Raw genomic sequence first — 67,835 nt, 5'->3', positions numbered from 1 at the left:
ACAAATCACTTATTCTCTTACCTTTGGGCATCCCTCTAGCATAAACCAGTGTACTACTAGAATTCTTCCCACACCTTCCTACTTACTCTGTGAGCTATCTGAACACACACTATCTTTTATATTTTCCATTCCTATAATAATGGCATCTTTCTATTATGCATGAAGTACATTTGTTGAATTCCATGAGCTGTTTTAAAGAGTCTGCTTATACAAAAATTGCCCAGATTCTGAGCCTCATAGCTCCCTGCCTTCTGCAAAGGACACTGTGTTTTTCTGATTTTTCCACCTGCTCCATCCTGATTCCCCAACCCCAATCTACTGTCCTACTCTTCCAAAATTGACGTAACTTTCTAAGAATGGTCAAATTCTTTGCCCCCTCCTTTCTGCCCTCCCAGGCTCAGAAACAGTAACTTTCACAACTGTGTCTCCCACCTCTTTCTTTCTTGGTTCATCTCCCCACTTCCCCTCTCCCCATTAACTTTTCCACCCTTACCTTGAATCTTATTGTCCTTCCCCACACCTGCTTCTCCCTTTGTGAAGCTCACTCACCACACCTGGTTCTCCCAGCGACCTCACACACTTTGGTGTTCTAGTGGCTGCCTCAGGTGTATTCTTTATGCTACCCTCGTTGTACTGTATCCCGGGGAGTGGGTGAGGTGCGGGATACAAGAAAGGTGAGCACAGGTATCCAGCCTCTTGTTGCCAGAGCCCCATGGGGACCCTCAATGAGAATGCTGTGGTCAGTTAGGGGTCCATGGTTCTGCCCAGAGGAAGCACGATGATGACCTCTGAACTGCAGCAGGAATGGAAGAATCCCTCCATCCCTAGCATCAAGTCCTCCTCTCATAGCCTGTGAAGCAGGCCCTCTTCTGCCCCACACTAATCCTGAGCTCACAGATCCAGTCAGTCCCGATGTCCTGTCTTGCCTTGGCCTGTCTGTTCTTTCACAATTACCACAACATCTCCTGAGCCTTTTTTTGTTTTTTTTTGAGAGAGCAGATAATGAGCCCCAGAGAGTGCCCCAGGCTCAGTCCATAGGGACACCTTCTGGTTTTGTTGCACATCTTTGTTTTGACTAATTGCCATTAGCTCAGTAGGTATCACATGGTGCTAATGGCTCTAAGGTCACAGGTTCCATCTCTGTAGAGCTCACTTAGTCACTGTGTTTTGCATCTTCAGCCTAAGGACTGAATCAGTTCAAACAATCAATCAATTCAAAGATGGCTACAGAACTACATTTTATCCTTGTTAAAATTTGATGCCCATCCCTGGCCACACATACTCTGCTACACATAAAGTCAGATCTGTCTGGAATATAATAGCTAATTTGACTGGACCCCCTCACTCCATGGCCATTTGGGCTCACTATTTTTCCTTCTCTTCCCTGTACTTTGCACTTCCTCATTCTCCCTGCCATCTCTTGTTCTTTATAGATGCCCTGTTTTCTGATGGATCAAGTATCAGACACCTGAGGTCCCCACACCAGCTTGTGGCTTTTCCGTCACTCCCTGGACACAATCAGCCCTAATTTCTGTAAATAGCCTGGGTACTCACTGTGTGTCATGCCACCCATTGCTTCTCCCTAATCTGAGACCTTTCAGGGACGCTTTTGTTCCTGGAATTCCTGCAGCAGACCTGGGTAACCAGATTCCAGCTTGTGGGTAGGTTTGTGGGATCCTGGCTTATCGCTGTCACTTTTACTCCCTTTTAGGAGATGCTGCTTTAATCTCTCTATCTCCAGGGTACAGCTAGATTTCTCCTGGACTCAGATTACTGCATCTTTCCTCTCACTCCTTTCTAGACAATTCTAGCAGGTGTGATCCATTAGATCTGGAGGCAGCCCTCAAACTCTCCAACTGAAGTTAACCCCATGAGGAATGGAACTGAGGACATTGACAAGGTTGGTTTCAGTTCCTCAGAACACCCACAATCCCAATAGCCAGTCCTGTCTTAGGCTCCCTGTTCAATTCAATGTATTCCATTTAGTATCCTTCCTTCACCCTGGGATCCAGGGCTGTCACTCCTCTAATCTCCAAACCACAGAAAGAGCCCTGTATCTCTAAAGTCTGGTCTTAATGTTCAGGATAGATATTTATCAATGTGATTAATGAATCTACCTTTGTAGGTTGGAGGAAGGGACAGAATTAAACCATCCATGGATCCCTCCTTTTCTCAGATTGACACGTGTACCATTTGATATTATATTTCAGGAACCCACAGTATGGTGCTGTGGCTTTCATATTTAGACCAATCCAGGTAAACATCCCCACTTTGCTACTTTCTATCTATAAGACTGTGGACAAGCCCCTTCACACCTCTGAGCTTCAATCTCCTCATCAGTAAAAACAGTTTGTACGTGTAGTTAGTGAAGTGTCCAGAACGTCACGTGCACATCAATCTCAGTTCTCCAATCTTCCCTCTTTGTTGTCCAAAATGGCTTTCTCTCAACAGATGATTTTTGAGCACCTGATATATGCCAGGTATTATTCTGGGCTACAGCAGTAAACAAGGGAGGTAAGGTTGCTTCTTTTATTGAGCTTCCAGTAGGGAGAGTGATAGACAATAGCTGAGTAAACAATTACAACAGTTACAGATGGCTCTATCTAAGGTCTATGAAGCCAAGAGAAAAGGATCATAGGATAATAAATGGAGAGTGGCTGAATACTGTAGAAAGGGTGACGTTTCTGAACATGATATTTAAGCTGAGGCCTAAATACTGAGAAAAACTAGCCATGTGGAGATATGGAGGAAACGTGTTCCAGCAAGCACTCAGGCAGTGAGGCTAAGTTTGGCATCACTGAGGAACAAGAAGATGGCCAGTTTACTCAGGTAGAAGGAAGGAGGAGGCACTAACACAAGAAGGGATCAGAAATTCTTACAGGGCTAAGCCATACAGTGTCAGATCACACATGGTTAAGAGTTTTTGTTTGAAGTCTAAGGAACAAACCTTGGGTGTTTTAAAAGCAGAGAAGTATAAAGATGTGATTTGTGATTTAAAAATCAACTTCCACTTGCCACACAGAGGGAGAATGGACTTTGACAGACAAAAATGGAAGTGGGAAAACCATTTAAGGGTACCCTTCAGAGCATTTGGGAGTAGAGAAAACATGATTATTACACCTCTTGAGACAACTATATTTATTTGTCTGTAGAAGCGTACACTTAAAATAGATAAGGTTCTTCCAGTTGGTCAGGAAAGAAATTACAAAATTATCTTTCCATGTCCTGCCCAATCACTGAATCTCTGCCAAGCTCTGTTGAGTCTCTATGATGCTATTCGTATCATAGCTTGTTCTTTCTATCCTATTGTCCCAACTCTCACTAATGCTGAGTCATCCCTTGTCTCCCGTTCCCTATTGCCCCCTCCTCTTCTAGAGAATTTATCTGATAATGTCATTTTCTCCTGCAGAATTTTTCTGTTGTTTATTCTCTGCCTCTTGAAAACATTCCACATTCTTAAAGCATTCAAAGCCCCTAACATTCTATTTCCAATATTTTCCACTCTTAACCGCTATTCTCCCCTCATCCTATTAACCAGCCATGTGGGGCTACTGCGTTGTCTCCTGAAAATGCTTTTAACCTTCTCAACTACCTGCTTTCATATGTGCTCTTCCCTTTGCCTGAACTACTCTCCCTAATAACTCCTCAATCTAAAATCCTACTGATTCTCTAAGACCTAATTTAAATTTCACTTCCTACATTAAATTTCCTCAGTCTTCCCTGCCCCTATCAGCTGGCAGTGATGCTCTTAATTTTAAAAGCCTTGTCTTGGTCTGACCTCCTTGTGCAGCCCGTAACACATTTAACTTTTCTTGTAGTTATTTTAATACTTGTTTTATTTCTTTTCTAAATCTCTCTTTTATTGTGATTAAAAAAACATAGAACCGAATTTATCATCTTAACCATTTTTAAGTGTATGGTTCAGTGATGTTAATTATATTCACATTGTTTTGAAACAGATCTCCAAAACTTTCTTGTCTTAACAAATCTGAAACTCTATACTCATTAAACAACAGCTCTCCTGTTTCCTCTCCCCAAAGAAACAGAAAATAGAATTTTGACTACTTTTGATACCTTATATAAGTAAAATCTTACAGTATTAAGAGTATCACTCATATTTCTGACACTCCAATAGCAACTACTTTTTAGTGATGTTCATTTATTAACAATACCTTAAAATGCATCTTTTGTCCTACAAAATGAAAATTTACAGACTATCTCATCTGATAATTGATGCTACCAGATAATGCTGAAATGAATATTCGAACTTTAGCCACTAATTCAAGAAAATGTTCATGACATATTCCATAAAGATACTCAAAATTAAGACAAAGTTTTCATCATTATGGAGACTAGTAGTTACACTTGATTAGATTTCTTTCTCTATATGTGTATCTTTAAAAAGTCTTAAACAATTTGATGGATAAAGGGTATCGTTACACATGGTTATATAAACAGCTTTTGAAAATGAAGCCCAACTCAATGTTATTTTTTCACACAAATGACATAAAGAACTTCAAAAAATATTGCCCATATCTGTTAAATTAAAACAAACTACACAAACAAACAAAATGAACATGCAATATAGTTGTCAAAAACACAAAGCTCTGTTCTTATTCCACTGGTGCCTACACAGTGGAGTTAGTATTAAGGGGGGAGAAAAACATAGTATAGTCTATTTACACATAAGATTATTATTCTTAATTGCTCAGTGCAATGGGACAGAGACTAGAGACATTAATTACTAGATAATCTAAAGGTTTAATATGCTTTGTTTTCACTTTCTACTGTACAATAGAGACCTGATTATGCGATGCAGCTGCTAAGTCATGATAGCAAGGCCTATCTAAAATTTATCATTCAAACATTTTAAGAGAGGTAACTGTAAGTCAGAAAAACAAAGAATTCGAATTTAGTAACAAAGAAGTATTCATAGAAGATCAAGTGGCTTAATATTTACTCTTGGAGAATGTATGTTCCTTTTGACTACAAAATATTTCCTTTACTAATAGCAAAGTACAACACAATTATGGAATTTAGTGGGGTCATTATTTCCAGATGATAATGCAGAAGAAATGATATAGAGTACACATCTGTTTTTCTGTTCTAGAACATTTACTTCACCCTTCCTTTCAACATTTCTTGCTCTCTGGGAGGTACATGGTGACAGAGCAAATGATGCTGTAGTTGCATGTTGGTCACATCACATAGGTCAGAAAGGGAAGGTGTAAATTGCAACAGAAGTTACAGTGCCTGACACACTTAACCTTTAAATGCTTACAAGCAAACCAAACAGCTGAAAATTACTTTAAAGAAGCATTCACAGTTAGGTAAAAAATAAAACTTGTATCTTGCATGCTAGGAGTGAAAGGCCCCCAAAGAAAGGAAAAAAAGCCAAGCTCAAACAGAAAAGGGAAAAAAAGAAAAGTTACAGCTACCTTTTCTGGGAACTCACTCAGAGTCTTTGTTCTATCCAGGTACAGAATTCCCCAGAAAAGGCGATGAGAAAAGAAGAAAGCCCCAGAAGGAAAAAGTTGGTACAGTCAAAATAGATATGACCATGACAGACCATGTTGTCTAAGTAATCTCAGTCCCATTCTCTCTTCTTTTGAAAAAAACGTTCATTCCAAACTTCCTGGGCTGAAACCCAAGAGGGAAATTTCTGATTTGTGAAGCAACTCAAAAGGTTTGAGCATAAAATTGTTTAGAAAAAAAAACAGAAAGTCAGTAAATACCATTTTTGCCCACTGCCATTGTTGTCACAGAAATGTAGCACTTAGAGCAATGATTCACTCCAAGTTTTATGACACATTCTTACATCTGATACACATCAATACAAGAGTGAGCAAGTGTGCTAGTAATCAATGCAGTATTAATATCAATTTATACTAGCTCCCTATTAGCTAGTATTCCCCCAAATATATGTGGCAATGGAATCCAATATTCTCACCATAAAACAGCTTGCCTCAAGCCCAAAAGAGCTGCATGATAGAAAAGGCAAACCAGACTCAGTCTGCATGCTTCCTAGCTTATTGTTGGCTGTTGACTGGGTGTCACTCTCGTATCCTAGAGGCTGCTCTGACCCTTGTATGTAGTCTCCTCCATCTTCAAATCCAGTGATGGCATGCTGAATCCAACATACATTCATGGCAAAAACTCCTAACAAATTAGGAATATAAGGGGAACTTCCATAATTCCATAAAAGACATCTACAGAAAGCCTTCTAGCTAACCTCTTAATGATGAAAGGCTTAATGCTTTCTCCCTGAAATTAGGACAGAAAAGAAGAGTATGTCTCCCAACACTCACACAACATTGTACTTGAATTCCTAGTCAGTGCAATGAGAGAGAAACAAAGGAGGCAGATACATACAGACTGAAATGAAAGAAATCAAACTGTCTGTTCACAGATACCACGCCAGTCCATATAAAAAAAATCCCAATAATTCTGAAAATATTTCTAGAACTTAAAGATAAACTTGGCAAGATCACAGGATATATGCCACTATATAAAAATCAGTGATATTTCTACATCCTTGCAATAGATAATTGGAAGTGAATTTTTAAAGTACCATTTACAATAGCATCAAAATGACATACTTGGGTATATATCTAACAAAATTTGTGCAGTATTATGGTGAAAACTATATAGCATTGCTAAAGTAAATCAAAGACGACTAAAAAAAATGAAGAGACTGAATTATAAGACTCATTATTAAGATGTCAATTCTACCCAAATTGTTCTAAAGATCTAATACAATTTCGATCAAAATCTCAGCACTGCTTTTTGTAGATACAGAAAAGCCAATTCTAAACTGTATATGGAAAGTCAAAGGAACTAATACAGACAAAACAATTTTGAAAAAGAAGAGCAAAGTTCAAAGACCCACAGTACTTGACTTCTAGACTTTCTATAAAGCTACAGTAATCAAGAGGATATGGTTTTGGCAAAAGGATAGATACATAAATCAGTGAAACAGTATTCAGAATCTAGAAATAAGCCTACAGAAATATGTTCAATTGATTTTTGACCAAAAAAAAGCCTAAAAGTAAATCATAATAATATAAAACTTTTAGAAGAGAACATATGAGAATACATTTGAGACTTTTTGTTGCACAAATAAACCATTCTTATATTAGACACCAAAACCACAACATATAAAAGAAAAATAAAGTATATTTCATCAAAAATTTTACACAAATACTTAAAGACACTGTTAACAGAATGAAAAAGCAAGACATAGGCTAAGAGAAAACATTCACAAATCACATAAACAACAAAAGCTTTTTATCCAGAATACATACTAAAATGAAAACTTCATAAATTCTACAACAAGGAAAAAAAAAAAAGTAACCCAAAAAGAAATAATGGCAAAAAATTTGAACAGACACTTCACCAAAGAAGAGAGAGAGAGAGAGATACGGCAAACATATGCCAGATATATATATATATATATATACACACACACACACACACACACACACATATATATACACATATATATATGGCAAAAAAGAGGCTCAACATTACATGTTAGTTATTAAGGAGGCACAAATTAAAACTACCATGATGAGATGCCACTATATACCTATTGGAATGATAGGGAGATAATTTGAGGTCAGAATGCAAGGCAACTAAAACTTTCATACATTGGTGATGGAAACGCAAAACAGCACAAACACTCTGAAAAACAATTTGATATTTTCTTGCTAAATTAAACATATACTTAACATATGACTGAGGAATCCATTTAGTTAGGTATTTAACTAAAAGAAAACTTATGTACATAAAAAACCTAAACATGAGTGCTTATAGCAGCTTTATTTATAACTAAAGTTCCTTCAACTGCTGAATGCATAAACAGAATATCACCTATGTCTACACAATGGACGTCCATACGAAGGAATACTGTTCAGTAATAACATGGACAAATATAAAATACACTATGTTAAATATAAGAATTCAGTTTGAAAGATTACATACTGTATAATGAACCAAAATTATAGGGTTAGACAGCGTCAGTGGTCGCCTTAGGGCTTTTGATGGGTGAAGGCGTCGACTACAAAGGGGTCCCATGAGGGAATGTTCTGGGTTGACGGAACTCTTCCCTATCTGGATTAGGTGCCAAACCTCATAGAGTTGTACAAAAGAAAGTGAATTTCAGTGGACATAAAATTTAAAAGTATCATAAAGCTGTAAACTTTTTAATAATTTTAAATAAAATGTACCTTTCGAGGCTCATTCTTTTCTTATATCCGTCTGTCTTTTCTTCCATTTTCTTATATTTTCTCTCCTTCCTCTGTTCTTCCATCCTGCCATTCCCCGCCGTCGCTGCCCGCTGGCCCCAGGCCTGCGGACAGGAGGAGCACGGCTGGCCCTGGGCCGCGAGGCTCCGGGGAAGGTTTTCGGCGCCCGGCATTCCCTCAGCGCGAGACCAGTGGGCCAACGCGGCCGGTAGCGCCAACCACTACGGCCCATTACATCGGACGCTCGGCCTGCGCACGCGCAGCCGGAGACTGCAGAGCAATGGAGAGAGGCCACCTAGTGGAGCACCGAGCTGTCCATCCTGTCTTTTTTTTTTTTTTTTTTTTTTTAATATAACCAATACTTTTTGGTCACCTTGATCATACAATACTGGGTTATGGGTTGAAGTATCTGTGTTTGACAAATCTAATAATCCAGTTTCCAAAATGCCTCAGAAATGTATTAAGAATGAGTCAATAAGAAACTATGTGTTAGAAAAAATATACACTTTTATGAAAGCTAAAAATTATCTTGACATTATGAAAACTGCTTAAGGATAGACAAGATGTATTATATAGGCTTACAAATTATTACAAATGCATCTTAGACTGCTCATGAAAATGATTTTTCATAAGGCTTTCATTAAAAAATCAAATTTATGTGGCAATTAAATTATTTACCTAAGTGTAATAAGAGATATGTTTAATTCAAAACTGGTTAGTGCCAAATATTATTAGAGTAATATTTTCTAGAAAAATTGACAAGACTTAAGAGAAACCTCATTTCTCACTCAAAGCTAAGAGAAAGAATAAACAAGAAAAAGAAAAACAAGAATAAGCAAAGCAATTTATTTTTATGCGAATAAGAAAGTTAAAATGTTATTGAAAAAGTCCATGTAGAAGAAATAGAGGGTCTGGAGTTGTATAACACTGTAACACATGGAGAGATAGGAGCAACAATAGAAATATTTAAGAGGTGAAATTGTCAGGACTTATGCTTTATTGAATGAGTTATATTTTACTAATTTACATGACTAGATGGTTTGAATTAGGGACTGAGACATAAAGGTTAAAGAAATAGGCAGTTAAAGTATGGGAGAGAAACGTAAATTTTCTTTTTAAAGTTCTGGACTTACTGATTTTGCTAAGTATGTGTAGCACAGTGGAGACGAAGATGGTGAAAGGGAGCAGAAAATGCCACCTCCAAACATCCCATTTCAGCATAAGGATTATTTTGAATAAAAGTTACTTAAGAAATAGCCAGTGCAAGAATGGTCATCTGACCCTCCTCTGTCCCTCTAAAAGCAGGAAGTAAATCTCCCATGTGAAATATACCCTCTCTGCACCAGGAGAGTAAAAAGCATCCTTATCACCAGGGACAGGAAATTTAGGGCTGAAAAGGCTGTATAAACAATCCTTGCTACTTCTTCACCAATTTACTAACCCAAGCCCAAACCCCTTTGTCTTGTTAATTCTTCACAAATTTATTGTCTCCTTGTGTAAAAGTTATAAAACTTGCCTGCTGTGGTCACTTCTTTGAGTCTCATATTTTTTATGGGCTCTCATATATACAAATTAAATTTGTTTTTCTCCTGTTAATTTGTTTTATGTTAATTTAATTATTAGACCATCCAAAGAACCTAGATGGGAAGAAGGAAAAAGTTTTCTGTCCCTGCAGTGGCCACCAGGCAGATACATATAATTTTCTGGAACTTATCATAAGGATCAGTATCAGAGATACAGGTCTGGAAGAAATCTGCTTATATATGGAGTTGAATATATGTGTATATAATATTATATATTGAATTTTTATATGCATATATATTATGTAATATGTGTATATGAATTCAATTGTCAAAAAAGAAGGTAGAATGAGAAAAGCAAGTGATCGGGTAGGAAATGAAGTCAAAGACACTGGGACTGGAGTGAGGTTACTACTGAACTTGGGAAAAGGCAATTTACTGAAAGGCTGAGAAGAAAAGGGTAAGTGTGGGTATAGTTCAAGAAGCATCTAAGAGGTAAGCAACAAGGATATATTTATTGTATAGCACAGAGAATTATAGTCATTATCTTGTAATGACTTTTAATGGAGCTTAATCAGCAAAAATTCTGAGTCACTATGCTGTACACCTAAAATGATATCATATTATAAATCAGCTGTCAACATCAGGAAGTCCAGAACACACCTGGGGCAGTGAGGAGCCCCTGCTCTGTTATTTCTATCCTGAGTAATTTCTACAGCTAAATAATTACAATTATGTCAAGGATCTGGGTCAGTCCCCAGTGTGATCCTCTTTTCTCTTTGGAATGATAGGATGATAATACCATATCCACGTCACAGGAATGTTGAAGGCATGATGGTGATGTATAAAGCAAACGTATGACTGATAATGCTCAGATATTATACTAGATGTTACTACTGCTATTATTAATGTTACTGCTACTGATGATGCTATTATTATTATTCAGAGGGCAAGTAGGGACAGTAGAATTATCTGCAGATGATAATTGGATATTGTGGAAAATTTGTTGTCCTTTCTGTTTATTAATGGCTCCCTCAAGAGCCTCTTGCCTTCCTTTTGCACAGAGCACGATTAGACTTATTAAGTTGATACTGAAAACTGAAAATACACAGGTGAAATATCAGGAAAACTTTATTCATTAGAGAATCATTTCAACTTTAGAATCTCTTTTGAATGGGAAAACCATGGAGTCACCTTTCTTTGGAATATTTTTCTTACTTTTGCTGTGTTTTGAAAAAAATAAAGGCAACTGTCATTCATTTCAGGGCATGGAAAGAGTGAGATGGCTAAGATGGCCCTAACAGAGTGTGATTGGGTACTGACCAGCCTTTGAAACCCCCCAACCTTCAAACACACACACACACACACACACATTTTCCTACTAGCCTCCCCAATACTATCTTAATTCCCAGACATGAGAATCTAGGAGGTGATTTTTCAGCCCTGGAGAGACCTCCTCAATCTTGGAAGCTCCAGGGAATAAGCCTGTTCACTGATCTGTGAAACTCTCCTTGGTATGGTAGGGGAGGAGTTTTGGGGCAGCTCGGGAAATTAAAGTCCTCATGTAACTAATGGTTTTGCCCAGTAAGCCTCAGGCTGCTAGAGAACCGTCTTCCAGCTAGGGATACTCTGAGCAACAAGGTAAGTTTGAGAGCAAAATCAGAGGATACAACTGCCTTATCAACAGAATATCTTAAGATATCATTACTAAAGTTTCAGATGGTCCCCCAACCACTTCTTTTTGTGTCCCCTTATCTCTCTTTTGTCTTTTATTCTCCAACCCAAGCACTTCATTCCTTGCATTCTTGCCTAGTTTCTCATTTGTGCTGGCTTTAAGGGAAAGATGCAAAGACTTCTTTAAACTCTTGGTTAGTAAGTCACCTTTTTCTAAGAGGTGGACAGGTGTCTGATCCTTTGTGCTGAGTGCATCACCTTAGAAATTAGGGAACTCCCAGTCACTGGAACTAATAGGCAGAAATGTCATCTATAGAATACTGCATGAATGTTTCTGTATCAGTAAGATATTGGACTTAAAAATTTTTTTCATCTAGAACCCTAGAATGATTGGAGTTTGGGGATTTGCCTCTTGAGAAGGGAATTTATGGCTCTACCATCAGGTGAAGGGTGGTCACAATTACTCTCTAGGTCAGGAAGGCTTTTCTTCCTGTCTCCTTAGGTCCTGCCTGCCTATCATATGTCTTCACATAGTAGAGAAATTTTATAATTTTGTTTAATTGTTCCCCTCTCCTTCAACTTGGGATCTATAATGAGGTCATATAGCTTGTGGAAGCCTATGGGGCAGAAATAAAACACTTTACACAGTTTGTTTTTCCATAAATGTGGCAGTATGGACAGCAGAGGATCAGGACTAGGTGAAACTTTCAAAAGAAGAACTTGGGATCTAAGAGCCTAATCTTCAGGGGATAGATTTGAACTTTACCTGTTTTCTAGATTCTGGGCAATACTGATGAAGAACAAAATTTAAGGACATGTATTAGCGAATAAGCATCTTGGCCAGGAGATGTAATTTTGACTTTGTCTTCTCTAATTGAACCCTCATGCTCCCAGTGCACTTAGTAATAATTTTCCTTTCTCCTCTCTTCTCATCTGTTTTCCTACTAACTAGGTTTTTGACTCAGGGCAAGTCATTTTCTTTAGCTAGGCTTCGATGTCTTTGTTAGTAAAATGTGAAATAGGTCAGCTTTTACTTCTGCTATTCTTGGAATTTATGTTATTCTCTTTTTATTCCTTTTCTCTCCTTCTCTCCCCACTTTATTTTCTTTCCCCCTCTTTCATTTGTTTACCTCTTAAAATTTTCTCTCATTTCCACTCCATTACAATCACTTGAAAAACTTAATAAACATTTTCTTTCTCAAAACTCACTAAAACAAACAAAAAACTAAAACAAAAGTTTACTGGGAGGGCAGAAAATGGATGCTGCCTAAAAGGCCAGAGTCTTTTGAACCAACAGCTAACTATCTTACATAAGAGCAATGGAAAGAAATGAATACTTTATAAAAATAGAAAAAATGCCCTGGCTACGGCTGGGAAAATCTGAATCAGAAATCTTTGAAAGAGGATGTTTTGGGAGATTTCAGAAACAGTTATGATATGTTTGTGATTCCACACAAGCATCCATCAGCCAGAGATGTATACATCGCCTGGGGCTGAGGCACTCGATATTTGCAGAGCAGAGGGTGAATAATTCAAAAATTATAAGGGACGTAAAAGCAAATGTGATTCTTTGCTGATAGAAGAGAATCCATCAGTTTTCACTTCCACCAACTGCAACAAACGCTGGCCAAAAAATCCAAAACAGACAAAGAAACAAAACAAAAAACAAGAAAGAAGCAAATGAAAAACCCAGTACCAGCACTGAGAACATGGGGATGTGCTCCCAGTGCTCACAATAAAAAAGCACGCCGTTTGCTTACTAAGGCCTCTCGGTTATATTCCTCACACTGCTCCTATGGAGTAGGCACTGTTGTGCATGTGTTACATAGATAGGGCTAGACTGAGGAGCAGGGGAAGCTAGAATTCGATTACAAGACGTGTGGATCTGGAGTCTATGTTCCTAACACTCCCTTGCCTCTTAGTCAACTTGATTCTAATCAATTGACGAAGGCAGCTGAGGAGTGTCTTAAGGTTTGAGAGCTTCTCAAGGACAGTATGCTCTACCTCGAATTGGCATTCATGTAGAAAGTTGATTGAGTCCCTCAGGGGGCCCTTTGGAATAAGTGTAGTTACTGATTCTGGTCATATGAGCATGTCTTCCAGATCTCTACTAGGGCCTCTATACTGACTCTCTGAGTGTAACAAGGCACTGTGAATGCTCACTGTGCCTTAGTAATCCAATTTCCAGATGATCCTGATTGGGGTGAGCCTTGGGGACTTCACTTCCTTTTGGACGAAATACGTTAGTCTAAAACAAAGAATTGCTGTTGTCGCTTTCCTAAATATAACTTACTTACCCTTCTACTAAGATTTCATTAGATTTGACACATCAAGTACCTTTCATTTCCCGTGATTAGAAGTGGCAGTCTGAGGCTCCTGGGTTGAGAATGATTCTGAGGCCACATCCAGGCTCAGAGGAAATGAAGGAGGGTTATGGTTAAAAGAAGGCCTGGGCATTTCTAGCCCCGCCCTATATAAGCAATCTGTTGTCTTCATGAGAGTTCTGGGCAAAAGCAGTGTGATGGGTGGACATGGCATCCTTTGTGAGGAATCAACCAATTTATACTTTATATCAATTCTGTCTTAGTTACTGTGTCCTCAGCCTCTAACTCAAAAGCTTGTAGGAATTGATTAGAAAGAGAGAGAAGAGGACAGGGGAAGCAATACATTTTACTAACAATGCATTGGCACTCCAGTGTGTGCTTTAAATTGAATATGGGACTTATCTGACTTGGGTGAGTCTTTTCTTTTGGGCCAGTAGATATTCCTTGGAGCAGTAATTTCAGGGATTCAGTCCTCTCTGACAGTCTCTCCCACCCATGTGAAGATAAAATGGCTCTACTCCCAGGAAAGTCAGATTCTAATCCTTGTCACTATATTTTTAGGAAGACATCCATCAGGATCTCACAAGTCCCCTCCTCATGCCTAGGTCACATTGATGTCATGGCAGATCATAACCACTCCCACTTCCAACACCTTTACCTTGTCTTAGCTGGAATTCCAGGGCTCGAACAAAAGCATCACTGGATGGCATTCCCACTGGGTGCTCTATATGTCATTGCCCTCTTTGGCAATGGTGTCATCATCTCTACCATCAAGTCTGACTTGTCCCTGCATGTGCCCATGTACTACTTTCTGTGTATGCTGGCATTGGCAGACGTGGGACTTGCCTTGTGTACTATGCCCTCTATGCTAGGCATATTTTGGTTTAACTACAAGTCCATTGATTTTGATGCCTGCCTCATTCAGATGTACTTCATCCATACCTTCTCAGCCATTGAGTCTGGTGTGCTGGTGGCCATGGCCTTTGATCGGGTTGTGGCAATCTGGAAGCCCCTCAGGTATAGTGCCATCCTAACCAATGGTGTGGTCTGCAGAACAGGGGCCGTCATCTTGACAAGGGCAGTCTGCGTGGTCTTCCCTGTGCCTTTCCTCATCAAGCGGCTCCCCTTCTACGGCTCCACCCTCCTTTCTCACTCCTTCTGCCTCCACCAAGATGTCATGCGCCTTGCCTGTGCCAGCACCCATGTCAACAGTCTCTATGGCCTCATTGCTGTCATCTTCACCAAGGGTTTGGACTCCCTCTCCATCCTCCTCTCCTACGTGTTCATACTCAGAACAGTAATGGCAATTGCCTCAGGGGAGGGCCGGCTGAAGGCGCTCAACACCTGTGTTTCACACACCTGTGCTGTGCTCATCTTCTATGTGCCACTCATTGGGGTGTCTGTCATTCATCGTTTTGGAAGGCACCTTTCACCACTGACTCATGTCCTCATGGCTAATGCCTACCTCCTTGTACCCCCTGTTCTAAACCCCATAGTCTATACGGTGAAGACCAAAGAGATACGGAGGAAGATCATCCAGATATTTGTTCAAACCAAGATCACTGAAGGGGGTTAGGGTCTGCCAGTTGGAGAGAGGGAGAATCTATTCTGTAAAGGCTCAACTATGGCTATGACAAAAAATAAAGGTTTCTACTTTTTCCTATGTTCTGTGTGATTTGAATTGGGCAAAGAGAGAGTTCCCTGCTCTCAGAACATACTTTCCTTTTCCTGTACCAATTCATCTTTTGCCCAGTTTAGAAAGAGTGGCATCTATAGGAACTGTTCAATGGACTGTCCTGTGGCATATAACAGCAGGGAATATTAATAATTCCACTTTTTAATAACTCTTTTGAACATAAATAGGCCACAAGTTTTATGCCTTTTAAATGAAAACTCATTAAATTTATTTAATTTAACATTCTAACTCAAGAGTTAGGAATGGCCTCCATTAGCTTAATAGGAGAAAATGAACTATACTCATTAAATAATAAGAGAACACCTGGGGATAATGCATTATTAAATAAAATATGAATTAGAAAGATGTTCAAATTTTAGGATTAAGAATATAAATGCATATAACTGAGCAGGGGCCAACCATATTGCATAACTCGGGATCAACAGATTGAGGGTGACATTTAGCTGTTCCATGAGTGACACTGGGTACTCTCTTCCCCTCTCCTAGTGGCAATTTCTTTATTTTTAAAATGGAAATATTATCACTTAACGTTCAGTATTGTTATGAAAATAAATTTAATCATATAAGGACAATTACTTGCGAACTACAGAATGCTGTGTGATTATAGAGAGCCAAAAATATTGAATGCATAAGAATAAGAAAACATGTATTTCAGACTGTCCACTAAGTAAAGGACACAGTACCAGAGCCTTTTACGTGTTGTCTTATTGAATAACTACAGTCTCCCTGTGAGGGATTTCCAGATGAAGATATCAAGTCTCAGAGCAGTTCATTTGCTGGCTAAGGCTCAGCTGGGCAGACTTCCTGGGGGAATCCTGGACACTATCCATATTGTGGGAGATAGGGAAAATGGGTGAGGCAGATCGGGATGACACTCAGAGTAGAAGGTTAAAAAATCACTATGAGTTTTATTTGACAACAAAGCATATGACGTAGGAGAACAAAGGCACATGTATGCAGTGAGCTGTCTATATTCCTTTACATGATCCAAATCACCTTTTCTAAAATATTTACCACTTGATTGTGAAAATATAACATAAAAAATTCTTTGCATCTTTTGTGGTGACAGTATCTACTACTCAAATTGGTAGCTATTTTAGAAGTTTGTTAGGGTAGACACTAGCTTAGCTGAGACTCATTTAGTAAGACTGTGCTTACAAGAAAAGAGTATTTCCATTTTAATACTCCTTTCATGTTCACCAGGTCTTTCTGAGTTAATTTTAGATAGGTTCACACGCACACACACCCCAAAGTATTTTTTTCTTAACTCTATAAGAAACAAGAGCACATTGCAGACAATTAATAAAATAATATGAGTGCTAAATATCATTTAAACCTTCTGGGTTTTGTGGGGAGAGTGGAGCTCTACCACTCCTGGAGGAAGTTGTTAAGAGCTTGTCAACACTATTACAGCCCTGGGTCTGGAGCAGGAATTGCCAGCAGTTGCTGTTAAGAGGCTAGGTCTCAACCTGCTCTTTCCAGCATGAGGGGAAAGGTCCTAGAAACAGTGCAAAGTGACCAATATCCTCAGGGGATGAACAAAACTCTTTGAGGACTTTCAGGTCTTGGGTGTTTTCACCCAATGCAGTGCCTGAAATTCAACTGATGCCCCCAATCTCTAGATCATACTGTCCATTTTAGAGACAGACGGAATGCCCTGCATAGCTGTTGTCTGTGTGCCATAAGTACATAAAGGCTGACCTCAGACGCAAGGGTACAGATGAGGGAGTTTGTGGCTTCCCTATATCCCCTTTCCGTCTCCTTCACGTTTCTCCTTTGAAGATAAGGATGATGAAAGCTGCAGCACCAGCAGCAGTAGTCCTGGGTGTGTTGCCATCCACTAAACAATAACTCCATAACTCATATTTTAAATACTGCCTCATTACACCCAGAATTAACTCTGTGAGTAAATATATTGAGAGCAAGGGCTTGGGTTTATCCTGCCTTTGCCACTTACGACTGTGTAATACAGATAAGACACCAAATTTATTCCATGCTAGTTGTTCCAACCTACAAAATCTGGATGGGACAAGTGCTTATTTTATAGGGTAATGAATATTAAAGGAGTTATTAAGGCTTGGTCCAGGACCTGGAAATGACAAGCATTCAATAAATTGGTATTATTACTGTTGTTATTATTATTCTCAATTAAAAAAAAATACTTAAGTACAGAAAAAAGGGTAGTGTAATGATGGAGACAAGCATGTAAACAGCAGGGATGTTTTCTAGGTACCTGGAAAGTGGGATGTACCATCTGCCTTCCCAGATGAGGATGGTCCAAGGTCAGCATGTTTTTGAGTTCATTGATATGTGAATTTAATCCTTTTAGTGCCTTGATTATCCTCTAATCAGAGCCCCAAGGCTAAATTCATAGGGCCAGATATAATTTCAAGTTCTTTCTCTATATTAGCTTCAGGAATGTAGATAGACTATTACTTCTTTTTACCCTGTTCAATAACCTGAGTTTTGCTCTTTGCCATGTCAAAAAAACAAAACAAAACAAAACAATAGCTCCAATTTTATCGGAAGTCTTTCATTTGGCTTCTACGTCAGCTCCCCGATGCACATATCCCACTCGCAAAATCAGAGACTGTGGTAGACAAAATAATGGACTTCCACAAATTTCCATGACCTGATCCCTGGAAACTGTGAAAATATGATATGTGGCAAAGGAGAATTAAGATTACAGAATTTAAGTTGCTATAAAAATGACTTTAAGATAAAGTGATCATCCTGGATTACATGGGTGGGGCTGGAGTAATCACAAGGGTCCCTTAGCCCTAGAATGGGGAGGCGGAAGATCAATGTCAGAGTGATGTGCTGGAAGAATGACTTGACTTGCTGTTGTCAGCATTGCAAGGGGTCACAAAGCAAAAATAAGACCAGCTTCTAGAAGTTGGAAAAATAAGAAAATGAATTCTCCCCTGGAGCCTCCAGAAACACTGCCCTGTTGACAATCTTGATTTAAGCCTAGAGAAACCCATTGTAGACTTCTGACTTGTAGAATGGTAAGATAATAATTCATGTTGTTTTAAGCCACTAAATTTGTGGTAATTTGTTATAGCAGTGGCAGGAAACTAATACAGTGTTGAAGATGAAGAAACAAAGGTGGGACTTTGTGTACAGATAGGCACACTTCTAGGCTTATCTCCTAGTTCTTTCTATTTGAATTTGTGCTTAAGCTCTATGTAGTCACCCTGGTGGCAAACACTCTGTACTTTTTGAACAGCAGTGTCCACTGTCCTAATGAAAAGAGGCATTGCTTTAGAAAATAGCTCTTGAGTAATCACAATTTAAAAGTAGAAAGAAATACAGGCAATCCTGTATTAGGTGGATTGCAACAGGCTTTGGGATGCAATGTCATCCCATTTGTATATATTTTCTTATCTATATTTTCATAGATAAGTATCACATATCATTTGAAAAATGCACACATGGAGATACGAACAAGAATGTGTAACCACTTTCAATCATGCATGTGCTTCCATATAAATCCATCCAAATAGATGTGTACCCCCACAGAAACACACACATCACACCTCACAGCAGTGGGATGGATTCACACATGTGAATTCACACATCTAAACACGTGTGCATACATACTTTACCACCAGAATGCTGACACATTCGCTTATACAACTGGTATAAAAACCAATGTATTTTTAAACACTCTTGAAACCTCATAGAGGTAGATATTCCTAGACCCACATAACCCCACCCATACTCTATTCATATACACAGGTATATACACACATTAAAAAGTCCATATAGTGGCACATAAGAACACCTGTTCTTGGCTCATTCCATACCAGGGCTGCTGGGCTGAGGGAAGAAGGAAAACTTTTTCTAAAAACTAGGTGAAAAAAAAAATTAGTGAGAAAAAGGGGTATGGATAATGAATATTCATAGAGGTAGTGCGCATGCTTAGCATGCATGAGGTCCTGGGTTCAATCCCCAGTATCTCCACTAAAAAAAAAAATTAGGAAAAACTAGGTGATGTTAATATACACATACTTGCCATCATTAGTGTCAGAGCTATTTTTTGCTCAGATTGAAATTAACCTTGAGAGAGTATGAACTCTATTACTAAATCTAGGGTCTGGATAGCAGTTTAATTCATTTCGAGAATGAGCAGCTTAGAAGAAAACATAGCTTAAAATCTGAAACTAGATACAATATTTATTGTCTTTTCTTAACAATTGCAATTTTAGAAACTGAGGGGGGACCTATATATGAAAATGACAATACATTTGCATAATTTGTCCTCTTCTTGGATAGTAACAACAAATCTAACAATAGGACTGATTAACATAATAACACAACCCCCATGGGCAATATTTTGCTACCAAGAGATGCACGGTGGCTCAGTTCCAAGAGCAAGCATCCCCAGGGACAAACCAGAGTGATTACCAGGGACGTGGATGACAGAGGCCAGTCAAAGACAGAATCAAAGACTTAGTTTCTGGATGGGTGCCAGTACATTTTTGAATGTTATATAAATGGAGACTGTTCATACCTTTAAAGAAAGGGAAAGTGATTACTGTAGCGAAAAGCAAGACCACTCTATTTTAGCCCCCTTGCAAATGTAAGATACATGTTTGTATCAGATTTATGAGGGTGAGATGGGATGGGGGGTACTTTCCTTACAAGGAAGAAAATGGTAAGCACAGGAGACAATATGTCCAAGTACATCTTAAAAGAATTAAAGCAAAGATTGTGTGGGATTTTGTCCTATATCAAAACCTCCATTTAGAGATTTTGCAAAGGCAGTTAAAAATTAAGAATTCGATCTTGAGAGAGAAAGGGAGAAGGAGACAGAGGGAAAGAGAGACAGAGATCCACATGGACTCCATTTTAAAGCCATTGGAATGAATGGCAACTTGGAGAAAGAAATTTACTGAGGCAACCGAATGACAAGGGGAGAACTTGGAGAAATAGCCACATCATGCGTGAGAGGAAGAAGTGAAGGAAGGCAGGTGAGGAAACAGGAGAAGGTGGAAGGAGGAGATGTGGTTGGGTGCCCTGAAATCAGCAAAGAGATTAAAAGCAGGAGACTTTAAATATGTGTAATTTATCCAAATACATCAAGTTGAAGGAGGGCTGGGGAGAAATACTGACTTCTTATTTAGAAAGAGATCTGACCCATTGAAAACACCACTTTCATGTTGCGGTGGAGACACACTGAGACTGCAGGAACTGGGGAAGGGAGTGCACAGTGAGAACGTGGAGTATGTGGGTATTGCTGGGAAAGAAGTTAGGCTTTTCATCTTGCCACTACGTGGCCCCATTGCAGAATCAAAGAAGATGTCATTTAATGGGTACTTTCTGTTAATTGCCTCTGTTACCACAGTATTTGAACATTGTAAATATAATCCATGGGGGGCTGGCTTTTATCTTTAGTCCAGAGTGGTAGTTTTCAAGTTTTGGGTTATGCAACTGTATAAGAAAAAAAGTGGATGCTCCTTAATATATTAATTCATTCAAAAATTGTATACAGGGACCACTGTACTAATATACTACATCTATGCTAACACATTAGGAAAAATAACATTTTGGAAGGATAAGATGAACTTAAATATAAATAAAAGCTCTATTATTTTTTCCTTGTAGGCGAATTGATGATAATGTGTCCTGTCTGGGATTCACATTTTCCATTTAGATATCTATATCTATATCTATATAGAGAGAGGACTCGGCTGATATCTGTATTGCACAAGCCACCAATTTTCAAGTAATTTTATAACATTGAAAATGAAAACTCCATTATCAGTCTTGCAATTTAAGTCTAAATCTGCCTCTCCATCTGGTTTCATCTTGGCAAGATGAACTTCTTCCTTACGGTTTCTGCAATATTGACTCCTAGTTTCTGTCTCATACCTCCGTGTCTTAGAATCATTGTGGTTCCTTCCTTCTTTCTGGAATTTGCTTGCAAGCCTGGGACACTCTGAGCCACGACTCTAGGCTCAATTCACAGGATTCAGAATCAACAGAGCTAAATCTGAATCTATTTCTTCCACTTAGAAACTGTATGACTTTGAGTAAGTTGCTTACTGCTCTCAATCTCACTTCCTCATGTGTAAAATGTGAAAACACCTATTCTCAAAGATTGTTGGGAGAATTAATTGAGAGACTATCTGAAGACAACTAGCACTATTCATATGAGCAAATTAAATGTAATACTGTAATTAAATACCTACTTGACTTGTAATTGTGTACATATTCCCTTACAGAGAAATATGCCCGGGATTGAGCAGAAAATTGGTGCATTTTTCTGTGTCTTCAGGGTCTAGCATCATGGCTGGCATTTCATTAGTGTTAAATGTATATTTACTGAATGAGTAATACCCCTAGCAACTTGATTGTGTAATGATCAACAAAATACTTAAAGCAGGTGTGAGCATCAGTGCAAAGACATGTTGCATTTGACATACTTATCCCCACGCCTGTGTACGCTGCTTTCTTAAACATCTTCCCACCGCTGAAAGTTTCTACTTGTCTTCATACAAGGCCCAGCAGTAATTTTTCTTGGTAAAGTTTTGCTAGGTCCTCTTGTATAAAGCAAAATAGACTTCACTCATGCTAGGTAGGTTAAAAGAGTAAAGGCATGACACCTATTATTTTACTAAGTATGTGGCAGGAAACTAGAAACATTTTAAGTGTAAAGAAGTGATAACGCTTAAAAGAAAAGGTATATATTAAGTAACCGCAGATCTGTTTGTGTCGATTTTATCAAAGGCACTCTTTACCCAAAAAACATTGAAACATACCAATAAATACTATTCATAATGTAACAGCTTTCTTTGCTCTATTTTAAGAAAAAAAAAAAAGCCTCAGCGACTCATCTTTCAGCAGTACTACTGAGTTTCTTGAATTGTTCCTGATGTAAATATTATTTAATTGATAATTAAAGAAATAATATTATTTAGCATTAGATGAATAAAAACTCATAAATGGTATCTGGATAAAAAGGTGGTAATTTACGTGACCATTGATGCTCATCTCCAGTTTCCAAGAAGAAAATTATGTTAATTAAATTATAGTTTGTTTTGACACCATATAGCAAAATGTATACATTCTAAAATGGAGTATACACAGAACAAGAATGACCTGTGTTTTATCTTCACCCACAAGCCTTGTCCACTTTACAACTTACCAGATGTGTGTAATTTGACTGCATCGTAACTACTGAAAATGCTACTTCATTTGCACCTTACATTTGAGTCCATTCCCCTAGGCTCTGTTCTTTCTTCTCTGGAACACATGGATGATCCGCCTCCGTATCTGTTTGGTCTTCACACTATAGACAATGGGGTTTAGCACAGGGGGCAGTAACAGATAGATATTGGCCATGAGTGTGTGCACTACTGGTGACAGATGCTTCCCAAATCTGTGGATCATGGTGACACCAATGAGAGGAACATAGAAGAGGAGCACAGCACAGATGTGAGAGAGGCAGGTGTTGAGGGCTTTGAGCCTTTCCACTCTGGAAGCAATGCCCAGCACAATCTTCAGGATGAGCACGTAAGAGAAGAGAATGACCAGGGCATCAAGCCCCAACGTGAAGATGACAATGATGAGGCCATAGAGGCTGTTGATGCGGGTGCTGGCACAGGCTAGCCGCATTGCATCTTGGTGGAGACAGTATGAATGAGACAAGACATTGGAACGGCAGAAGGGTAGCCGCTTTATGAGGAAGGGCACAGGGAAAACTACACAAACTGCTTGGGTGAGAACAGCTACTCCAATCTTGCCGATGACGCCATGAGTGAGGATGGAAGCATAGCGCAATGGGTCTCGGATGGCCACAAATCTGTCGAAGGCCATGGACAGTAAGACTCCTGATTCTACCACTCCAAAACCATGGATGAAGAACATCTGAGTGATGCATGCATCAAAGGGAATCTCAGGGGCATTAAACCAGAAGATGCTGAGCATGGAGGGCAAGGTGGACATGGAGAGACTAACATCAGTCAGAGCCAAGATAGAGAGGAAGTAGTACATAGGCTCGTGGAGACTCTGATCTACCTTGATGACAGCTAGGATGGTACCATTTCCCAGGAGAGTTAGGGTGTAGAGAAATCCTAGGGGGAAGGCCATCCACGGGTTTTTGTCTGGCATCCCTGGAATACCTGTCAAAACGAAACTGTGGTGGTTGGCATGTGATGCATTAGAGTTCATCATGGTGCTCTCACCATCGGGTGAGGCTGGACTCTCCCACTTAGCTCACAGCTCCTAAACTGAAAATATGTTTTCATATAAGATAGGTAAATGGTTTTATGAATATATAAGTGGAATAGCAGAGGGGAGAACTCCATTAAAATCAGTGTCTGAGAAGTTTTTGCAACACTCTTTTTGCTTCTTAGATCATCACACTAGATGGTGTCCTTTCCCTTGAATTTAATTTGTTTATCTGAAAACTGGAAGTAAGACTAAATACCTCGTGCTTAGATAGTAGAAAATTTGATTATCTCCTCCTTTAACAGCAGGTGAGGTTTGGCAGAAAGGAGCAACATGCAAGGACTTAATAGCATAGAGCATTTTAAATAATCAAACAACACTGAATTCACAATACTATTACCACACACACACACTAAACACAATGTAATTTCCATCACAAATTCACATCCACATAAATCCATGTGTATGTGTGTGTATGTATATATATATATGTATATTCTCAATACACATATATGTGTATATTCTTCCACATGCCTAGGTATCTTTCTCACTGTATTTATAATGACCTACATTTGTAAATAGACACCTTAGTGGATAAAACTGTTCAAATTAATATTTAATCTTCACAAATTTTGATAATTTATAATTTTCCATAACCTCATTTTAAAGCAGCAAGGGACAAATATTAAAGGTTATTGACTCAGAAACAACCATACGTAAGCTATCAGAGTACCCACTCAATAGGAGTTTTATTTTGAGAGTCTCCTAACCCCCTGAAACTTGGGACTATTCTTAAAAGCTCTTCTTTCATCAAACCAACACTTAACCAATTTCAAATCTGATTCCAAAACTTATGAAATTATTATCACCTTTCTTCCCTTTGTATAGCCAATAAACAGCAATAGCCCATTTCTTCCAGGCACCCTAACTGATCGTCCTCCATTCACAAATGCCCCTTTCCAAAGATTCTTCATTCTGCAGTCAGAATAAACTTTGGAAGTGTGGAATATGATTTATTCATCACAAGCAAAAGCTCCTTTAAGAGATTCTGTTATATCCAGAACAGAGTCCTAAATCCTTATATCAGCCTTCAAAGCATAGCACAATTCATTCCCTGTCTACCTCTCTAGCACCAACTGATAACACTTCTTTCCCCTTTGGTCTCTTCAATCTAGCCAAATTTGCAGTGTTTAAGTTCCTGGATCTCAGTAAGATACTTATTGATAAGGGACTTCCACATGTGTTCTTCCCTGTTCCTTATGCCTTTCTCCACCTGCTCTCAAGTTCCTCTTTGCCTAATCAAAGCCTATCTATCCTTCCCAAGTAAGTCTTTTCCAATTGCCCATAATAGTTTGCCTTGTTAGTATGCATTTTTCATATTCTGGGCTTTTCCTTCTTATAAGTAAGTACACTTAATTAAACATTGCACATATGTTTAATTCTCTGTCTCCTACTAGAATTGAACTCCCTGAAAGAAAGGAATATTTTCTGTTCATCACTTAGTAGACCATAAATCATGCATATACAAGCTTTTCTATATGCGTTGAATGAAGGAATGAAACAAAGAATAAATGAATTTGGATGACTGAATACCTTTCTTCTTTCTAGAAGTTCTACAAATCCTCAAGCTCCTCCTTGATTTTCTGCATGTGGCTTGAAAATCATTAACCTAGATAAAAATCTCTTTTTCTAACAGGGCATAGAAAAAAAAAACACCTAAATGAGGGATCCTTGAAAGGTATTATGGTGTCTTTGTTCTCACCTAGGTACCTGTTGTAAGAAAGGAAAAAGAAGCACCTCAAGAGCAGTTCTGGGCGCCTGAGTCCATGTGGTGTAGGGGATGAGGGGGTGGGGTGCTGTCAGGTGCACAAGAGCAGGTGGGCTTCCAGGACTCATTCTGCCTCCTGTTTCTCTGCTGTGAGAGGAGAATTTGCTGTTTGGGAGACAACACTACAAAGAAGTTATTTTGCAGATTCTGATCTGTTAGACACAGAGGAATCTGAAAGATTGTGTAGTCCACTCACAAAGGTTGTGTTGTTTATTGCAAACAGAATCCAGATGTCTTTCTAAATAAATCATGATGCTCAAATCTAAACAAAGTACTTTGTGCTGCCAGTCTAACTCTCTGGAGTACTTTGAGGAAGGGACTTTTTTATACTTTACACGATAAGTGAGAGCCCTTCAGCTGGTAGGTCCTGCTGGTCCCTCTTCTCAATAGCTTTCACTTGGGGAGAATCAGTTGGCTCATCCCCACTGGATGTTTTCCTTGGAAAGACTTTCAAAATCTCTGATAGTCTTTGATTAAGTTCCCAGGGCCTGCTGAAGCATTGTTGTTCTATGGAAATAGTTGATTCTTATATTTTTCCATTTCTTTTTCCTGCTTTTGACTGTTTTTCTTTATCCGAATATCTTTTACCCACCCTCTCCTTTTTTGTGTGTGAAATCTCATTCCTCTCTCTATTCTCCATCTCTCTTCCATTCTCCCTGAATTTTCAGTCCCCTCTCTCCTCTAGCCTCCAATTCAAACCTCATTTACTCTTCCATCCAATCTTCATGTCAATTTTTGTACATAATAGACCCTTCCCTGCAGTATATGCCTTCTTATACTCTAATACCAACACCTACATTTTACTTTTTTCCATCTTTTCTGTACCTCCCCACCACCCCGTGACACTATAGACTCTTCTCATCTGCCTGTATCATTTCTCTCACTAGAAGTTTTATGAGGATTTAATGAAATACAGTACATAAATAACCCTTCACAGAGCTTGCTACATGGAGGGCATGTAAAAAGACTTTAAGATTAATTTATTACCTATATCAACCTCTGTGCTCCAGTTTGGAATTGATTTGGCTCCTTTCCTTCCTGAGACTAGAAAAACAGAGCATTTATGAAGACTTCTCAAACTCTCGGGTGGCGTCTGAGCCATCGTGATTCCACATAATCTCACAATTCCCCTGGAGAAATCCCCTGAGGTGTGTTATGTGGTGCCACCTGGGCTATCTCATCCCAGTTTCCCTAAGAATTCCAAACTCCTTCATCTGTCAAATTGTCCTTTCTTCCACCAACACTTATTTCAAATATTCCTTCATTTTGAATTTATTTGCATTCTCTCAGCCAAAACTGAAGACAAAAGGATCTGCTTCTTTTCCCAAACCACACACACACATAAACACTATATATATATATATATATTTTTTTTTTTTTCACCTTATGTTATATCACTAAACAAGTCTTAGGATTGCAGCCCAGTTTTGGCCTAGGTCTTCTGACTCCAAAGCCAGTTTCAATCTCAGTGCTAACATAGTGTTGTGATTTGTATTGGAATAGGGTTGAAGTCTACTGCCGTTTTGGATGGGTCGAAGTATTGCCTGGACTCTCCGTCAGGAACCCAGAAGACAGAGTTCTTTGAATTTTGGGGACTTCTTTGGTTCCCTAGGTTCTTATTCCAATATATAAAGTATGATTTCTTTCATTTGTTTTAGTGTATTTTTCTGTAATGATATTTTCTTCATCAACAAAGTAATTCTTAAAATTATAGAAATAATTGGTTACTCATCAGTGTGTGCCTTTGCGCAGTCAGTCCTCAAAATGTCCACAGACCCTTTCCACCACCTCTTCATGCCCCTTTTGATCCTATGCCTTTTCCTTCATAGACATATTTACATTTTAACAGCAGAAAACAAAAGCCAAATATAAATAATTCTAATTTTTTTTTTCAGGCATAATAGAGAATGTATGGCAGAAGTTTGTCTATTTTTAATTTTAAACCCATTTTCTTTCCAAGTGTATATTACAACTTACAGGAGACCAACTATACCATAAATGTTAAGGGCTAATGTTTCATAATAAGTTTTTCCATATATTTTCTAATATAAGTGTGTGACTGTATCTAGAAATGTATGATTTTCTGTATAGTTTTAGTTTTACATGATCCTATATGTGAGATATATGTGCACATATATATATTTCTATAGATCAGCTTTTATTTTTATTTTATTGAAGTTATCTTTAAGCACCCCTGGCCATTAAAGGTAATAAGTTAAAAGACAAAATCTTTGCCCTCGACAAGTTTCTAATCTGTGAGAGTGTTTAACGGACCCCCCCCCCCCCAATCTCTCTGAAGTGCTGTTAGAGACAAAAATAGGCATACACAAGACGTTTGATCTGAGTGCTTGACAGGTGACTAGGACTCCCCTGAAGACATCAGGACTTGCCCCATTCATATCTATAGAATCTGATGCTCCTTTAGCATAACCTCACCCAGCAGACTCCCAGATTATTCTAACAAACAGAAGTTCCTATTAGCTGGAGCTCTACCTTATGAAGGGTCTGCCTCTCCGGATCCAAGATGCACAAAATTCAGCAGAAAGAGTAGAGTGTGAAATCTGATACAATTTGCTTGAAATCACAGTTTTAATTTTTCAGCTGTTTGATCTTAAAGCCATTAAACTTCTTATTGACTCAACATTCAGTCCAAGTGAAATTACCAAGTAGGAAGTTGATCTGGTGATCAAGGCAGAATTCAGGCCTGAAAAAATACTTTTGGAGGTCATCAGTGTATAGACAATATTTAGCACAATGGGATTTGACAATATCACTCAGTGGGAGAGTGGAACTAGATTAAAGTTTAGGGGAAAAGATCAAATAAGAGGGACACCAGCATTTAGTGATGTAGGAAGGAGATACACTGTCAAGGGTACTGAAGAGTGGAAATTAAAGCCAGAGGAAATCACGGTGTCATACACACACAGACAAACAAAAAAACCACACAGATAAGAATGTAACTCAATGTGGAGGCTATTTTCTACTGTATTTAATTTTTCTGCAAAGGAGAGTAAGATGAGGAGTGTTTAGCAATTATTAAACTGGGTTTAGCAATAAGCAGGCCATGGGTGACATCTGCGAAGACAGTTTCAGTGGAGTGGGAAAGAACTCTCACTGAAGTGAACTGAGGACAGAATAGGAAAAAGTGGGAACAGGGACCACAGACCACAGTGTTTACTGTGAAGCAGAGGAAAGAATGAGACAATACATGGAAATAAGAGTGAGCTCTACTTTTACATTTTTCTTATTCCTCTCTTCCTTCTTTCCTTTTTTTTTAAAAGACAGAATGACAAAGATTAGACAGTATAGTATATTTGTATTTTGATATAGCTAGTGAAGTACCATTCATGTAGGACTGAGATTGATTCAGATTTGCATTAGGGAAAACAACGGTAACTTTGAGATCAAGACAAAGAAAATCAATATGCCCAGAAGCCTGAATCTATATGGTCTTTGGCTCTGGGAGCATCTCCAGCAAGACTGATGCTCTTGTCTCCAGAGGATCACACCGGAGGGAATTCTGGACTAGCTGCTTCTGGTTTTTAATCTCTGGCTCTACTGCTGTAGCTATCAGCATCAGAAATGGCTCTCATCTCTTAGACTGAGATCTGGGTGAGTTGGAGAACAACCTGAGACCTGGGCAGTGCTTTTTGTAGGATGCTGTCACAGAATGGAGGGGATGGTAGTGTGGGCCATTTTTAGAAAATCTTTAGAGATCAATATTGAGTAGTGGGAGTGAAGGAGATCAGATCTGTTGAGGCCAATTTGCTGTTTGTTCTGCAATTTGAATTTGAAAAGTGAATCCTCTTCTTTATGAACAAATAGAACTTTTAAATACAATGATCAGAGCACCTCAATCTCACTTTCAGTTTTGGAATTTGGGTCAATTAACTTATCTGACCCTATTTTTTAACTCATGAATACAGTGGCAATAATAAACAGTACTTTCCTCATAAAGTTTTCACGATTATTTAATGAGGTAGAATATGTAAAGGGGCTAAAAGCAAAGCCTGTGACATAAATAAGCACTAAATAAATAGTACATGCTTTTATTATTAAAGGACTAAAATCATTTAAAATGTCTGCCCATTATCCCTTCCATTGTCCACCTATGACATCATATAAAGCTACTGCTTGTGATTTCTATGTATCTATAAAAAGCCTAGAATCACTGAAATCTCAGCAAGAATTGTTTTTTTTTTTTTTCATTTCTTCCTTTTTTTTAAATTAAAATAGAAATAACACTTCTAATTGTGGCTGTGAGAATTAAGTGAAGAGTATGTTATTTTACCAAAGGCTAATTAGAGAAGCAACAAAAGCCCCTTAAAACTTTACCCTTCCCTTCTAAGTCCCAGCTCAAGTCAAATAGCAAATACATGCCTTCTCCAAGTGAGAGACTAGCCCATGGCTCCTACAGAGGACAAATCCAAGGAGCCAGAACTCGGCTTCAGCCTGAAGCTAAGACACTTTAAAAGTATAGGTTGAGTAACTTGGTGCATACACTATGGAAAACAGTATGGATATTCCTTAAAAAACTAAAAATAGACTTACCATATGATCCAGAAATCCCACTTCTGGGCATGTATCTAGAGAGAACTCTAATTTGAAAAGATACATGCACTCCAGTGTTCATAGCAGCACTATTTACAATAGCCAAAATATGGAAGCAACTTAAATGTCCATTGACAGATGATTGGGTAAAGAAATTGTGGTATATATATAGAATGGAATACTACTCTGCCATAAAAAAGAATGAAATAACACTATTTGCAGCAACATGGATGAGCCTAGAGATCATCATACTAAGTGAAATAAGTCAGACAGAGAGAGACTAATATCATACGATATCACTTTCTGTGTAATCTAAAAAAAATGACACGAACTTATTTATGAAAAAGAAATAAACTCATAGACATATAAAACAAACTTATGGTTACCAAAGGGGAAAGGGAGGAAAGGTATAAATTAGGAGTTTGGGATTTGCAGATACTACTATATATAAAATAGATAAACAACAAGGTCTACTGTATAGAACAGGGAACTATATTCAGTATCTTGTAATGGCCTATAATGAAAAAGGATATATTGTATAACTTAATCACTCTTCTATACATCTATCCTATCCTAGATACCTAAACTAACACACACTGTAAATCAAATATACTTCAATTTAAAAAAAGCATAGATTGCTCAGGCCAGTCCTTTAGAGAATAGCCCTTCCACCTGGCTGCCTGGGTGGAAGAGAACATTGAATGACAGATACTTCTGTAGCAGGTAGAAGAGAAAGACTCTCACTGCCCTCTTTTCCTCCACCTCCATCCCTCCACACTCTTCTTAAGCCACAGAGCTTCTGTCTTTTTGCCGGGAGGAAAGTTTAGGCTTGGTCTGCACTGTCTGTCACTAGAATTGACAGAGACAGCGTTAACCCGAGTCCAGCTGAGGATACAAGCTGAACATACTGACCCATCTGTAAAGCATGTCTGTGTTCTACCCCAGGCACACATTTCATTCCTCTTTCTGATCTTGTTTTCCATGTGTTCTTTGCTAAGGGTCTTAGAAGGAAAAATGTTGCTCCTTTTGACCCTCTGACTATCATAACACGTCTAGTACTTAGTAGGCATTCAGCAAAATTATTAATCAATAAATTACTTAGAAGTGAAAATCCTTTCCTGAGTGCATCTGAGTTCATGATAGCACTCCTCTTAAGGAATCAAGAGCCTCCTTTGCCATCCTCGTCTTTGAATTCTGGTAGAGCTGTCTTGGTCTTTAGATGAAGCTCTTCAGATAGTCAGTGTAGTCTTTCTTTTGTGGTCTTAATTCTTTGGAATCAGTGTTCCGTACCCTTTTCATCCTCTTACTGATTTTCACTACCCATGACTCCTACCAGTATATCATTTTTTCATCTCTGATTTATCTAGGATCTTCTTCCAATAAATCTTTTACAGTAAACATTCATGTTTACATGCTGAGTCACTGAGCACAGACCACCACCCTGAGCACTACAACAACTACCACTGGCAAGCCACTGATATTTAGTGTTCACTGATGTATAGAGATATTTAGGTAATATAGAATTTGATCAAAATATATAAGTAATATATGGGTAGGCAGTTACAGTTATCAGTATGTAAATAAATTTCATGGCCTATCAATATTTTGAGAGAGAATTTTCACAGTGAACCAAACATTACAAAGTTTATAGATAATAGATGATCATTGATTATAGCTAAACTTTACTGTGTTTATTATTTGGCGGATGCTTAACTAAATGCCCTATGAATATCTCTAATGAGTACTCTTAACTATCCCATGGTAGCTACTATTTTCATTTTTATTTAAAAAGGTGAGGAATAAAGCATAGAAATTAAGTAACGTGTCCAAGGTCATAGAGCTAGGATTCAAACCCAGGTGGTCACTCTCCTGGGTTCAGTTTTAATGCTATTTTCCTATTCAAATTTCCAAAAGAGAGACAAAGACATACTGGTAAAGAGAAACAGAAGTTATACAGTATATAAGTGAAAAACCCTCAAATCCACTTGGGTCTAAGATCTGTCAAGAGGTCACTAGAATGTTGGTATCCTATAATCTGCAGTCTGCATGACCAAATTTTTAAATTTCAATAGAATTTTCTGAAGTAATGGAAACGTTCTACATCTGTATTTTTCCAGGGAAGTAGTCACTAGCCTGATGTAGCTATTGAACACTTGAAACACAGCTACAGCAGCTAAGGTACTGACATTTTAATTCGTTTAATTAATGTAAGTGTAAACAGTAGTTAGTATCTGCAAATCCCATACTCCCAATTTATCCCTCCCCCACACCTTTCCCCTTGGTAACCATACGTTTGTTTTCTAAGTCTGTGAGTCTGTTTCTGTTTTATATAGCATCAAATTTTTCCTTAGCACAGAGGCAAGACAGTTAACTCCTTGATGTTTCTACATGAATTATATCCCTTTTAGGGGATTGAAGGTTTTTTTTTTTTTTTTCATTCTCCTGGACATTTTACCATATGACTGTCAGTAACAGAATTATTGCTTTATGGGGGTGGGGCGTCAGTTTCTGTATCAGACACTGACATGTGTCAAAATAATGTTTAAGTCACTCTTTCTTATGGTTACCATCTCAATACTTATTGTCACTGATTCTAATTGAAACTGTTTGACTTAATGAGTTTTTATTTTTCCCTAGTCAAACCTCCACTCCACTATGTTGCCATTCAACCAAACTGCTGACAATCATTAGATCTGCATGCTGACTGGGATTCCAGGAATGCCCGAGAAGGACTTCTGGTTGGCCTTGCTCCTCTGTCTTCTTTACGGTTTCACATTTCTGGGTAATGTCATCATCCTTGTTGTCATCAAAGTTGAGCGAAGTTTCCATGAGCTCATGTGTTATTTTCTGGCTATGCTAGCTGCCACTTACCTCAGCCTTTCGTCGTCTTCCATGCCCACCATGATCAGGGTCCGCTGGTTCAACTGGTGCTCAGTAACCCTTGATGCCTGCACCACTCAAATGTTCTTTTCCCACACCTTTGGGAATCAGGTGTTCTGGTGGCTATGGCCTTTGATTGTTTTGTGGATATTCACTTTCTTCTGCATTGTGCTACCATTTTCACTCATGGAGTCATCAGCAAGATTGGAGCAGCCGTCCTGCTGTGGAGTGTGGGAGCTGTGCTCTCAGTGCCTTTCCTCATCAAAAGCCTACCTTTCTGCCACTCCAACATCCTCTCCCATGCATACTGCCTCCACCCATATCAATAGCATCCTCCACCTATATCAATAGCATCTATGCCCTCTGGCTGTGATCTTCATCATTGCACTGGATGCCTTGATCCTTTTGGTTTCTACTTTCTAATCCTCCAGGCAGTATTGGGCATTGCTTCCTGGCAAGAGAGACTCAAAGCTCTCAACACCTGCCTCTCTCATATCTGTGCATTGCTGCTCTTCTATGTACCTCTCATTGGCATGATTCTGAGTCACTGCTTGGAGAAGCATTTGTCACCAGTAGTACACACGGTCATGGCCAGTATCTACCTGCTGGTACCTCCTGTGCTCAATCCTGTTGTCTACAGTGTTAGGACCAAGGAGATCCAGCAGCGAATTGCCCAAGTGTTCAGTGGAGGCAGGACTGGCTTCTAATGGCGTTTACAACTTCTGTGCAAATACAGTCAAGTTAGAAAAGATAATCAAATACAGCTCTGTCCAATAGAAATTCCTTCAGTGATGCAAATGTTCCAAATCTCTGTTGTTTAATATTGTAACCAAGAGCTTCATGTGGCTATTGAACACTTGAAACTTGGCTAGTGCAACCAAGGAACTGAATTTTTAAAGTTTAATTTTAATTAACTGAAATGTAAATTTAAACATCACACGTAGCTAGTAGCTACTGTATTGAACAGTACAAATCTAATGGGTATGATATGCCATTGCATAATCGTTTTGATGAAAGCAATAATTTTTCTTAGCTTGATAAAATATGAATTTTCTCGAAACAGTATATAACAACTTTTCAACATTTATATGAAATAAAATTCACTGGTTTTGTATATAGTTCTTTTAAGTTTACACAAATGCAGAGTAACCATCACTGACACAAAGATATAGAAAAATAACATCAGCCCCCTAAACTCCCTCATGCTAATGCTTTGTAGTCAACCTCTCTATTCATGCCAACCCCAAGAAGCACTGATTTGTTTTCCATGCCTATACTTCTTTTTCCAGAGAGTCATGGACCCTGCAATTTGTAGTTTTCTATGTCTGGCTTCTGAGTGTAATGCATTTGAGATTCACCCATATTGTTGTGTATATTGGTAGTTTATTTTCATTTCTGAGTAGTATTCCATTATATACCATTCTTTAACAACTTATTCAAGAAAAAGTTCCCAGATTGTTTTTGTTCCATTATAATCACTCTGGTATTCAATGCTGAACATAGGACTTTTTTTTTTTTTTTGCCTTTTGCATTTATTTATATGTTCTTTGAGGACATTTTATAAAAATACGGTATGCATGTGTAATGGGCTAGTAGCAGGAGAGAAGAATATTAAAAAGAAAATAGCAAGTGAAAAGTAAGAGAGAATGGTGCATTCAGTGAGCTGGAAAAATATGGATCTCTATATAAGTTTTAGATTTCAATTTCAACTTTATTTCTATTCAGGACACTTTTCTGACATGCCCTTTATTATGTTAGAGTTTCTCACAGTGTGTATACTATAGTTACCTAACAGTATGTCTTCCCTGCTATTCTATATACTTCATAAGAACAGAGACTTTTTATATTACATTAGTCTATTCCAAGTTTGTACTTAAAATAGTTCAGAAGATATGGTAGATACTCTATATGTACTTGAAGTAACGAGTGAGTGAAAACTGTATTTTTTCAAGATTGATCTCATACTTCCTGACTCTTCTGTCTCACTTAATATTAGTAAGTCTCATTTGACATTTCCAGAGCCACTCATTTTCACTAATGAGAACCAGTGGAAAAGGATGGTATTTACATATGAATCTAAACATTACTTGCTGCATACTTTTTTGGTTACTTAATCTCTCTAGATACTCATTGAGACAGGCATCTTTGCTCAGTGTGTCTGATAAGGATATAACAAAAATATGGATGGAAAGTGTTTCGAGAAGGATAAAAAGTCAGGGATCATTAGATACAGTAAGAATTATTAATGTACTGCCTACTATGGAGAGATGGACTCTGGTCCACATGAGGCTAAAACCAGAATGTGAGCATGTAGTTGGGAATCAAGCACTCTACGGGATGGATAGATTGAAGACCATGGGTTACAGCCACATCTTCTGAAGGTATGAGTGGGAGCAGTTGGCCATGGAAGGGGGTATAGCATATTGGTTAAGATTAAGAGGTTTAGAGTAAGGGCTTGAATACCAGCTGTGTAACTTGCTAACTCTTCGAAGGGTACAGTTATTCAAGACTATTCTGAGTTTCAATTTCCTCACCTGTGAAATAATGGATAACAATACTTAACCCATAAGCATGATGATAAATGAATATACAAAATACAACAATGTATTTCAAGAGTGTAGTGTGATTTTTGGCACACATCATGAGTTCATCAAATGCTAGTTGAATTACGCGTACAAGGGTAGGTGGGCTGCAGCTGTGACTCCATTAATAAGGTGGCTTCTTAGAAAGGGTTCCTGGGTAGGAGGAGGAACATGGGACTGGCAAGGAGGACAGTGAGACTTGTTAGGAAAAGTACATGCTGGAGCTGAGAACAGAAGGATGACTCTGTGCACTCTCCTGATCCTGCTCTGACATTCAGGAAGCCTCCCTGGCTGAGAATGGGTAGCCTAAGGCGGGGTGAAGAGGAATGGTTGTAGTTATCTGACCCAGGCAGGCAGTGTTTGAAGATACCCATTACTGTCAGCCCCAAGGGCCCGGGCTTTGCTTACAGCCCCTGATGTATGGGGTCTGCTTGGGCCCGGAAGCAGGTCTGAAGCTGTGTCAGGGAGATGTGTCTGAGCTGTTGGAGAGGAACATATTTTTATGGGCGCCATAACTCTTGATCCAACCAGTACACTCTCTAATGAAGATAGCCCTCTGTTGCCTGGTGACTCTACTAAGCTTTCTATAAAGCCTCCACTCTTGGGAGCCGGCTTAGTCTCCAAGGTCTGTGGCAGGACTGCAGAGAAGTTGGTGGTATTTCCTGCCGACGTGAGCAGGTAAGAAGAGTGCATAAATGGAAAGGAACAGATGGGGAAGGGATTAAAAAGTGAGAAAGGAGAAGAGCAATGAAATGACAGAGGCTACCAATAAGGCGGGATGAAGAAATAGAGGGGTGCCTGAAATAGAGGGGTTCCAAGGAGCCTAGAAGAAATTGAGACAGGGAGATGGAGGACGTGAGGGAATGGAAGAGAGGAAGGAAGAGAAAAAGAGACAGAACTCAGAACTCTCTCCCAGTGGCCAAGATCATTCAGAAAGCAGTTAACATTAATTGAAGATTTCTATTATTCCAGATCCTTCTTTAGTAGCTGGCACTGAGAGAAGAAAAACAGGCACATTCAGACTTTTAAGGAACTCACACTCCAGGCAGAAAAAGGAGATGGTGCTTGCATGTATAAGTTACCAATATCAACTGTGCCTCATTATTGTGTCAAATGAAAGATCCAAGCATAAAGAGGTGCAGAGGTTTAGAAGCAGAGGGGAAGTTTCAGGTTTATTATAAGCCTGGAGCTGTCAGGGCAGGATCCAGTTTGCAGAGAGAATAAATTTCAGTGTTGAGAAACAAACAGAAGGTGGGGATTGGTAAATGAAGAGAATGGGTCTATACCTTACTGATGCCAGTAACCAGAGATGCTAACCTTTGGATCACTAAGTTATTGAGCTGGGTAGATCTGGAATCTACAGGGAGAGAATCGCTAATGATTCATGTACAACGATATTTCTGGATACAATATCCCAGGCCACTATCCAGCAAGAACATTATGAAGGATGCTATCAAAGGTGCCCAGTGGCTCTTAAGTGCTTCTCCATTATTTCTGAAGCAAATAACATAGCTTGCAGATTTCACACAAAGACCCAACAGTTGTAATAGCAGTTGTTTTATTGATGTTTGTGCACGTGTGTGGCATCAGTCTATAAGCATTTGCTACTTTGAGTCACAGTTAGTCTGGGCAATAGGGTGGGGATGAGCCTAGAGAGATTAATGTTAGAATTGGGATAGGGTAGAGGAAGAAAAATGGACCAGGTCTGACAAGAAAAATTCAAAATACTATAGACTTAGGTGATAGCTACCTTAATTAAATTGGGGATTTTGAATACCAAGAAACATTGTGTAATTTGGAAAGAGTTTATAAAAGAGTTAGTTCTTGAAAAAAGGATCGATATGACAAATACGATAATTGTTGTCTCTCTTTTCAGGGTGTGTCCTCAGCACACCATGGCAATTTTCAATAATACCACATCCTCCCCCTCCTCATTCCTCCTCACTGCATTCCCTGGGATGGAACTTGCTCACATCTGGATCTCCATCCCTGTCTGCTGTCTCTACATCATTGCTCTTTTGGGAAATAGCTCGATCCTGTTAGTCATCGCTGTTGAGCGGCGTCTCCACAAGCCCATGTACTACTTCCTCTCCATGCTGTCAGCCGTTGATCTGTGTCTGGCCATCTCAACCCTCCCCACTGTGCTTGGAGTTCTCTGGTTTCATGCCCGGGAGATCAGTTTTAAAGCCTGCCTCACTCAAATGTTCTTTGTACATGCCTTCTCCTTCCTGGAGTCCTCAGTGCTTGCAGTAATGGCCTTTGACCGGTTCATGGCTATCTGTAACCCTCTGAAATATACCACTGTCCTCAAAGACAGGATAATCATGGTGATTGGACTGGTCATCTGCCTGCGGCAAGTAATTTACATCTTTCCTGTGGTTCTAGCCTTGAAGGGTGTAGCTTTCCATGGAGGCCAAGAACTTGCCCATCCTTTTTGTTACCACCCAGATATAATCAGATACACATATTCCAACTCCTGGCTCAGCAGCTTTTTGGGCATGTTTCTCCAGCTCTACCTGACTGGTATTGACTTACTGTTCATCCTCTTCTCCTATGTCCTGATTATCCGCACTATCCTGAGCATCGTGGCCCCTAAGAAGCAACAAAAAGCTCTCAACACTTGTGTCTGTCACATCTGTGCTGTCACTGTTTTCTATGTGCCAATGATCAGCCTGTCCTTTACACACCGCCTCCTTAACTCCACTCCAAGGGTGATCTGTAGCATTTTGGCCAATATTTACTTGCTCTTACCACCTGTACTGAACCCTATCATTTACAGCTTGAAGACCAAGACCATTCGCCGGGCCATGCTCCAGCTGCTTCACTCTAAAGGTTCACGGGGCCGCCAGTTGAGGCGTCTTAGAGGACCGTGGTATTGAAGGAGAGAAAATTATGTCAGCACATAAATTATAATTACATAGGAGAGGGATCTGTGTCCATGTCACCCTTAGACATTGTGGTTACTAAGACAATCTCAATTAAATTATAGGAGCAAGAAAATGAGAATAATTTTCCCCTACGTTTATCAAAAAGTTCAAACAAGTGAACCAACAACAATTCAAAACCAGATTAATTATGTATATGTCCCTCAAACATTTAAAACAATTACATGAGCACCTGTGCATATTAAAAGCACAATAAGATCATTTCATTCCAGGTAAACAATTGAATTATCTGCTTTAAAAAAGGTAGTTCTTAGACCCAAAGCAAATGCCAATAATTTTATTTTTGCACTCAGCTGAACAAAATCATTTATTTCTGTGGTCAAATTTCCCAGGGGGAATTGAAGAAATTTTTTTCCCTGAGCTCATAGACGGAAGGGTTACACGTGTGAGCAAGGGCTCACATATAGAGATTTGTAATTTAAAGTTCTGGGAAATTCTGCACGTGGTTTCATTTCCTAGAATCACCTCTAGAGAGCCCTGCCTCCTTAGGGATACACTCCCTGAATCTCTGTTTTTTTTCTCTTTAATCCTTTTCCTCTTTAGCAAAAGTGAAACTTTCCCAGTTCTAATCGCTATTTGTTATGCCTCCAATGAATCCAATTTATAAGATCACACATTGCTTGTTATAATTTTTCCCATTGCCTAGATAGCCTTACTGCTCTGATTCTGATCCCAGAGCCCCTCTTCAGTGTCGACTCTGCCTCAGGACTGTACCTTTTCTCCATTTGCCCCTGTTTCTTGAGTTAATATTTTACCTAGCTGTTAGGTTCCTCGAACTTTTGGTGTAATTGTTACTACAGAATTGCACAGTGATTTTGATGCTTTTTAATATGAAATCTTTGGATTACCTCTATTAACAATAGTTATTTTGTGAAGAAGTAACCTCAGGACAGGGTTGACAGGAAATTAGGAGACTTCTCCTAACTTCTATTTCATACACAGAGTTATGAAATTTCAGTTCCCCTCAGAAATTCATATTTGAGCTCCATGGACCAAGCAGATATTCTGATCAGAGCCACCTGTCTCCTCTCCCTATATCAACTTCTTATTCCCAGTGGTCAGGGAACACATAAATTCTGGTTTCTTTGCCTTGGTTTTCTGCTCAGCTCAAGCACTGACAAATCCGTGACTCTGCTTTGCCTAAGCCCCAATCCCCTTTTCTCTAACCCTTAACAGTAATATCCACTATTGTGAACCTTATTTGTATGGTTTTCTCTTTTATACAGCATATTTGGGTTCTTTGCTATCTCCCTGGGGTAGGTTAAACATCACACATGCGTGTGGCCGAAGCCAGTATTTTAAGTGGAGAAAGACCAATGTATGGCCATCCAGAAAGTACTGCAATTGGAAATAACACTCAGTTTTTGAGCCTCCAAGGCCAGTATCACAACCAGAACCTCTCTTGGCCTCATGCACTTTGTGGGAAGTCTTTGTATTTCATTACATCACAATTCAGTATTTCAGATTTCAATTCTCTGTGCTCATGTTGCTGCCTAATAAGTGTCTCTTTGGTTCTAACTCCTTCAACAGAATAAAATACAACTATTATGTAAAAGTTTAAGAGTCACAAGATGCATCTAGCTATAGACATAGAACGTCTATACCTTGTTGCAGAAAAAGGATTAAGGATAGAAGACTTTTATTAGTCAAGCAGCCTATTAGTAAGCCCAGAATAAAACCATCTTAAGGAAAGAGACTTAAGTAAAAGAATTTATAAATTTCAATATGTGAAGTTAGATAAAGGTTGGAAGGATAAGGGTGAGGCAGAGAAAATGCTCACAAAATTGGACATTTTATAGATGAGGTTACATGGTACTCTCTGAGGACTCCAGGAAATGACATAAAATGCCAAATGATATTTTTCAGTATTTATGGTTTTGAGCCCAGACATTACTGCACCTAGAGAAGAAAGGAGGCTTATATAGCAGCTAAGAAAGGCCAATAGAAAGGAAGAACTATGAAACAGGGAAGAAAAAATAATTTTCCTTACAGAGTATCACACTACAGCAGAGACTCTAAGCCTGCAACCAACCTGTGGCAGAGAATACAGCCCAGGCCGCACCCTAATCTAACCATCAAAATTTCCCTCACCAGTTTTCAACAATATCCATGGCTTTTTAATTGCTTCTTTGGAAGACCTTTCTAAAATTTTTTCTTTGAGGATCCATACTGCTATTCACAATTCATAAGTTTAAAAACAACTGGAAAAACATGTCCTTTTTTTTTCATTTTCACAAATCTGATATGAAAATATATTGGCAGCAAACAATAAAGCTAACATGGACTGCTATGACTATATTTATGGTCATTATTTATTTCCCACTGAGTGAATATTAACACATTTGATTTCAGTGATACAGTTGTGCTAGAATACAGGATAATTCCTCAAGGGTTATAGGATCTTTTTAAAGTATAAAAAATTCTGAATTCAATTCCAAGGATTTTGGATGAGTAATTATGGAAATGTGTAGTCATTCTTCCAGTTTTATGATGGTCAGTATTGAAGGCAATGCGCCACATGTGTGTTAATCTTTTAGTTCTCCAAATGTACTTTTCATATCTGACTCAAAAATGCAACTGCTCAAAGCCAAAATCGCCTGCTCAATGCCAAAAACATGTTCATCAGAGTACTTTATAGTAATTGCTATTAGGACATGATTTTGCACTTTGTTGTTATTCAAGCCATGCATTTAATATATTTGGAGGGTTTTTTGATTATAAATGTCATATATGTATATATATTTATATACAATTAAAATTTTGTGACTATATTGAGAAATATAGAAAAGTATTAAAAGACAGAAAAATCATTCACAATCCTGTCAATGAGAATTATATGATTTATGCCTTAATCTTTTTTTAATAAGCCAACATATATGCACACACAGTTTATATTTATAAACAAAAATAATAGTGTACATATGAATGTGTATCTTACTTATTTGCCTGTCATTAATCATTATTCTCTATTAAATCATATTTTACATTAGACTTAACTTTCTCCAGGAAGTTTTCCTCTGATTCTTCAATAAAGTAGGCAAATTGCCATTTTTTCATTTGTGCTTTTTTATATGTGTGCTTAAACTTACCATACTTTACTCAGTGAAGTTAATTATCTGTTTTTTCTCTCCACCTCCAGACTATATGCTCCTTGATAGTAGACCTAAGATTTATGTTTTATTTAATCCTTAGCATCTTATATAGTGCTTAACCACTTATTTGCTGATGCTGTGTTGCATGGGTAAATAATATTTAATATTATATGTACATCATGGTTTATGTTACATTTCCTATTATTTATTTCAGTAGTTTATAGTATTTTTATCATAGCAAATAACCCTGAAAATATATTCTTATAAATACATATTTGATCACATCTAGAATGTGAATTATTAAATTTAGTGGAAAAGTTTGTAGGCTCTGGAAGCACACTGCCTGGGTTAGATTCAAGTTTCTAACACTATAGCTCTGTGTCCTTGGAAAAGTTGTTGAATTTCTCAAAGCTTTAATTTCTCAATCTGATGAAATCTACCTTCCTACATTCTTGCCAAAAATTAGTGGGGTTAATACAGGTAAATATATAGCCCAACGTCTGGTACCTGGTCAACACTGAGTATATCCCATTATTGTCTTCTAAATTATAACTATTTAAATGTTATTCATATACCTAATTGCTTTTCAATACAAATGTATAACACTTTTCATTTCTGCTTTTCCATTTTTGCTATTTCCTTAGTAAATTATTCCCATCCAGAGATGATGTTATTTATTTATATTTATGGAGATTTAAAATTTTCCTTTGTACTTAATTCTTAATTTATTTTAGTTCATTTTTGTGTATGATAAAAGATCACACACAAATATATTTTCTCAATAGGTGCTAATTATTTCTACTACTATTATTTGAATAATCAATCTATTTTCAATCACGGTCTGATATTCCTTAATTATATGTTAAGTTTTCATATCATGTATGGTATATTGTAGTGTGTTTGTTATAGTTCCTTGTTCTTACCACTGATTTGTTAAGCAAACTACACACAATTTATAGCTGTTTAATAAACGTCACTTTCTTACAGAGCTTTATTATAATTTCTGTTTATTTTTATCTTATATTCTCCAGTTTACTCTTATAAATCTATTTTTAGGATTATTTTGGTAAATTCCTAAATACATGCTACTGTATGCTTGATTGGAAATTGAGGAAAACAGAAAATTTGAAACCTATTCACTCTTTGATAGAGAAATGACATCTACTGACATCTTATGACTTGAGCCATTGTAAAGATTTTAATTTCTGAGTTAAGGGCAAATGCTCAAAAGAGAATAAGTATTCTTCCTCATGTTTTTTCATGGCAATGTATTTGCTTTTTCTTGTGGTTAAACAGAGCATGAACTGTTTTTAGGGCAGCTTCTTTGACTTAAAATGATAGTTACTCTTTACAGATTTTGGCCATAGGTTTTCTATCATTCCTGATGTTCTTTTGTGTACTTGTAGTTTATCATCATATTATGAATTGTCAAAGCTTTTATTTCTGTTGTTCTGATTGCTTTTTTTCCAAAAGGAATTGGGAAACGTGTCAGACTACTATCCAGATATCCTTTATGTGCACAGAACAAGTACTGGTGATATGTCAATAAATTTGCTGTATGCAGTTATTTTAGGAAATAAAATACAACTAAGAGAGACAGACATGTGAACTAATAATCATAACATAATTGGAGAGTGTTAGGGGCCACAGAGAAGGAACTGAGTAATAAAAACTGGGAGGAGGTACAAAAGGCTGTTCTCCCCTTTCCTGATTAAGCTGGGGACGTCAAAACGTCAGCTACTGAACAACAAGAACTCATTGAAACTCACCTGGGGACATCAAATCTACATGAATGTTTAGCCATCAGAGAACAACTTCTTCAAAATGGTTCTTTGGAACACAATAATACAATTTGTGAGTTCAACTTAGGAAGTAGAACATTGAAATTTATTAACAATAATTTTCTTTGACTTCCACAGTACAAATTGTGAACGACTGGCTAGCTTATTCTAAATTTTACACTTTATACCTTTGTCCCCTACTTAATACCCATAAATAAAAGGTGAACAAGAAACAAATGAATTTATAGGAAATAATTTGAGATAGCCAATCATCTTTAGTTGGCTATTTATCTTTTAAAAAATGGAACTATATCTGCATGAATATGATTTTATATTGCTTAATATACAGTCATTTTTTCTGCTAGTTTAAAATTATTACTAGCTTGTTTAATGTAATTTAATGCCAACTACCAAACATGAAAATACCAAGTATTGAAACAAGCATGAAAACCATTATTTTAGAACATATATTTTAGGGCAATTAATCAATAATATTGGTGCTTTAAAAATTACTGTGCTAGTAGGATTCCTATTTCTTACCAATAGGAGAATTGTCCCTCTGTTCTCCTTTTAGTAGCTATGACTACCTGGAACCCTGTTGTAGGTTAGAGAAAAAAACCTGGTCTGTATTAAAGAAGGCATGAGAGAGCTTATTATCATGATTCAAGGCTATTAGAGCTCTAAAGTAAAGGAGAATTACTGATTGTCCCGATTTGATTGTTAAGAAAAGAGCAAAGGCAGAAAATCTTTAACCAACTCATACTTGACAATAGATTTTTCACTTAAATGGGAAATCAAGAATTCACATTAACTTGACTGAAGTCCCCTCAACAAATACACCATGTCTGAAGGTTTCATGAAAGAAAATCAGTAACTGGTTTGGGGTTACGTCCTTAACCTCCAGCTACTCTGATATTCATTATTTATAAGAGGGAGCAACTGCTACTTCCATGTATACTTATCCTAGTAAACAGTGTAACTAAAATTTCATATCCTTGTATTGATTCATGATTCTAATCATATTACAGAACTATCCTACACACACCTGTCAATGTCCATGTCAGTCCTAAGCTTGCAAAACTCAGTGCCCAGTCCATGTATTGTACTGACCAGAAGGATGATTACGAAAGAAAAGAATGTAACATCCATAATACCTTGCTTCAAAAAGTATTTTTTATTCCCTGACCCTGGCTGACCCTGCCTCATTTTCTCCATACCTTTATTTTAGACCCAATTTCCCCAGAACTTTCTCACGAATTTGCCACGTCTTCACACAGTAGATGATGGGGTTCATCAAAGGTGGTACCAGCAAGAAAATGTCAGCAATGAGGACCATGGCCACTGGGGACTTGTGCTTGCCAAAGTGGTGCACGGAGGCCAAAGCAATGATGGGCACATAGAAGATAAGCACTGCACAGATGTGAGAGACACAGGTGTTGAGAGCCTTGAGCCGCTCCTTATGGGAACCAATTCCCATCACAGTCTTCAGGATGAATACATAGGACACAGCAATGAACACACTGTCTGTCATCATAAAGAGGGCAACAAAGAAACCATAGAAAAAGTTGACTGTGTTGTCAGAGCAGGCCAGCTTCAGAACATCCTGATGGAGACAATAAGAGTAAGAAAGCAGGCTTTTCCTACAATAGATCAATCTTTTGAGAGTGAAAGGAAATGGGAGCACTAAGAACATGCTTTTAATGAGAAACACCAGGCCCATTTTGGCCACTCTGGCATTGGTGAGGATGGAGCTGTATATCAGAGGGCTGTGAATGGCCAAAAAGCAGTCAAAAGACATGACCAGGAGCATTGAGGACTCCATGTCTGTGAATCCATGGATAAAGAATTCTTGAGCAAAGCAGGCATTTGGGGAAATTCCTGTAGCATTGAAAACAAAGAGCCTCAGCATAGTGGGGAGGGATGAGAGGGACAGGCCCAGGTCAGAGACAGCCAACATGGAAAGGAAGTAGTACATGGGTGCGTGGAGTGAGGGCTCCGTCCTGATCACAAAGAGGATGGTACAGTTGCCCAAGATGGCCACTAGGTACATGAGGGAGATGGGGACAGAGATCCATAAGTGAACATGCTCCAGCCCTGGGATGCCAATCAGGAAGAAGGTGGTGATCTCAACTTTAGAGGAATTGAGAGTGTGCATGATGAATTGGTTGGAAAGTATTTATTCCTGGATCTGAAATGACACTCTCAATATAGGTCTATTACTCTCATCTCCCTCCTTTCCGTACTTTTTCTAAGACAGAAACAAAGAAAATACAGTTTTGAAAGCCTTCTCATAATAGGCAATAAAAGAATGAGGTAGTTCTTCTAAACAGACTATTGATAATAGAGTCAGATAGTGTTAATTGACAAGGAGAATCAGGAATATAGGTACTGTCTGGATCAATCACACTTCTCCATAAGGTGCTCAGAAAATAATATCCACATAAAGAGCACGACCTACAAATAAATTCCCCTTTTACTATGAGGCTTTGCCCCTACTCACCCCTAATCTAATGAAGCAACTTAGAAAGTCAGGCTGAACTATAAGGTAACTCTTTTTGCTTGATTCAGAGTAAGCCTAGAATAAAAAAAAAAAAAAAAATCAGGAGAGGAGGATTGCAATATGTGACAGCAGTTATTAAGTGTTTTCTCTGATTTCTAGAGTCTTTTGCTCCAAACATTTTTCAGGCCAGGCCTTGAGCTTTAAAAGTTGATTTTACTCACAAGCTCTTCATTGGAAGCAGCACAAAGGAAGGACAGAAAATAGGTCATGTGTGCTTGACTGTTAACCCTCTCTTATAGCACAGCGAAAAATCCCATCTTCCTGTATGTAAGCGGATAGAATGTCCTTAAAAATGACCAATACATAGCAGTGTTCTCCATCCTTGAGCTTGGGGAGAGAGAAAGGATTCTTGGACTTTCTCTGCAGTCCAGCATAGACTCTCATAGATATAAGGTGGTTTGGTCAGCTGGACTATTGGCCAGCCATGGGGGGTGGCAAGGTTAGAGACATAGTATGTTGGTGATGCAGGAGATAGATATTGTCTGGATCCCTTTTTTTCTGACACCATAAGATACATAGATGTTCTACAACTATAGAGATTTTTCATAGACAACTGAGTTAACTATGTACCTTTAAGACTGTACCTTTCTTTTTGGAATTAAGTTTATTGGAGACAATGAGATTTCAAGATACATAATGCTTATCAGTTTCTACCCTCTTTGCCTAGAGAAAGTGTTTAATTGAGAGGTTCAGGTTTTGTTAGAGGACTCTTGACTATTAGGAATCAGAAACACAATGTTTTCATCCAGTTCATCCTCCAGAATGAGATGCTAGTGAATTGTCATTAAAGATAAAGCCTCTTCTAGACCTGAGGTGCACTTTTGAAAAGGATAAGGCAGTGGTTATGTTGTAATCTGGGTAGTAGACACTCTCTGACCTCTAAAATCCCCAGGGTGAAAGTGTACAGAGATAGCTCCTTGACAAGTCTAATTAGGTCAAACCAGCAGTGGCTTACTCCTTGAATTCTTCCCTCCTGATCACTCCAAGCAGAGTCTATGCCCTTCACTGTAACTTGCATTCTAACTCTATTACAGTATCACAGTGGTCCTGCGATTGGCTGATTACTTGATTGCCTTCCATGGATCCTCAGTAGCCAATAAGTTCATTAAGATCACAGTTTGTGTTTAAGGATCTTGATATTATCAGTATCAAGCATGGTTCCTGACAAACAGCACACATTCAGTCATTATTAGTTGAACCTTATTAAACTGAATTGATTTCCATTAAACTGAACTGATGTTGGGAATTATTTCTTCCCTCTGAGTAGGTGCTTGAAGATTCTTTCCTTGTTTCAGAGCAAGTATTATCCATAAGCCTTATGTGAGGATTTTCTCTGATTTGAAGATGGGGAGAGGTATGTTTCTTGCTTTGACTAGCTCTTTGTCATTTACCTCTGATTCAAAGATCACAGTGAACTATATAATTTACATTCTTATTGATATCCAAAACTGTGACATATACCTAGTTACTACAATTTTGACCCATTGCAGTGTCAATTTTATTTTTTTGTTATTGCTATAAATTTAGCATCTATTTCAATACATTATGACTAAAAGATTTATGAGAACCAGTTCCAATGTGTGTGTGTGTGTGTGTGTGTGTGTGTGTGTGTGTGTGTTGGTGGGGGAGGGGTGCTTCCGAGACAACACCAAGCAATTCTTGGGATACCAGCAAGGTGTCCTAAAACTATTCAACTCAATTCTGACACCGTCTACCCACAGATAGCATCATACCCCACAGGTTAAGAGCTCAGTCCTTTAAGATTGCCCCCTAAACACACACTTCAGGTGCCCACCACAAGTCTAGGTTGTCACCTGTGTTTGTGACAAACTGGCTACTGATTAGAGGGTTCCACATACCCCCTCATGGACTCCAGATGCCAGTCATAAGTTCAGGGTGTTACCTGTACTTACAAACATCTGGCTATAAATGAGAGGTTTTCACAACCCTCCTAGAGGGTGACTAATTTGCTAGAGCAGCTTACAGAACTCATGAGCAGTCAGATGGAAGAGATGCATAGGACAAGGTGTGTGGCAAGAGCATGGAGTCTTCATGCTTCCCTGAGTGTGTAACTGTTTCCCAAATCTTCATGTGTTCACCAACCTATAAACTTTCCAAACCCTGTCTTTCAGGTTTTATGGAAACTTCATTACGTAGGAATGATCGACTAAATCATTGGCCTCTGGCAATTGATCCAACCTCCAGTTCCTCTTCCCAAAAAAGTTCCCTCCATTTCCCCATTGTATTATTTTTTAACCTCTGAGCCCCTCCTATATCAAAATTCTGGAGCTTCCATCAAGCCACCCTTAGTCATAGTCTTCTGTAAGGCCTAGTTCATAGAGTACTCATATTTCAGACACGTGCCAGGATACAGTGCCATACTGAGACAATATTATGTTAGAGCACTATTGCACTTACCATTTAACCACACAGTGAAACAAAGGTGACTTTAGGCCAGAGACTTCTCAGCCTCAGTACCACATCTGTTGACTGAGACCTTTATCTAGAGATCACAGACTCCTTGAACTGTGTTCTGAGTTCTGTACTCACGGGACACCAATTCCTCCATCTTTACTATGTTCTGTAAACAAATGACTTCCCTGAGAAATTTTGTAGAAATTCCCAGCAGAGGGCTTGGTATAGGGCCATAGTGTTAACTCATTGCTTTCCACAGGCCATGAAAAGTTCAGACTGGGATATTCCACCAATTCTGGAGACCTGAACATATCATACGAAGGAGAGCCTGCCCCAGAGATTAGGGAAAGCACTTAAAGCTACCAAGACACCATTTAATTCCAAATTAATTGATATATTAGTTTAAGTTCATCATTTCTTTGTTTCTTCTTTTTTTTCTTATAGCCAATGGAGTTGCTTTCCATTTTCTATTATTGAAATTTACATAGAGTAATATGTAGACAACTGAAGTGTAAGTTCAAATGATTTTTATCTACATATATAACCAAGTAACATTCAACTGGGGAAGTACTAAAATCTTCAAATCTGATTATGAATTTGTCTTTTTGTTTTTAGTCCTGTTACTTGTTTGTGTGTATTTTGAAGCTTTCCTATTACATGGATAGACATTAAGATTGTTATGATTTCTTCAAACAGAACTTAACTAAACTTATAAGCTTTTGCACAGCAAAGGAAACCGTAAGCAAAGCAAAAAGACAACCAACAGAGTGGGAGAAAATATTTGCAAAAGATGAAACTGACAAGGGCTTAATTTCCAGAATATATAAACAGCTCATACAACTTAATAAGAAAAACAAAACAAAACAAACAACCCAATCCAAAAGTGGGCAGAAGACCTAAACAAAAATTCTTCAATGAAGACACACAAATGGTCAAAACGCACATGAAAAAAATGCTCAGTATCACTAATTATCAGAGAAATGCAAATCAAAACTATAATGAGGTATCACCTCATACCAGTCAGAATGGTCATCACTCAAATGTTCACAAACAACAAATGCTGGAGAGGGTGTGGAGAAAAGGGAACCTTCCTACACTGCTGGTGGGAATGTAGTTTGGTGTAGTCGTTATGGAAAACAGTATGGAGATTCCTCAAAAGACTAAAAGTAGACTTACCATATGATCTAGCAATCCCACTTCTGGATATATATCCAGAGGGAACCTTAATTCAAAAGACACATGCACCCCAATGTTCATAGCAACACTATTTACAATATCCAAGACATGGAAACAACCTAAATGTCCATCGACAGATGAATGGATAAAGGAGTTGTGGTATATTTATACAACGGAATATTACTCAGCCATAAAAAAGAATAAAACAATGCCATTTGCAGCAACATGGATGGACCTGACGATGGTCATTCTAAATGAAGTAAGCCAGAAGGAAAAAGAAAAACAACATATGATATCGCTTATATGTGGAATCTGAAAAAAAAAAAAAAAAGACAAATGAACTTATTTACAAAACAGAAACAGACTCACAGACATAGAAAACAAACTTATGGTTACCAGGGGGGAAAGGGAGTGAGAAGGGATAAACTGGGAGTTCGAGATTTACAGATACTAACTACTATATATTAAACAGATAAACAACAAGTTTATATCGTATAGCACAGGGAACTATATTCAATATCTTATAGTAACCTATAATGAAAAAGAATATGAAAATGAATATATGTATGTATGACTGAACTATTATGTGGAACGCCAGAAATTGACACAACATTGTAAACTGATTATACATCAATTAAAAAAAAGATTGTTATGACTTCCTGATGACTCTTTCATCACTACAAAATGTCTCCTTTTTTCTTGGTGATATATCTTGCTTTAAATCCCATGTGGTCGGGAATCCATGGCTACATTCACCATATGTATTGGAATGCATGGCATATTTTTTTTCCATCCTTTTATGCTTAACCTATCTGTGTCTTTTATTTCACATGCAACTTTTGTCATCAGCATGTTTTTTAATCTAGTGTGAAAAGTGCTGCTTCGTCATTGGGGTCTTTAGCCCATTAGAGTTAATGCAATTATTAATACAGTTAGTTTTTATGTCTGTCATTATTTTGCTTCCTCATTGTCCCATCTGTTTTCTCTTCTCTGTCACAACTTCACTTATTTATTTTGAATCTTTAAATCAAATCAATTCAAGTATGTTTCAATATTCTATTTTATTTCCTCAGTTGACTTTTTGTCTACACCTTTTTGTTTTTTGTCTTTTTACAGTTACTCCTTGGATTATGGCATGCAACCTTAACTTATCAGAGTCCATCATGAGTTAATATTATACTGCCCCATAAATAATATAATAAACTTTTAACAGCATACTTCCATTTATCTCATTTTGACCTGCATGCAATTATTGCCAAGTATACATTTCTACCTTTGTTATGAATCTATCAATGTATTATAATTCTCTTACCTTAAAAAAAGTAACTTTTCCAGCAATTGAGAAAAGATAAAAAATATTTTATGTTTACTCACATATTTACCCCTTTTAGTTTTCTTAATTCTTTTCTGTTTATTTGAATTTCCCCCTTGTATTATTTTACATTAGCCTGAAACACACATAATTTTGGATTACTCAGTTGGAAATCTAACAGGGAGTGGCAGGAGGCTCACCTATTGACATTTGCCAAAAGTAATCAAATAAGTAAATGGAATCATTGGCAAACCATTTTATAGTTTGTAAAGTACTTCCTTAAATATGTGATATTTGTGTATTGTTATTTTCATTTTGTGGATGATTAAACTGAGGCAAAAGATGAAAGTGGTGTGGCCTCAAATTGGAACTGAAATATTTTGATTACATATAACCTGTTCTTTGAGTTGTGCTGCCCAGTCTCTATGACTGCTGTATATCATGCTTCCTCTGTCAATATGATTTCTAGCCTTCATCTCTCACTTGAGTGGTTTTCCAATTGCTTTCCTCACAACTTGTCTCTAGGTCCTGCTGGAGTCCCTGGATACCGAAGAGTTAATGTACTGGGTCAAACTCTTTCTATTTAAGTTTCCTCGGAGATCCCAGAGAGCAGGCTGTTTTTCTATTCCTCCCAAGGGTCTGCATCCCTGAGGGAAATAGAAGTAGGTGCATCTAGATAAAGTGGAGGTTAAAGTTGAGGGTTCTTGCTCTTATCTTTCAAGGACATACTGAGCATCTAGCTTTGGTACGTGCAAGTGGTTAAAAATCCCTTTGGAAACCTAAAGCAAGGGCTTTGTTAAACAGCTCATATCTAAAAAAATAGCCACGGGTAGGAAGAGGAAGTGGCTTGTGTGGGGGTGTGTGCGTGTGTGCGCAAATGTACTATGGACAGGGTTGCATGGTCTGAAGATTAAACATGATTTTATTAACTCTGATCTTAGTAGGATCCCATTTACTTGATAGTATGAGAAATAATAGTAAACCTTATTGTCAATTAAAAGAAGAAAAAAAAAAAAAGGTCTCTTCAGCCTGTCTAGGACTCGATGTGTTGAAGAAATGGTTAGGGAATTTTCTTGAAATAATTACTACTATTTGGTATTTACTAATTGCTTTCATTCTGTTAAAGACTATAACAGATCACCTAAAATAACTATATGACAGACACTATCGTTTATAAAGATAAAGAGTAAACATCTGCTTGAAGTCCTAAGCAGCATACATAAATTCACACAGACAGTAAATTGCCAAGTGGAGATTTATACCCAGATGTTTTTGTGTCAGACTATAGAAATTTAAGAAATCTCGGCAACATTTGATCTGGTGACTATCTTCATTGCAGTAGTCTCTTCCTTGGGCATCCACTAGATCCCACGCTCATGGATTTTCCCCCAGATCTCTGGATAGTCTCATGCGAGATGCTGTCAACAATCTTGCCGCTCCTCAGGATTCTATCTGAGATTTAAATTTTGTATCTTTTGCATTTTTCCTGTTGACCTCATCTATTTTCATGACCTCAGATACCAAATATCACGTCAATATTTCTGAATTGACAGCTCTGTTGAGCTATTTCTCCTGAAGTTCAAACCCATATTCAAAAGCACACTTTGGGTAAAAACAAGTTTACTATTGAAAATGTAGGTGGCTTCAACACTTTTCCTTGTAACAGTGAAATAATAACCTAAAGTGTGGCCCACACGTCCTTGAGCTAGGAGCTGTCACATTTCGTATAGGACTACAAACATGAAGACAGGAAGGATACATAACTCCCAAGGTGTATCCTGCTCCATTTCTCCCACTTCTTCTTTTGGAAATCATTCTATAATCAATATTAATATTTTAAAGATATCTGTTCATGATTTATAGAGTCTAGAAAAATGTTTATACTCATGTGTAAAATGTGGATAATAAGTACCAACCTCATGAACTTAAGACAAATTAGTCTATAAATTTACTTTCTAGCATTTAATATTCACCGTAGTGTAGATATTTTCCTGGATCTCTGATTATTTTCTTACACTATTATTTTTAAACTTTCTTCCATGAAGTCAGGGATCTTGTTATGGAGCCAACGGGGGGATGACTGAGCTTCATGCTGAAGAGATTCTGAGTGTCCATCACTGACTGAATCAAAGCAGCTTTACTTTGACACAATTTTAATATTTGGCAAAAAGGATCTTAGGATCAATTGTTATAAGTAAAATTCCCATGTTGGAGGACATGAACATGTTTAAGGACATTTGATAAATGTTCAAAATTAAATTTTATTAATATTACATCAAATATGTTTCTAAGTAGTGTATTTAAAAATGACTTATCTCCCAACACTAAGTTTTATCCAAAAGTGTGACTGCTTTCTGTTTATGTGATTTCAGATGTGGCCAGCGAGCTGAGTTCATATTCCCACTGATTATGTCTGTTCTCAACAACTCTGAGGTTCAACTTTTCCTTCTGATTGGAATTCCAGGACTGGAACATGCTCACCTATGGATCTCCATTCCCATTTGTCTCATGTATCTGGTTGCCATCTTAGGCAACAGTACCATCCTCTTTTTCATAAAGACAGAGCCCTCACTTCATGAGCCCATGTATTATTTCCTTGCCATGTTGGCAATCTGTGATCTGGGCCTGTCTTTCTCCTCTCTTCCTACCATGATGAGAATCTTCTTATTCAATGCCATGGGAATTTCACCCAATGCCTGTTTTGCTCAAGAATTCTTCATCCATGGATTCACGGTCATGGAATCTTCAGTGCTTCTAGTAATGTCTTTCGATCGTTTTCTTGCCATTCACAACCCCCTGAGATATAATTCTCTCCTCACTAGCAAAAAAGTTGCTAAAACGGGACTGATCTTAGCCACCAGAAGCATTCTCTTAGTGCTTCCATTTCCCTTCACTCTAAGGAGACTGAAATATTGTCAGAAGAATGTCCTCTCTCACTCATACTGTCTTCATCATGATACCATGAAGCTGGCCTGCTCTGACAACAAGATCAATGTTATCTATGGCTTCTTTGTTGCTCTCTGCACTATGCTGGACTTGGCTTTAATTGTTCTGTCTTATACATTTATCCTGAAGACTGTACTCAGCATCGCATCTCTGGCAGAGAGACTCAAGGCCCTTAACACCTACGTCTCCCACATCTGTGCTGTGCTCATTTTCTACATACCCATCATCACCCTGGCAGCCATACACCGCTTTGCCAAGCACAAAAGCCCCCTTATTGTAATCCTTATTGCAGATATATTCTTGTTGTTGCCGCCCCAATGAACCCCATTGTGTACTGTGTAAAGACTCGACAAATCAGGGAGAAGGTTTTGGGGAAGTTGTCTAACATATATAGGACATAAGAAGGGAAATATGGAGGTAATAAATGATCGACCAGTAAGTATTTATTGGCACCTACTGTATGTTCAGTTCCACAGCAGTCACTATCTAGTGGAGGCCTGGGGTTGGGGGAGAGTGAGAAAATGTGCAGTACAGTAATTATCATAAAGTCAGGCATATAATAGAAAATTTTAAAAAAGATTAAATAAACAGGTGATGTATGATATGACTCCAGAGGTTTAATTCACATTTTAAGAGTAGTTGCAACAAAACGCTATGTAATGGGTTTGAGTCAATCCTTAAAGAATGATAAAATTTGGACAGATTGAGATTATTATTCAAGTAGCATTTATTAAACCTATATATATATGCAATGTAGATTCACTCTGTGGTCAAGGAGAAGTAAACCAACAGGGCACATAGCAGTGATGAAGGATGTTAGTCTGGCTGGAAAAGAGCATTTAATTTGGCAAATACTGAGGGACAATTTTCAATGGTGTGAGTGAACCAGATTTTGGAGGACGTAGAAAAATCTTGGAAACTCTAACCAACTTAATCTGTACCATAAACACCTAACATGATAAATCAAATTTTAAGAAAGACATGTCTGAAAGCCTGAGCAGGATGGGTTGAATTGGAGAAAAATGAAGAAGTGAGGTCAACGGGAGTTGCTACAATAATTCCACTATGAAGTGAGGGTTCTGGGAACAGGCAGGGAGAGAACAAAATCACTAAGGTTTTTTTTGTTGTTGTTTCTGTTGTTATAAAAACAAACATAATTTACAGGAAATTCACAAAGTCCACAAAGCAACTCATCTACAGACGTATGCAACAATATTCAAAGACATCCTGAAGACAGTTTGAAAAAGGAGGCTAGCATGCTGCTTAACTGTCATGAAAAGTAGCACTGTCCTCACTTGCAAGACAGTCACACTTAGGTGTAGACATGGAAGCAAATACGTGTTTTAAACCAGGTTGGATCAGCAAACTATGACTATCCTCCCTTAATAAAATATCGCTTTTCTGCCCATCAATTCCTACTGCTGTTGTTTTAGCTCATATTTAAAACTTTCCCTGGATTATCTTATCATCCTGTGCATTGAGATTAGCTGCTTGAAAGATCTTTTTAAAATATAACTGTAACCACATCTGAAAACTTTCAATAGGTGTCTGATAAGTAGAAGACAGTAGCAAGGCTCTATATATGCACAAAGGCTTTCCATCATTCAGTACCTGCTTTTCTCTACTATACCTGTTAATGTGTCTGATGAAGTGCAGCATTTCATTGGTACAACAGAAATGCATCACACTGTCACTTACACCTAAACCTTTGCTTCTGGTGTGTTTTATGTCAGGAATGCCATATTAATTTTCTACTGTTGCATAACAAATCATCATCAACTTAATGGCTTAAAACAACACAAAAGCGTTATCTGACAATTCTATGCATTAGAAGTCTGACACGAATCCTACTATCTCACTGGGCTAAAATCAAGGTGTTGGCATGCCTGCATTCTTTTCAGGAGACACTAGGGTAGAATCTGATTCCTTGCCTTTTCTAGCCTCTGAGGCTACTCAGATTTCTTGACTCATGGCTCCCTCCCTCCGTATTCAAAGCCAGCAATGTTACATCTCCCTGTGCCTTCCTCCATAGTCACACCTCCCTCTGACCACAGCCAGGAAAGGTTCTCTGCTTTTACCTGGATAATCCAAGATAATCTCCCTAGTTCAAGGTCTCTGACCTTAATTACAACTGCAAAGTATCTTTTGCCTTATAAAGTAGCATATTCACAAGTTTTGGGGGTTGGGACATTGGAATCCTTGTGGGGGGCATTATTCTGCTGAACAGATAAATTTCTTCAATGCCTCTTTCTTTCATTTAGCTCTTTAACCGAGTCCAGCTTAAGTACACTTCCTCTATGAATACATTCCTGACCCCCTCCTGCTCCAAGTATAGTACTACAGATCTGAATTGTATTTCCTTTCACACTGTACTGATTTCTACAACAAAATTTTGACAATTATTAGCCATTAATTATTTAAAGATAGGTTGCTTTGGTCCAATTATAAATTCTATGATCTATGTATGTCTGTATGTCTTACTTATTTTTGCATCCCTATTGGTTTAACACATACTTGGATGAAAAAGGGCTCAGTATACATTGATCAGTTTGTGAGTTCATGAGTGACCACCATTGAATAAAAGCATTGTTTATTTCTTAAGCTTAAAGTCTCCAGCATCTCTGTCGACAGAGACCTGAAATTATATTATGTGAATCACCTCAGATAACAGCACAGGATCGCTCCCTCAGGCATCTCCCTTCCCATTGCTACAATGATGCCAAGCTGGAAGTAAAGGCTGTAGAGTCTGCCAGAACACTGCTGTCTGCTTTCCTAAGGGCCAGAGAACTTATTACTTCTCCCTACTCATACCTGTTCTTACACCCATGGGCACTATTTCGCTCTGTTTCCAACATCCAAACAACACAAAGTCCTATACAAGTTTTCTCTCAACCATCTGTCAGTTTTCCCTGTTCTCTTTATCTCTTCTGCCATTATCCTTGTCCAAATCACCATCCTATCCTGTGAGAAATTTTTACAGCCTTCTAATTTGGCCCCTTGTTTCCATAATACCCTCCAATTTGCTTTCCATTTTGCAGCCAGAGTGATCTTTAGTAAAAGTAACACCGATGATATTATCCACTCACTTAAAACACTCATTCTACCCATTCTCGGGTACTATGATTGGGGTAAAGTGTGAAGTCCATGTACCTGAAGGAATCTTACGATCTCGCTGCTGCATCTTTCTCTGCTTCCTCTCAGGCCAAGCACCTAGAAAACAGCTGGCCCACTCTCACTGGAGGCATGATGAAAGCTCGGGCCAGAACAAACAGACATAGCCAGAAAGCAAAGACTCTTACAAGAGGGAAGGAGCCCTAGAACTCACTGATGCCAAGTCCCTTATTTGCAGATAAAGGAACCAGAGCCCAGACAGATGCAGCAGCTTCCTCAAGGCTGTACAACAAATGATAAATGGTTAAAAAATGGAGCTCTCAAAATTTCTACGCATTCATGTTTTGACTCTTAACTTAATAAGTAGATATTATTATAAGCTCCTCAAAACCTGAAACAAAAATCCAGTGGATAAAAGAAAGAAAAAAATTGGAAGAAAGGAGAACGTCCCCTGAGGAACGTCCAAGAAAGTATCAGACCTAAATCTCTTTTCTAGCCTTTCCAGGTGAGGGCCTTGAAGAGTTGGTCCTGGCTGTGGTAGCTGGGAAGACTGAAGCCATGAACAAAGAGGTAAGGGACGTGTTGGGATGTCACCCTCCTTTTCATTTGGGGTAAGATTGGTAGGAGGTAGTAAAATCTTGGCTGGATAAACTCAGTACTCTGGAGAAATAAGGTTATATATCTGAGGGGCAAATGTATTGCCCAGACTTAATTGATAATATATGATTTGTTCTACACTTTACCAGATACATGACATACAGTATCTCATTTAGTTCTTATAATGATTATCCAAAGTAGATATTACTTTCATCCAAAACTTACAGTTTAGAGAAATTGAGTAATTGCTAAAATTGCAGACCTGAGGGCTGGGCTCAGGCCTTCTGGGGGCCACTGCCTTTGTGTTAAGCCTTGTGCTCCATTGTCTTTCAGAATATAAAGGAAAAAGAACAAATGAAAAAAAAATGGCTCTTTGGGAGACATTGACAGGCCAGAAGTGCAAACTGGTGGTTCACAGGACAAAGCTTGCTAGAGGATGCCTTATTTAATGCATATAACTGTGGGACTGTTAAAATTGAATTAGTTCCCAACCTTTTGGAAAAAAATGACATTTTACCTAAGAATCTGGATTTGTATTTTCTTCTTATGAATTAGCATATTTAGTAACATCAGCCCAGATTCTGGAGGTGAGTGGTCATGTCCCCTAAGATAGAGTTTTCCACGAGTCACACCTCACCACTCGCTATTTGTCTTCCACAGTTTTACTTCATGCCTTTACCCTACCGCACAGCCTCTGCAGGGATTTGAGTGTGTCACTCCAGTTCTCGGCTGTCTCTGGGAGAGGTAAAGTGACTGGGTAGCCTTGCCTTACAATAGGTTTGATATAGGATCTCAGGTCACGAGTTCATTTCTGTACCATGGAATTCTCTTCCAAGCTCTAGACCCATTAGCTCCAAATACCTTTTGACACTGCTTTGTAATGAGAATAATAATAATAATAATATCTCACAATTATTGATTATTTATTAAGAACCATATATTATACCAAATGCTTTACACAATATCCGGTACCTTATCAGATTTATTCCTTATTTTAACCTATTAGGAGGCACTATTACTTCTCCCCACTTGACAGATAAGAAGGCAGGAGCTTCCAGGACTCAAAAACTTTCCTGGGACACACAGCTAGTAAGTGATGTGATCTGGATTCAACTCATGTTAGTCTATTCCTGAACCTGAGTTCGTGTGTTTGTGTGTGTGTTTATGTGTATGTTGAAAGAGTACTTTTATTCCATTTATTCTATAAATTTTTTCTTTTTAGCTCTAGAGAGATATGACATATGACATTGTGCAGCTTAAGGAGTACAATGCAGTGATTTTATATATGTATATATTTCAAAGTGATTACCGAATAACGTTAGTTCACTTATCTGTCACCTGAGAGGTACATTTATTTTATGTGTGTTTGAGAAATTTTTAAATCTACTCTCTTAACAATATTTCAATATGCAATGCAGCATAGTTAACTCTAGTCACTATGCAGTCCATTACACCCCCAGAACTCATTCATCTTATAACTGAATTCTTAACCACTGCATACTTTCTGTGTTAGCTCAGGCATCTGGAGATCAGTATCTTCAAAATGCAATTAATTAACTCCTCCCTTGAAGCCTGTTCCTTATAAAGTATTCTTTATTTCCTTAAGTAGAACTCTTATACACTTAATTCTTCAAAGCTTAAACCTGGGAGAAAACTTCGTCTGTTTCTTCCTGTTGTTTAGTCCAATGAATATACAGCCAAGGTATGAAAAAAGTCATGAAAATTTTAAGTCATGAAATTTCTTTCTTCTAAATATCTCCTGATACTGTTCACTTTTCTTGACGATTCTACCATGGTACTTGACATGATGAGTTCTTATCTGGATTGCTGTAACAGCTTCCTACGTGTTCTTCCTTTATCAACTCTTCCCACCCCCTTTCCTAATCCATTCTCTCTATGTCATAGGCTGACTGAACATCTTCAAGTGCAAATGTGACTATAGTACTTCCCTAGGTAAATACTTCATCAGCTTCTCATTAAAGGGGCTGTTTCTATTCTTTGGTTTGGTCTATACATGCAGTTAGCTTTATGCATACCTCACAGTTAAGTCTCCTATCAACTTTTTTATTCTTTGCACTACTGCTTTCTGAGACATATCTTAATCTATAAATTTGCTATACTCTTCATCTATTCATCCATTTGTTCAGTGGAGTAGAGAGGGAGGAAATTGATAACATTAAATTCTTATTAATTTATTAAAATGACTATAATAAGCTCATTATGTATTAACATAAATGACATATTTTTGAAAAATAGCAGAATGAAACACAACTAAAATAATTTAGTGAGAAGAGTAGCATTAGAATTTCAGGACTTAATCATCCAACATAACTGAAACTTTGTACTCTTCAGAGATTAATAATATACAGTATGGTGTCTAAAGTGAATCATAACTGAATTGTGTACTGAAAATTTGCTCAGAGAGTTGATTTTAAGTATTCTCATCACAAAAAAGTAACTATGTAAAGTGATGGATATGTTAGTTAGCTTGATTGTATAATCATTTCACCTTTTACTGTTTGTTTTTGGAGGGGAGGTAATTAGGTTTACTTATTTATTTATTTCTGGAGGAGGTACTGGGGATTGAACCCAGGACCCTGTGTATGCTAAGCGTGCACTCTACCACTTGAGCTATATCCTCCCCCCTCTCACAATTCATACATATATCAAAACATTACATTGTACACCTTAAATATACACAAATTTTATTTGTCAAGTATACCTCCGTAAAGCTGGAAAAAAAGGGTACCATGTTATATTCCTGCTCACTCTTCTCCAATGACTTTCCATCACATTCTGAATTGAAATTCCAAATCTCTATTAGTGGCTTAAGTAATATCATCACCACCATCTCCCTTTCTCTTTTTCTTGCTGTGTTCTCTTTTTCACTGTGCCAGACTGTGAGTCTTAACCTACCTTAAACATACAAGACACGTTCCTGTTTTGAAGTTTTGCACATGCTCTTCTCTTCATATGGAATCCTTTCCCCAAGATATCCTTGTGTCGCTTCTTCATTTCCTTGAAATAACACCTCAAAGAAGATTTTCTTGACCATCTAAAAATTAGCACATGGAACTATATTTAATATCTTGTAATAACCTATAATGAAAAAGAATATGAAAAATAATATATATATGTATGCCTGAATCACTATGCTGTACACCAGAAACTAAAGCAAGATTGTATATCAACTATACTTCAATTAAAAAAATTTTTTAAATAAAATATTATTCAATGAAAAAAAATACAGGTTTGCTGAGTACAGCTAATACCCCTTTCCTACATTAATTTTTCTTCACTGCACTTTTCATCATTCAACATTCTATCTTCTTTATTTTTCAGGTTTATAACTTGCCTATATCTAAGCTTATCAACAGAATCTGAGGCTCCTGAGGACAGTGTTTTTTTTTCTGTTGTGTTTACTGCTCTATTCCTGAAACCAAGAACATTGACTGATATTAAGCAGGTACTCAATAGTAATTGGTGGAAAGAATTACTCAGTCTACAGTCACTGCAAGTTCTGATCCCTGTGTGTGCCTGGCTGCATCTCAGGATACCCTTCTCTCAATCTACCACTTGGGTGGTTCTCAACAAGAATTATTTATAGTTTCTAAACAAGTAGTGCTCTTTGATCATCTCTTGATTCTTTCCCAAAATACTTGCTTTATGTAGAGAACTATATTTTTTCTCATTTTCACATGGATAATTCTAACCTGACCTTTAGGACTCAATCTGTAGAGCATTCTAAACACTAAACTACTCTAGATACCCCTACTAGACTATAAATTCTTTGAGGGTAACAAATGTGTCTTGTTTACCAATTTATCACAAGTAACCTTTACGAAAGTCAATCATTCAGTGTTGAATGAATAAATGAATGAATGAGGTTGGTTCCACATTCCATGCATAAAGGCTGTTATCCAGGCTTGGCTGCAATGTCATGGCCTTTTACAACAACTGCCTTTCTTTTTAACAACTTTATCAGAGGAGTCTGGGCCTTAGTTTTCTTATAGAAAGGTACAATTCATCCCCTCCCTGTTCCCATCTGTTCTGGGTTAGTTATGCTGCAAAGTTTAACAATTATGATCTTAGATATGAGCGCTTGATCCTGGGTCCCTCAGACCATGTTAAACTACCTCTCATGGCCATGTTTTAACTTCCTACATGAAGCATCTTTTCTGACAGTGACCTTGAAATATCATCTTTGCCTAGCACGCTTCTCTCCTGTCTTTAATATCAAATAATTACTTGATAATTTTCCACCAGTTAATGTAGCTTCTTGCTAACTTAGCTCTAGCCACACTGGTCCTTGTGCTTTTCCTATAACATTCCACTTTTTTTCCATTTCAGGCCCTTGACACTTGTTCTGCCTGTTTGGAATGCTCTTCCTTTAAATCTTTTCATGTCTCACTCCGTTGCATAATTTAGAATTTTGCTTGAAAATCCCCTCTATGGAGACCTCCCCAGCTCACAGATTCCTCCATCACGTTCCACCTGTTACCCTACTTTGCTTCCTTCAAAGCACTTAGCACTGACTAAAATGGTTAACCATTCACTTTGCTACTATCTGTCTCTCTCACCAAAATGTAAGCCAAAAACACAATCCATCATTCTTTTGCCCTCTGTATTCCTAGAATGCAGACTCTGCCTAGAAAAGAGCCCACTCAACCGCCCTTTGTGGAACGAAGGAATGTTCTTCCAGCCACACAGTTTTGTTCATCTAACTTCCGCTTATTCTTTAAGACTCAGCTAAGGCAGCCCCTCTGGAAAATGACCCATGATTCTCCTCCCCCTCAGGCTGTTGGAGGGCTCTCTCTTTGACTTATTATACATTCTCCATGATTGATGGATTTTACTCTGTGTTATTGGTTTTATTTTAGGCATGAAAGTAAGTACAATTTATTTAGAGCTGAAAAACAGGCTAAGATTTTTTTTTGAAACTTTCATCTATATCATATATTTAAAATGTGTAGAGAGTCTTGTGGGAATGACATTGATAGAGAAAACTGAGCTTATAACAATAAAATAATTTTGCTAAGTCACGTAGAAAATAGAACCTTCCAAACCTGACTCCAAGTGTTGTATATTGACCAGTGTATCATGATAACTCTTTAATTCATTGTAAGATATAAGAGAACATGACTCCCATAGGAGGACTAAAATGTCAGGTACATAGATAGCGTGGATATAGATTCCAGCTGGGAGCTGTATGCATGCTTCAGAATTTGCCTGGGCTTTATGATTTTTCTGAAGTTTTGTGCGTACACAGACACACGATTACATCTCGTGATGTAAACCACCCATGACACTCAAACACATATTCTCTTTTATTCTATTTGCTGTGTAATTGATCTTGGATCTTCCACAGAGTGACAGCCAAGGTCCCATAAACCACCATTTCAGAATCACTCTCTTTCTCATGCCTGACAGGATGAGGCACTGGTGGGGGGGTTGGCGCACGACCCACCAAGAGTTCAACGTCAAGGGTGCTAGATAGCCTTAAATGAGACTAACCTCAAATGAGAACTGGCTTCACATAAAGGTCGTAATGGAGAATTTTGTCTTCTTCCCTCTGCCACTCCCTTTCTTGACCCTGCACTAAACACAGGCAGGAACGTGCTTCCCTCTAGATGTTCAAAGTTCTCCTTGGCAGCATCTTATCTAGACCTGCTTTCCTCACAGATACCTCCAAGCCAAAGTTACAGATTCTATACTGACAAATATTACTCAAAAGATAATTTTTCATCTGGAGCAATGTGGAGGTACAATTGTAAAACACACATAGTCAGTTATAAGGGTTTCTCTCTCTTTAGTCCATTGGCTCATGACTGTTCTGATGTGGTTGGTGCCTCAACCTCTTACCACTCACTGCCATCCACCCCCGTAATTCTCTACCCTTCCTTGACTTGCAGGGAACAACTGTGACAGCAAAGACAGTTTCAGATATTTCCCTGATTACAGTGTCCTCTCTCTCACACCTCTTTCTCAGTTTTGCACACACTGTTCTTATAGACTGTAATTTTCCGATTTGGCTGCCTAACTGCTAGGTGTCCCTTACGGCTGGCTGCTAGACCAAGTCGTGGAACCCCTTCATGCCACTCTCTTTCCCCAGCTCAAGGAAGATATCTTTCTTTTAGCTCCTCTATCAATTTCTTTTTAATTAATCAATTTATTTCTTTGCTTAACACAAGTAACATTTGGTTGTATAGCAAACCACCCCAAAATGCAGTGTCTCTGAAAAACAAACATCTATCTAGCTTAGAAATCTGTGATCTGGACTGGGTTCAGAGTAGGATTAATTGTCTGTTTCATTGGGTGGCAGCTGGAGAGGCAGGAAGGTTGGGAGATGGAACAGTTCAAAGATTTGTTGACTCACTAGTAGTTGATAATGACCCAGCTAAGGCTGAGACCTCAGCTGGGTCTACTGGTTAAAACCCCTACATGTGGGCTGTCTATGTGGTCTGGGCTTCTGCTCAGTCTGGTGACTGGCTTTGAAAAGCAAGCAAGCATTGAGTGAGATAGATAGAGGAACAGATGCCTATAGACGTAGAGATGGAAAGGGGATAGAGAAAGAAAGAGAGAACGGGTACCATATTGCCTTTTATGACCTAGCCTTGAAGTCTTATGGGGTCACTACCACAACATTCAATTGTTACAAGGTCAGAACCAGTTACAAAGGGAGAAGTGATGGAAGAATGACAAGTTTCTAGAAGAGAATGTGGGATTGGAAACATTTCTGGCCATTTTGGGAAAACAGAATCTACCACACCATACTGCAGTGAATTTCCTACCCCCCAACCCTGCCCCAGAGGGAGAGTTGTGTAACAGTTGTGATTTCTTGTTTGTTGAGTAAGTAAATAAGGGCATATTTAAGGAAATAGTGCCTCCAATACTAGCTAGTAACAAAAGGCTTGGGTCACACGATCTCGGATCTGTTTGGTCTTCACACTGTAGACGATGGGGTTCGTCAGTGGAGGGAAGAGAAGGTACACAAAGCCCATGATCACCTGGACCAGATGAGGCGCCTGCTTCCCAAAGTGGTGGATGACAGACAGGCCAATCATGGGAGTGTAGAAGAGCAGCACAGCGCAGATGTGGGAGACACAGGTGTTACGAGCCTTGAGTCTCTCGGCCCTGGATGCGATGGACAGCACGGTGTGCAGGACCAGGGCATAGGAGAGGAGAATGAGGAGTGAGTCTACACCCACTGTGGAAACAATGACAAACAAGCCATAGACGCTGTTGGCTCTGATGTCTGCACAGGCCAACTTCATCACTTCCTGGTGGAGACAATAAGGATGTGAGAGGACTGGGGAGCCACAATACGGGAATCTTTTGAGCATAAAAGGTAATGGGAAAATGAGCACTACACTGCGGCCCAGGGAGGCCAGGCCCATCCTGCCAATGACGGTGTTGGTGAGAATGGACGCATAGTGCAAGGGGCGACAAATGGCCACAAAGCGGTCGAAGGCCATGGACAGTAGCACGGAGGACTCCAGGAAGGATAAGCAATGAATGAAAAGGAGCTGGGTAAAACAGGCATCATGACCAATATTACGCGCCCCAACCCAAAAGATGCCTAGCACTGTAGGGAGGGTGCAAAGGGACAGACCCAGGTCGGTCAGAGCCAGCATGGACAGGAAGAGGTACATAGGCTCATGGAGCAAGGGCTCTGTTTTAATGATACACAGAATGGTGCAGTTGCCCAGGATGGAAACGAGGTATATGAAGCACAGCGGGATGGAGACCCAGAGGTGCACGTGCTCCAGCCCAGGCACGCCGCTCAGCAGGAAGGTGGAGGACGTGCTGCTGCTGTTCTCCAGGGACCTCAGCGTCATTGTGTGTGCGGGGAAGGGGGCAGGTGGTGTCCCTCCAGATCCCTGAAATGACTTGAGAAAAAGCTAGTGATTGTACCTGGGAAGAAATTATTAAAAAAAAAAAAAAGAGAGAGAGAGAGAGATCAGGATCAAGCAGACCTATAGCTGTGTGTCTCCTCCAGAGGTCATTTCCATCTGGTCCTTGATTCCCTCTCAATATTTTTTTAGAGAAATTTTTTTTTTTTGAAATTTTTTCTCCTTGCTTCTTCAGGCTGAGAGGTGCAGAGCATCCTCACTATAGTGCTTATACTTCACTATAGCAGATATGTAAGTTGGCTGTATTTAAATTTGCCTACCTCTTATGAGGTTTCAAACTTTCACTGATGTTTCTTTTCAACCTTTCTCTCAGCTTCTTTTCCTTTGTCTTATTTTAGGTCCTTTACTCTTTCTTTACCTTTTTTCTTTCTTTCATCTTCCCTTCCTCTGCTCCCTCCTTCCTTCTTTTTTCCTCCTATTGCACTGCACGCTGCAGGCCTGAGAGCCCTGTGCTTGCCCAGCCTCAAGACCAAAGAAAGAGCCTGGAGTCAGCAACAGAGTCATCAATAGTTTACCACATGGACAGCAGAGGCAGCAGCAGTCTCTGCTCCAGGGGAAATAAGAGACTATCCATTATGGGGGGAATTGAGTTCAGATTGGCACATCAGATTGTTGGATTCTCGAGGAAACCAGCAGACTGGCAGGGCCCTTGTAGCCCCTAGGGCTAAGTGACTTCAATGGGCAGAGGTCAGAGGTCTTCCCTTTGTTAAACTATCAAAGGGGAGCCATTCTGATCTAAAGATTAGAACAATCACTAACTGGGGCCAGGGACAAATATGAAGGTATTTACTGATTAGGCTCTGAGATTAAGGTGAGAGGTCAGTCTTGTGAGTGGGAAGTAGGTGAAGCAGGGACTGGTGGGGCAGAGGATGTAGAGAGAAAGCAAACAACCATTTTGGGTGGCCTGACCATATACTTCTCCTCCTTCCTTTCTCCCCTCCTACTTTCCTTCCTTCCTACCTTCTGTCTATTTTTGTTTAACTTCATCGGCCACATGTCATCGCCAATGTAAGATACAGACAAATCCTTCACTTGCCTTCTCTGATCTTCCTGCTATACAAGCCTAGCTTGATGCAGATAGCTCATAAATGCTACTCAGCTCACAGAATTCCAGAGAGAACTGCAGAGTGCATGAACAGCTGCCTGTAAAATTATTCTCGACTGTTGGAGTAAGAGATCAAAGCTCTGATCCTCATATCAGTCAGTAACAGCCATTCCCTAAAGCAGCAGGCTCCCTGCTGTGAACCTCTGTGAGAGGAGATACTGAAGCAATCTGACCACACCCCCAGTCACAGGGCAGAGCCTGAGAGAGTCCACAGAACAAAAGACATGGATGCTGGTGGGGCTCATTCTTCTGTAAATGAAGAGAGAAAGGCTCAGAAGAAGACAGTCACTAGGCAGAAGTCATTTGCCAATTTAAGCCTCTTGATTTCCAGAGCAGTGATCGGTCCACTCCCATTAATAATCCCACTGCAGTGTGAGCTCAAAGTGGGTGGGGGCTTTGCTTTGTTTAATTCTGAAAAGATAGTGTTTAGAATGTGTCCTATACATGGCAAGTGCCCAGCAAATATTTTTTTAATGCATGACTAAGAGTTAAATTTTACTTACTTAGCTGCGACTAACTTTGTGCATACTTTTATCTCTTTTAAAAAAATCCTATGAATAAAGTTCTATTAATAATATCATGTTATAGATGAGGAAACAGAGGCTTAGAAGAAACAGACATTTCTAAGATCAAAGACATAGTAAAATGGCCAAAATGGGGTTTGAATCAAGATCTGACTTTCTTCTAGATTCCAGGCTCTAAACAACTGTTACATTTTCTACCCACACAGATGAAAAGTTACTGTCAACTATCAGCAACTAGCATACAATGAAGGGCTTGATAGGTCTTCAAAAAAAGTGCTGACTCTTTAGCTGAGTGAATAAATAAAATTACTGGGGAAATGCACACAAATACATACTCAGACATTTTCTTCCCCAATCCAACGAAATTAACAGCCGGTGTTATTAACTTACTGTTCACTTGAAGGTCAGATTGACTGTCATGCGGTGTTCCCCAGTTTCTGCTTTGGCTGTGATCAGTGGTCAGCACATTATTCATCAGAGTGAATTCAGAAGTGATAAACTTATGTGTAAGTGACAGCCAAGCTACTTGGTAGTTAACAATATAACTCATAAAATCTAAGGCAGAAAGTATTTTTGACATGAAAATGAGGTAGGGTGGTAAAGAAGAAAGAACTATAATACTTGATGAACATCTACAATTTGCCAGGCACTGGACCGAAAATGTTGCAAAAGAAATAGCATTTAGACCTTAGAAAAGCCTTGCAAGTTAACATCATTACCTCAATTTGCAAATAAGGTGAGAAAAACTTAGAGGATTTGATAACGTGCCTAAAATTGTACAGCCAATCAGTGGCAGAGCTGGAATCCAAACTTAAATCTCTGGAGCTCCAAAGCACAGTCTGAGAATTTGTAAACATTTAGGTTAACAAATCCAGGCAG

At 38.5% G+C, this 67,835-nt stretch overlaps 6 protein-coding genes and 1 pseudogene across 6 annotated transcripts; 4 read left to right on the top strand and 3 right to left on the bottom strand.

The window, feature by feature from the left end:
- Positions 1 to 14,383: 14,383 nt before the first annotated feature.
- LOC105067231 (olfactory receptor 51H1-like) lies at positions 14,384 to 15,340 on the top strand. Its single transcript, XM_010952705.1, has one exon. The coding sequence runs from the start codon at positions 14,384 to 14,386 to the stop codon at positions 15,338 to 15,340; it is 957 nt and encodes a 318-aa protein (XP_010951007.1).
- A 7,350-nt stretch (positions 15,341 to 22,690) lies between these two features.
- On the bottom strand, positions 22,691 to 23,641 carry LOC105067232 (olfactory receptor 51H1-like). Its single transcript, XM_010952707.1, has one exon. The coding sequence runs from the start codon at positions 23,639 to 23,641 to the stop codon at positions 22,691 to 22,693; it is 951 nt and encodes a 316-aa protein (XP_010951009.1).
- A 9,073-nt stretch (positions 23,642 to 32,714) lies between these two features.
- Positions 32,715 to 33,604, top strand: LOC105067233 (olfactory receptor 51H1-like; annotated as a pseudogene).
- Positions 33,605 to 37,356: 3,752 nt separating this feature from the next.
- Positions 37,357 to 38,358, top strand: OR51T1 (olfactory receptor family 51 subfamily T member 1). The gene has a single exon (XM_010952708.2). The coding sequence runs from the start codon at positions 37,375 to 37,377 to the stop codon at positions 38,356 to 38,358; it is 984 nt and encodes a 327-aa protein (XP_010951010.1). The 5' UTR covers positions 37,357 to 37,374.
- A 6,158-nt stretch (positions 38,359 to 44,516) lies between these two features.
- Positions 44,517 to 45,452, bottom strand: LOC105067212 (olfactory receptor 51A7-like). The gene has a single exon (XM_010952687.1). It carries the CDS (start codon positions 45,450 to 45,452, stop codon positions 44,517 to 44,519), a length of 936 nt encoding a protein of 311 aa, XP_010950989.1.
- A 7,717-nt stretch (positions 45,453 to 53,169) lies between these two features.
- On the top strand, positions 53,170 to 54,027 carry OR51A7 (olfactory receptor family 51 subfamily A member 7). The gene has a single exon (XM_010952688.2). The coding sequence runs from the start codon at positions 53,170 to 53,172 to the stop codon at positions 54,025 to 54,027; it is 858 nt and encodes a 285-aa protein (XP_010950990.1).
- Positions 54,028 to 60,459: 6,432 nt separating this feature from the next.
- On the bottom strand, positions 60,460 to 65,252 carry OR51G2 (olfactory receptor family 51 subfamily G member 2). Its single transcript, XM_010952690.2, has 2 exons — positions 64,312 to 65,252; position 60,460 (listed from the first exon to the last, which is right to left on the bottom strand). Coding segments are annotated over exons 1-2 (942 nt in total).
- Positions 65,253 to 67,835: the final 2,583 nt, after the last annotated feature.

This window comes from Camelus bactrianus, chromosome 10 (genome assembly GCF_048773025.1).
Source record: "Camelus bactrianus isolate YW-2024 breed Bactrian camel chromosome 10, ASM4877302v1, whole genome shotgun sequence".
Lineage (NCBI taxonomy): Eukaryota > Metazoa > Chordata > Mammalia > Artiodactyla > Camelidae > Camelus > Camelus bactrianus.
This window is presented reverse-complemented; position numbering and strand designations above follow the sequence as displayed.

Excerpts from the sequence above, each read along its gene's own strand:
- LOC105067231 (XM_010952705.1), top strand. The coding sequence starts at position 14,384 with ATGGCAGATCATAACCACTCCCACTTCCAACACCTTTACCTTGTCTTA.
- LOC105067232 (XM_010952707.1), bottom strand. The coding sequence starts at position 23,641 with ATGATGAACTCTAATGCATCACATGCCAACCACCACAGTTTCGTTTTG.
- OR51T1 (XM_010952708.2), top strand. The coding sequence starts at position 37,375 with ATGGCAATTTTCAATAATACCACATCCTCCCCCTCCTCATTCCTCCTC.
- LOC105067212 (XM_010952687.1), bottom strand. The coding sequence starts at position 45,452 with ATGCACACTCTCAATTCCTCTAAAGTTGAGATCACCACCTTCTTCCTG.
- OR51A7 (XM_010952688.2), top strand. The coding sequence starts at position 53,170 with ATGTCTGTTCTCAACAACTCTGAGGTTCAACTTTTCCTTCTGATTGGA.
- OR51G2 (XM_010952690.2), bottom strand. The coding sequence starts at position 65,252 with ATGACGCTGAGGTCCCTGGAGAACAGCAGCAGCACGTCCTCCACCTTC.